This window comes from Bubalus kerabau, chromosome 3 (genome assembly GCF_029407905.1).
Source record: "Bubalus kerabau isolate K-KA32 ecotype Philippines breed swamp buffalo chromosome 3, PCC_UOA_SB_1v2, whole genome shotgun sequence".
Classification (NCBI taxonomy): Eukaryota; Metazoa; Chordata; class Mammalia; order Artiodactyla; family Bovidae; genus Bubalus; species Bubalus kerabau.
In genome coordinates, this window is record NC_073626.1 from 58984619 (window position 1) to 59053002 (window position 68384).

The 68384-nt window shown below is 58.4% G+C and overlaps 1 protein-coding gene across 10 annotated transcripts; it reads left to right on the forward strand.

Moving 5' to 3' along the window:
* Positions 1-690: 690 nt before the first annotated feature.
* On the forward strand, positions 691-57781 carry BIN1 (bridging integrator 1). Of its 10 annotated transcripts, XM_055571918.1 has the most exons (19): positions 691-1059; positions 30196-30276; positions 36304-36358; positions 36575-36669; positions 37368-37463; positions 38345-38452; positions 39176-39268; positions 42920-43005; positions 43192-43267; positions 44644-44726; positions 47723-47870; positions 49107-49235; positions 52506-52613; positions 53100-53123; positions 53912-54019; positions 54777-54845; positions 55064-55174; positions 55397-55498; positions 57150-57781. In XM_055571918.1, the coding sequence occupies exons 1-19, from the start codon at positions 976-978 to the stop codon at positions 57255-57257; spliced, it is 1764 nt and encodes a 587-aa protein (XP_055427893.1). In that variant the 5' UTR covers positions 691-975; the 3' UTR covers positions 57258-57781. The 10 variants fall into 10 exon arrangements, with proteins under 10 accessions (XP_055427893.1, XP_055427894.1, XP_055427886.1 ...); XM_055571919.1 differs by lacking the exon at positions 39176-39268 and having other exon boundaries at positions 703-1059; XM_055571910.1 differs by lacking the exons at positions 39176-39268; positions 52506-52613; positions 53100-53123 and adding an exon at positions 45918-45962 and having other exon boundaries at positions 713-1059.
* Positions 57782-68384: the final 10603 nt, after the last annotated feature.

Sequence of the window (68384 nt, forward strand, 5' to 3'; positions counted from 1 at the left end):
TGGTCTGTTGGCCCAGCTGTCACTGGTAGGTTAACCTTCTTTCCTTTGAATAATGACGATTCATTTTTCTTCTAGCACGGAATAGGAGACCGACCACCCAGGATAGTGTTTGGAAAGCCTGGGGTGTGGAGTCAGAGGTCTGGTTCCAGACCTCTGTGTCTCACTTGTAAAAGGTGAAAAATAATAGCTCTACTTCATAGGGCTGTTGCCAAGGGGGCACTTAACAGAGTGCCAGGCACTCCTCAGCGCTCAGTACCATTAGGCTGTTGTTATCATAATAAGACCCAGCGTCTGGTTAGCAAGGCACTAGGCAAGAGAAACAGTTCCCCGGTGGCGTCCCGAGAACCCCGGTCGAGAAGGGTGAACCTAGAAGCCAAGAAGAGGCTGAGTGTCAAGAAGGAGACCCTCGGTGAGCGCGCTCCTGCGCAGGCTCCCGGATTCCCGGGGCGCTCAGCAATCGCCACCCACTTTATCTTCGGTTTGTGAAAGGACCTTTCTCCTCCATCTGGCCTCTTTTCCTGGGCTGCGGGAGGTATCTACTGGGTTGAAAGAAGGGCTCGCGGCGGCGTCGGGCCCGGGACGGTCGTACTAGTTCCCGCCCCGGGGCGGTGTCAGTGAAGTGTCCTGGGAGTCCGGCCAGCCGCTGCAGCCGCGGCGACGGTGGGCGCCGCTCCCTCCCCGCCGGCGGACCGGGTCTGACCTCAGGGGTGGCCCTTTAAAAGGCAGGGTCTTGTCCGGAGGGGGCGGGCGGGGGGCGCTGACCGCCACCCGAGGCCCGGCCCCTCCTCTCTCCCTCCCCCTCCCTCCATCCGTCCGTCCCTCCCTCGGTCCCCGCGTCGCTCGCTCGCTCGCCGGGCGCACGCTCCGCCTCCACCAGTCGGCTCGGCGGTCTAGTGCGCGGCGTGGAGCGGGAGCCCGGGGCCGGGGCCGGGGTCTGGGAGATCCGCGCCCGCCACCCGGCTAGCCTGAGCCGCAATGGCTGAGATGGGCAGCAAGGGGGTGACGGCGGGGAAGATCGCCAGCAACGTGCAGAAGAAGCTCACTCGGGCGCAGGAGAAGGTGAGCGAGCCCGAGCCCCTGCCCCCGCGCCGTCTGGACACCTGTCCCCTACCCCCGCGCCGGGGGACGGTCTTCGTCCGCCGCCGGGCGCTGTCACCTCCAGACGAGGGCTGCCGAGGACCTTCGGGGGTCCACAGGCTGCGCCCCGCGGCGCTCTGGGTGTTCCCCCGCGCCCGCGTCCTCCGTCTCTTCACCCCCGGCGCGGGCAGGAGAGGGGGCAGGAGAGGGCGCAGCTGTCTCTTCCCCCTCCCCCCTCCCCTCCACCCGCAGCTCCAGCCGCTTTGTATCTTCGCTGCTTGTCTGCAGCGGAGAGGCGGCCCCGGCTCTCCGGGCGCGAGGTCCAGGCTAACCCCGCCTGGAGGCCGAGGCCGGGAGGCTGGGAGGCGAGGTGGCGCTCCTAGCCCTCCCCGCGGGCGGGGCCGGCGCTAGCCGGGAGGGCGTCTGCCCCTTGTCCCCAGGGTCGCTTAGATCCGGGATTCCCGAGACTGTCCCTCAGCTCGCGAGTGCCGGCGCGTCAGCTCCAGGCCTCTGAACGTCTCTTGCGCCCGCCGTGCCCTCCTCTCCACCCGCCTCTCCACCTTCTGTACTCGCGGGCTGAGGGAGCGGTCAGGTTTTCTTTCACCAGGAGTGCCCGCGGCCTGGAAGCTCCGGTCCGGCTCCCGCGGGAGGGGAGGGCTGCGGGCCCCTCGGAAAGTGCCCTCGCCCGAGAAGGGGCTTCGCATTTCCGGCGGCCGAGGTGAGGGTGGCGTCTCTGGCTTCGGGAGCCCGCGGCCGGGTGGGGAGCCAGCCGGAGCGGAGAAGGCGCGGCAGGCCGCCGCAGGAAACACGACCCCTCGGCCGGGAGAGCCCCTGGTCGTAGGCTGGGGGATGGAGCCGGGGCTTCCCGTGGCAACCTGACTGTGCAGGAAATGCAGGGTTTGGGGGCGGGGGTCCGCGCGCGCCGGCTTTCCATCCCCAGCCACCTCTGGTTTATTGAATTGGATCGCGCCAGTTGCTGACGCCACTTCCCCTGCCGACTCTGACTCTGAAATCTGAGATCGCAGAATCTGTGATCCTACCAGGGTGGCCCCCCTCAGCGCCCGCCCCCCGCCTCCCCCGGCCGGGTCTGTCCCCTCTGTCGCCCGACGCACGGCCGGGTGGGACCGGCCGGCCTTCCCCCGCCTGGCTGTGGCTGTTTATAAACAATGACTTTTGCAGCTGAGACCTGCGGGCTCCCTAAGGATGCAGCCACGTGATCGTCGTGGGTGGGGGGCGGCGGCGGCCGCTGGAGCTTCCCCCGAGCTTTCCTCAGAGTCTGCCTCTCATCCCCGTGGTCCTGGGCTAAGGAGGTGGTGGGTCGTGTAGAGGGAAGGGCCCTCAACCAGACTCCAGATCTGGCCTGCCCCAGCTGTCCTCCTCCCCTCCCCAGGGCGGGCGGAGGGATTAGAGCCCCACAGATAGCTGGCTGGAGGCTGGGACGGCTTCAGTTGCCCAGATTGGGGGTGGGGGGGCAGATGCTGCTGCTCTTGCTCCCTCCTTCACACCCTCCTCCCCCCATGACTGGCTAATCCGTTTAGGTGCCTGGGTCTAAGCCTGCTTCCTGTACCTAAGGGGCTGAGGAAGATGAATGGGAAGCTGAGTGAGGCTGAGACAATTTCCTTGCCCCCATTCCAGTGATGTCCTAGCCCTCCCTTTGCTCTTGCTGTGTCCCCTTTGCCCTACTTGCCTTGTTTCTGCAGCAGCATCTTTCAAGGATTTCAGGGGTGGCAGGCCTGGGCCGTATCCCATGCGGGTATGTGGTGACAAGTTTCCACTAACTCCCCTGAGCTGCCGCCCCTCCCTCTTTAGCCTCTGTTGTGTGGCCTTGGGCCATTGGCTGACAGCTGCCCAGCTGTAGATACTGGCCTTGGCCAAGGGCTGGCCCTGCCCGAGCCTGGGCCTTGTGGCACTGGAGTTGCTTAGCGCTGTAGCTGTTCTCTGCCCTATGGGCTCTGGTTGGGGAGACCCTCCCCTCCAGAAGCCAGAGCCGCAGCACAGGCCTCCTGGCTGAGTCTGGAAAAGTAGCCTCCCCTGTTGGTCCAGGAAGCCGGGTGCCTCGGCCCACACCAGTCTCTTCCCTCTGCCCTTCGGAGGCTCAGTCTGTGTCGAAGCCTGGCTGCTGCTGGCCTGGCTGCCTCCTCAGCATCTTCTGGTGGCCTTCAGGGCCACATCTAACTCGCATTGTCAGTGGTCTCATGGGCACCCCACCCCCACCTTACCTTGGTCAAATCTATGAGTAATGGGGCAATTCCAGTTGTCCCGTTGCCATGGCAAGGTATTTCCTGACCAGGGACAAGCAGGAGCTTGGCTGGAGGGCCTAGGCAACATCCGCGTAGGAAGAAGGGCCCCATCTCTTCTTTTCCTTGCCCTTGATTTCCCCCCATCTCCTCTCAGCCCCGTCCGCCAGGATTCAGAGGGGGACTGGGTGGGGGAGGAAAGCTTGCTTGCTGGTGCCTTTGGAACCAGCTATCCTATTGCCCGGTCCAGTGAGTCCCTCAGGGGCTTGCCATTGCTCCTCCACCTGCCAGCCTCCACCACTGGTCTGGGTGCTCCCTGGGGGTTGGGCAGATCTGTGTGTGCACCCCACATTCACCTGGCCCCAGCCAGTGCTGAGCGATGGTTAGGAACAAACAGGGGTGTTTGGGGGCTTGGTGTGGGAGCCCTGATGCTGGGTGAGTGATTTGACCAGAGTGCTCCTCAGCCTTCCTTCATTCAGCAAATCCCGCTTGTGTGGAACGCCTGGGCCTGGCTCGGCCCAGGGTGCTGAGAGGAGCAGGGTGCTTGTGGCTCTGGCCATCAGGGAGCTAATTGTTGTTGTAAGGGCCTGTGGCCTCTGGCCCTGGTGTGAAGAGCGCACAAGACCACACTGGGGGGCTCCCTGGGGTCTGCCAGCCCAGCATGGCACTGTCACCGCTCACCTCCCAGCCCCCAGCCGCCCGCAGGGTGCTCAGTACCCTGAGGTCATCTTCCCATCGCGCATTTGGCTTGTCGGACCCTCTATAAATGACTCTCTCCATTTTTGGGCCTCAGTAGGTGGCTGGGCAGAGTCAAGTTGGGGTGGAGCGTGGGTCAGATGACAGAGAGGATTAGGGATTGGCGGGCTGGGTCCTTGGTGGGGGGGATGGGACAGCTGGGGTGGGGGTAGAATCTGGCCCGCTTGCCCCTGAGTTCCACTGTTCAGAAGTCCTCATGGGGCATGTGCCAGGGAGGCCAGCCTGTGCTGGAGGAGCCGGACCCATGAAGGGCACAGGCAAGGAGACTCTGCACCCCACCACCCCTCACTGCCGGCCCTGAACTGCTGGGAGTGGGGAAGCCCGGCGGGGAGGCCCGGCGTGGAGGCTCAGGGCCCAGGGCTGTCTGTGGACTGAACAGCACTGGCAGGTCACAGCTGATGCTCCCTAGAGGGAAGGTGCAGTGGCAGTTATTTATAGGAACCCGACACATGGCCATGATGGTGCCACTCTCATCTGGGTGGTCAAGGTCTCCCACGCTGTAGCCATGGACCTCCTCAGGAGGAGCCAGGCCTCTGCGACCAGTTCTTATGCTCAGAGTGGCCTTGTGAGCAGCCAGGCCACACGGAAGGGCGGGGGGCAGGGAGCCCAGGTCTGAGGCCCCAGGCTGCAGTCAGTGACTCTCTTCCGCTCAGACCCCCCACTGCTTTCCCCATCGGGGTGCCTCTCTCTCACCCCCGAGTGTCCTCTCTCGTGTCCACCCCCACGTTGGCTTTGCCTCCATCTCTCTGCCTCGCTGCTTTTTTCTCTTTTCTCTGAACCTGTACATGCTTCTCTGCACCTCTCCAGCCTTGGATCAGCTTCTCTCTGAACCCGAGTTATTTATGTCGTTGGTTCATCTTGCCAGTGCTTGAGGGAAGGCTCTCCAGCCAGGCGTCATCTCTGGGTGGGGTGTTTCTGGGGGCTCAGTGGACATTTGGCTGAGGTCCGTGGGTGTGGGGAAGTTGCAAGCATGGCCTCCAGACTTCTTGAGCCCCAACAGGCTGGGTTGGGCTGAGCCCAGGCATGAGCTGAGGCCCTCCTCTGTCGAGGCTGTTGGTTCATGCAGGGCCCAAAGCAGGCAGAGGCTGTTTTGCCCAGGTCGGCTCATGGGGCTGCCTGGGGCCTGGGGGTGGTGTTGGGGTAGGGTTGGGGTGGGGGACAGCTGTGGGCCAGGGAGTGTGTGTGGAGTGGGAGAGTGAGCTGCTGGTCACTAATGGAAGGTATGGGGTGTGTCAGGAGGTGGCTGGGGGGTAGATTTGGGCTGGGTTTGCTTGAATCTTGAACGCCGGTAGGATCTGTGAATTCCATGGCTCCTCAGAGAGGCTGAGGCCTCTACTCTTCACTTCTTTCTTCTCAGATGACCCCGCTGGGTCCCCTTCTCACCTCCCCTCTCTGGCATCACCCAGGCTCCTGGCCCTCCGCTCAGCTCAGCCCACACAAATTGTGCTTCTGATCTTCCTGCCTGCCTTAGCCTGGCCTTGCCTGTACTTCTTCCCTGAGGTTCTAGAACCCCTGTGTCCTTCCTCCCTGGATCTTGGGTTGGGTATGTCAGAGACAGAGCCCAGGCATGGGCTGGGTAGGCAGGCAGCAGTGACGCAGGGCTCCTGGCTCCTCTAACCAGCTGGGACCTTGGGCAAGTTTCAGGACCCTCCTGAGGCCGGTTTCTTCGGTATGAGATGGGGATAACAATGGTCCCCTCCCCACGCCTGTTATGGAGAGGAGGACCTTGGACAACAGTCAGTCACAGACCAAGTCTCAGTGGGCAGAGCCGCACCGTGGCCCAGAGGCCTGCCTTCCCCCAGCCCTCCTCCCTGCCCTTCTCCCTGCAGTGTCCATTACAGGCCCCTGCAGACAGCTAATCCCTGCTGAGCCCTGGATGGATCAGCCCACGGTGGTGTGGGTGCCTGTGTGGGTGCCGTGTCTGTATGTGTGTGTGCAGAGGGGCAGCATGTGATGGGGAAGGGAATTGCACAGTTTTCCAGGTCGGGGTGGGAGTGGGGATCTGGACTCATGTACGTGTAAATCCTGTGGCCCTGGGTAAGTGTCCCCCCCCCCCCCCCCCCCCAGGCTTCCCGCTGACGATCAGTGAAGTGATCACGGGGTTTACTTCTTCATTTACTTGGAAAACAAATACTAAACACCCACTGTGCTCTAGGCGCTGTGTGGAGAGGGCTGAACAAAGGCAAGTCCCCACCACCTGGACCATGGATGCTCTCCCCTCCTCCCAGGGGGTAGGCAGGCAAGAATCGAAAAGTATGGTGGCAGGTAGATACAGGGCAGGGTAGCCTTTCCATAGTGGAATTTGATGGTTCAGGGCAGTCTTTCCTGAGCACCCCAGGGCCAGTGCTCACATGGTGTAAGGGATTGGTGAGGGTGTGTGTGTGTGCAGGTGTGTGGGTGTGTGCTAAGCCGCTTCACTCATGTCTGACTCCGTGTGACCCCATGGACTGTAGCACCAGGCTTTTCTGTTCATGGGTTTCTCCAGGCAAGAATACTGGAATGGGTTGCGAGGCCCTCCTCCAGGGAATGTTCCTGAAACAGGATTTGAACCTGCATCTCCTGCAGCTTCTGCATTGCAGGCAGATTCTTTACTGCCGAGCCACCAGGGAAGCCTCTGGTCATGGAGAAGCTGAGCCAAAGCTTCTGGTCTCCAGGTGAGAGAGCACTTGGGGGACCAGGGCTTCCTGTTGGATGTCACCCTGGTAGGTCACCCATATGTAAGCTCCTCTTTTGGCAAGTCTCCCTTTGGGATTAAAAGTGCAAAGGAAAGGGCACTCATGCTGAAACCACCCTGCAGGGCATTGACAACGCAGGCCAGGGCAGCTTGGTGGTTGTAAGAAGGGAGGTAGGAGGGGACAATAAAAGGGAAGGGGGAGGCACCAAAGACGGCACAGCCTGTGGAGGGACCGTTTGCAAAATTTCCACATCAAGCAGCAGCGCAAGGTAGTGACGCAAGGTAGTGACAACCATTCGGTTTCTAGATAGCTGGGCTTGAATCCCTCTCCACCGGTTACCTCCCTTGGGCAGGTTGCGCTGACCTCTCTGAGCCTTACTTTCCTCACCTGAAGTCAGTGGTGTGAGCCACAGAGAATACTGTGAGACGAAATAGACACAAGCGAGGGGCAGGGCTGGTGGTTCCTGTGCCGGGAACTGGCTGGCACCCTGGGCTTCTGGGGCCTCCCCAGCGAGGTTGCCAGCTCCCAGAGAGGCCGCATGGTTCTGGCCCGGGCAGCGAAGCTGGCTTAGTGCCAAGGGCTGGCAGGGGTCAGGGCTGGGGAATTGAGAAGAGAAAGACAGGCTCTTCCTGCTCCGAGGGAAGCCTTTGTTAAATATTAACTTAAAAATAACCTGATTTTGTTGCAGACCTGCTGAGTGCCAGGTGCCTGGTGAGAATTCTCATCCCCAGTGCAGCCTGGGAGGTCATCATGATTCCCACTTGGCAGATGAAGAAACTGAGGCGCAGAGCAGTGGCGTCACTTGCCCATGGGCCGTTTTGGTCCACTGTCTAGGAGGTTGCGTCTCCCTTGGCGACTAGGTCCTCAGGCTGGGGAAAAGCCTGGAGACATGCACTGAAAATAAGACGTAGGTCTCCACCCAGGAGGCGGCGCGAGGACTGTCAGCTGATAGATTTGGGTCCCAAGACCTTCTCCCCCATTAAATGAGGTCTGAGGCTGCTTGTATGTCCCTGGGTCCCCACCTGGCGTCTAAGTTTATACTTCAGAATGTGGTCTTTCTGTTTGGACGTATTTGGTAGGCCTTGGGTGCTGCTGCTGCTAAGTCGCTTCAGTCGTGTCCGACTCTGTGCGACCCCATAGACAGTAGCCCAACAGGCTCCGGCGTCCCTGGGATTCTCCAGGCAAGAACACTGGAGTGGGTTGCCATTTCCTTCTCCAATGCATAAAAGTGAAAAGTGCAAGTGAAGTTGCTCAGTCGTGTCCGACTGTTAGCGACCCCATGGACTGTCGCCTACCAGGCTCCTCCGTCCATGGATTTTCCAGGCAAGGGTACTGGAGTGGGGTGCCATTGCCTTCTCCAGCCTTGGGTGCTAGTGGTGGAGAATCTGCCTGCCAGACATAAGAGACACGGGTTCGATCCCTGATTCAGGAAGATCCCCTGGAGAAGGAAATGGCAACCCACTCCAGTTTTCCTGCCTGGAGAGTCCCATGGACAGAGGAGCCTGACGGGCTATGGTCCATAGGGTCACAAAGAGTCGGACATGACTAAAGCGACTTAGGACAGATGGACGAGGTGAGGGGACAGCCTGGGGTTTTGTGGGGCAAGTCTAGGGACAGGAGTTCCTGCAAGCGGGGACAAATGGTGGTGGTGGTGTGTGTGTGTGTATGTGTGTGTGTATTCCCAGATATGTAGGCTGTGTCTACTTTATTCAATATAAAGGAGCACACTTTATCCTGAGATTGTACCTACTTTGTTGATATTTTTGCAGCAGTGTTTCTCTCATGAAATGATGGTACTACTGGCTGTTCCCTATGTTCTTGGGGAGGAAAGAGTCACTGTGTTGATGCCTGCCCCCCCCAGGCTGGGAAGATTTTCCTGGTGTGGAATCTGAATGTCTGAGGCCTCCTGCCCTGGGGCAGTTTGCTGCCTACCCTGTGGACTGGCCGCCAGGAGTTGGGGTGGGTTGGCTGTTCTGGTCCGCGCTCGAAGCTCGGCAGTGGCTCGGCAAGCCCCTGGAACATCTGCTCTGTGCGGTTGGGTGCTGTCTGCTCCAGTCACTACGGTGCCCCCAGCTGTGCGCACAGTAGGCGCTCAGTGCATCCGTGTTGCCTGGATGCCTGGCTTCTTCAGGGGGATGGAGACAGGTTGATGGCTGGCAGAGGTCCTGGAGGCCGTGGGTTCAGGGTGTAGGGTGGGAGGGGTAGGGGCAATGTGGCTGCAGGATTTCACGCCTCCAGCGAGCACAAGGGGTGTCAGAGCCCAGGTCTTGGGGTCAGGTTTGGGGGGCATACGATGGCCCTGGCACAGGCCATCCCCAGGGGCCTGGGCATCAAACACAGAACTTCCTCCCACAGTAGTCTCAGGGCTGTGATGGTGATGACCTGAGCCACGGGTTGAGGGCTTGGGCCTAGATGCTGGCCTTCTTAGGAGTGGGCTGGGGCCCTGCTGGGGAGCCCTCCTTGGCTTTAGGCCAGTTGCCAAAGAGAGGTTGGCCTGAGTCATCTCTTCCGATATGAGAAAGCTTTGGGGTGACTGGGGTCCCGGGACTCACTGACCTGAGGGTCTCTGTGATTTGCCAGCCCCGAGATTCACGGCCGCGCTCAGACCCCTCGGCCTCCTGGACCTCACCTTCGGGCCCAGGCTGTGACCCAGGTCCCAGGGCCACCACAGACGGGGTAGGAGCGAGCCCACAGCTTGGATGGACGGTGGGGGTGGGAGCCTGGTGCTGGGGTTTGACCTTGGTGCTGCCCGCGGTGCCCTTGGGTGAGGTCATGTGTATCCCCCTATGCTGTGCCCAGGGGCTTCCCTGGTGGCTCAGACAGCAATGAATCTGCCTACAATTTGGGAGACCCAGGTTCGATCCCTGGGTTGGGACAATCTCCTGGAGAAGGGCATGGCAACTCACTCAAGTATTTCTGCCTGGAGAATCCTATGGACAGAGGAGCCTGGTGGGCTACAGTCCATGGGGCTGCAAAGAGTTGGACACGACTGAGTGACTGCCATATGCTGTGCCCAAGCCTGTGCTGATGGGCTGGGTCCCTGCTGCTGGCCCCGCTCGGTGGACGAGGGGCTCGGTGGATGGGTGGCGAGTTGGAGACACCGCTGCCCGTGCAGTGTGCAGGCTGCAGCAGGGCGGGAGCTGAGCCCCAGCGGCTGGGGAGTGAGTGGGTGGCAGCCGGCGGCAGGCAGCAGCCTCCAGCCGCCGCAGCGCTGGGGGCAGGGACTCGCCACTCTTGTCACTGCCGGGCTAGGCTGGGGCTCTCAGGGCCCCTGCAAGCCCTGCCCCCCCATCCTGGAGCCCCCAGGGCACCTTCCTAGGGATATTGGTGCCGCTCCTTGCTTCACTCCTGGTGTTCTTTCGCCTCTCTTCCCCTTGTCATTCTCTGGTTCTGAGGGCACTCAGAGGAGGGGGACAGGCCCTGCCCTCAAGGAGCTCCCAGACCCACACTCCGTGCCCAGCGCAGCACTGGGGAGAGCTGGGGGAAGGGCACCGGCGCCTTCCATAAGGCCTAGGCAGTCAGGAAAGACTGCTTGGAGGAAGTGGCCTGCCCTCCTGAGGCAGCCAGAATCCAGCTGTGCCCGGGAAGGCAGGGTTGCCGTCCTGGAGTCCACTACGTCAGGGCTGGGGTCGTGGCCTTCCCGGAAGGCTGCTCTACATCCTGTGTTCCCTCCCACTGTGTGCAGACCTGCCCTTCTGTGTTTCAAGGCCCCAGGGTGGCACCGTGGAGGGGATGACGCTGCTAAGCTAGCAGAGCTGGACAGCTGTGAGGGGTCAGTGGGTCAGCTCACCCCCAGGGCCAGGCACCCCACTGCACTTGCCTTTTGAGACCAGACCAGATGGCCAAGTGGGGGCCCCCTTGGTCCTGGATCAGAGCCGGGCTGGGTCCTCAGGGGGTGAGGGGTCATGCCAGCTGGTTGGGATCCTGGCTCTGAGCGCAGATGGCCGGGTGAGGAGTGGACGACAGTAACGTCACGTCGTGAGGATGAGGCTCAGGACGAGCGGCTGGCCAGTGAGGGGTCCGGGTTTCCACCCAGGCCTGTGCCTAAGGAGCTTTGCAGAGGCTGTGCAGCCGGAAGGGGGCCGGAGTGAGCGGAGAGCCAGCCCTTTTTCCAACAGCTGCTGCTACTTTCTTTGGACCCGTGCTCAGCTCAGCCTCTCCCCGGGACTTCAGCCAGCACACTGGAGCCCTGGGCGGGCCGAGGCCCGGCACTGGGCGCTGAGGTTAGACCTGGCCCCGGGGGGCGGGGCCGGAGAGGCCCCATCTAGGGGACCCCTGTTGCTCCCTCTCCGGCCTGTGTGGCCCTCCACCCTCCACTTTTCTGCTCTGAGGCAGCATCACCTCTCTCAAGACATGCCCTCCAGCCTATCAACAACTACCTTGGGACCAGATGTGGGTGATAAGGTGGATGAAGATGGTGACCTGGGTTGGGCCCCTGGCAGGTGGGCAAGAGTCAGGGAGAGAGATTGAACAAGGGAAGGGGAAGAAGGAGGTTGATCCCAGGAACTACCCGCCTGTTCTGGGGTCCTGGGCACTCATGCCTTCTCTGAGCCTGCGTTTCCGCCTCTGTAAGTGGGAACGGGGGTTCCTGCCCATGGACTTGTGGCGAGAGTCCAGGAGGATGTGATATGATCAGGGCCTGCTGGGGTGGACATGCAGGTTCTGTTCCAGGGAGCATCTTGGGGAACCCCTGGGAACCCACAGGTAGGGGCCATTCTGGCTTTTGTGTTTTGAGCTGTTTCTCTTTGCTGATGAACAGATTCTTGAAGTTGAACTGCAGTGCAGTTTCTGTTCCCTTTTTCCCTGTATAGTCTGAAAACGCTAAATTGGGAGGGGTGGTGTCATCTCCCACAGGAGGGAAGCCAAAGCGCCCCCGAGCCAGAGCTTGACTGAGTGGGTTGGGGCAGGGGAGGGCAAACGGTTCCAGGTGGGCTGGGTTGAGGGGCCTCCCATCCCTCATTCACTCATTCATTTGAGGAGCCGGAGGTGCAACTAAAGGAGAGCCGGAGCTTAGCGACCTGGGTGGGAGCCCGCCTTGGCCGCTGGGCCTCAGTTGCTCATCTGGGAACAGGAAAGCATGAGATTCCCCTGGCCGAACAGAGTTCTACTGGGTGCAGCTGGGTCTGGATGATTCTGGAAGGGAGGACAGGAGAGCATCTCTGCGGCATTTCGTGGGTTTACTCAGAGCCTTCCCACCTGCCATTTTTCGTTTGTTCTTCTCAGTGACCAGTGCGGTCGGCAGGACTGGATTATGGTCCCACTGGGGAAGTGAGAACACTGGAGCTCAAGCAAGGCCTGGGATTTATTTCCCTCTTCTGTTCTCCGACTTGGCCCCAGGCTGGCCTTTCCTGGGAGCTACCACCCCCATCCCTGAATGGGGGAGAAGGTGGTTGGATGATGCTGGAAATAGACTATTGTAGTGCAAATATAAATGCCTAAGTGTTTTCAAATGAAAGCCAGTGTGTGGGGGCTGCCTTTGTGGGGCAAACACCTGGGGGAAGGGGTGTGTGTGTGTGTGTGTGTGTGTGTTTGGGGAGGAGGTTGGGGAGGAGGCTGGCACACTGGAGGAGAAGGTGACCCTGCAGAAAAGCCACCTTGGAGCTTTTCACATGGCCCCTGATTCCCCTATGACTCCACCATGGTGGTGGGGGAACCTGGCTTCACAGAGGAGTCACGGGGACCCCAGAAGGTCAACGTCGGATGTGGACAGGGCTGGCCTGACACAGCACTCCTTAGGGGGCCTCAGTAGAAAGAGTCCCAGGCACAGATGCCAACGCTGTGTGGGGAAAACAGTTGGGGAGGGTGCGGGAGTCAGCTGGGGGTGGGGTGCCCGGGGTGGGGGGGGGGGGAGGGACACTTGAGGAGGAATTAATGGTTAGGAATACAAGCTGAATCTTGATCTAAACTGAGAAACGGAATCCGCAATTAATTGGCTGCATTTGCTGAACCTGGGACAAGATGAAAATGTTTTCCTGAAATATAACTTAAGCCAGGAGGGTGAGTGTGTGTGTGTGTGAGTGTGTGTGTGTGAGTGTGTGTGTGTGTGTGTGTGTGTGTGTGTGTGTGTGTGTGTGTCCACCGTGGGCTCTGTGCAGCAGTCTGCTCTGGAAGTGGGCCTGGCTGAGCTGGAATGTCACCGTCTTCCCAAGTTTACCAGCCCAGGCCTCCTGGTGGAGTGGACCGTGGGCCTGGAGCGGGCCACCGCTGAGGGGGTCAGGACCCTTCCGGTGGGCTGCGGGTGGTGCTGCCCTGGATCTGGTGGGCCAGCTGGGGGCCGGCCTGGTGCCACAGCAGGGACGCTGCCCCGAGGTGTGGGTGCTGGGCTGCCTGGCCTGCGGGAGAGCTGAGTCAGCTCCGTGGGAAGCCCGTGGTCAGCAGCGGGCCAGAAGCCGGTGCCTGCGTCCTCACTTGAGTCACTGCACCCTCAGGTCACCCTGTCCTGCTGCGTGCGCTGAGAGACCAGGGCAGGCCTCCCCACAGCCTGCAGCCAGCGAAGGGCTCTTCGGAGCCTGGTGGTTGGTGGGGGCCGGGGTGTGGGGGCGGCTCTCAGCGAACGTCGCTTCTGATCCCCTCCCCTCCCCTCCGCTGGGGACTTGGGTCACTTACTTGACCTCCTCGTTTCGATTTGCTCCTCCACAAAACGGGGTGACAGTGCCCCCTGCTAGGCCCAAGCCTTGGACGGTGGAGTCTGTGACCCTGCACCTAAGTGCGCATAGTAGGCCCTTAGCACAGAGTCAGTTGGGGTGAGGGGCTTCTGTGCCCCAGGGCTGGGAAAGCCTTAGCAGAGTATCTTTCACAGTGTGGCGGGTGGAAAGCCCACGTTCAGGTCCCAGCTCTGCTCCTCCCGAGACCTTGACCTTGGGCAAGTTACGTGTCCGCTCTGAGCCTCGGTGCTCTTGTGTGTGAGGGTTTAATGGGGGCTGTAGGACACTGGAGTTTGGGGTGGGGGTGTAAGGCGCCTTAGCGGGCATGGGGCGTTCTGCTTGCGGGTCCGGTTGGACCTTCCCGCCCAAGTCCGGACCAGCCTTGGCCCAGCAGTGGCGGAGGTGTGCTGGCTCAGCTTGGGATCCAGGTGGTGAGGCCATGGGGGAAGGAGAGAGAGGGAGGGCCAGAGGGGGCCTGGCAGGGGCCAGGTGTCACCTGGACCCCTTCCCCTCACGCTCAGCGCCTCCCCACACCTGACCCGAGCTCCTTGTAGGTAGCAGGAGTCCCTTCCAGCTTTCAGATGCTCCGCAAGTGTCCAGAGTCATACCATGGGCTGGCTAGGGGTCTAGCCCTGGATGTTCACCCCAAGCCATGCCCTGCTCCCCTCTTTTCTGTTCTTTGGCACTTTCCTGTGATTTTGTCTTTTTTTTTTAATTGGTAACTCTGGCAGCTCAGCTTCCCCTTACTGTTGAACTGCGTTTCTTTTGGGAAACAGGGCCCTGGGGGAAGAAAGGGCCAGGTCAGCAGTGGGCCCAGAAGGTGAGCTGGTGTTTGCTGTGATTTTTGGGGGCCGGTGCTCTCTGGTGGGTATTTGTGTGTGTGTGTGGGGGGGTGGCCTCTGCTACCCCTCCCCGTCCACGCTGCCTCACCTCCTCTCAGGGACCTCTCACCCCAGGGACCTCTTGAGACTGCAAGATAGACTCCAGGGCTGATGCTCGGCCTGTGTCCTGATAAGTCAGAGATGCAGGGGCCCTTTGCGTCCAGCTGATCCTCACCTCTCCACTTTGAGGGTAGAGATGGGACCCTGAGTGGTGACTGCCCAGGCTTCTGGCAGCCCCCTCATCATCCCTTGTGGTCTCCAGGCTGGGAGGGAAGGCCCCAGCTCCTGTCCACCGTGTGCTGATTTCCTGCGTCTGCTGGGCTGGGAGGACCAGGGCCTTCCCCTCAGGCCTCGCCTTGCCCACCATGTTTCTCTGCTCCACCCCAGCCCAACAACAGTGGTGCAGGCTTAGCAGGAGAGAGCCTGGAAAAGCCCTCCTGGTGCCCTGAACAGTCACTGCATCTGCCAGGGGCAGGGGCACCGCCCAGCTTCCCGTCCCTTCTTGGCCGCTCTTGTTTCTCGTGCTCATCACCATTGCTTGGTCTGTGCTCCCTACCAGCCCCCTCCCAGCCTTCCTCCAGCTCCCCTGCCCCCAACCAGGGGAAAGCAGTGGGACTGGCCCTGGACTGGGAGAGGACCACCCTGTTCGGAACCAGTGAGAACCAGTGAGTCCCCACCCTTTGATCCACCACATCTGCGAAGTGGAGCGTCCTCACAGGTGCTAGGGACTTGGAATCAGTCCAGGGGCAGAGGTAGGGGAGCCCCTGGGGCCGCCCCCTGGGCAGCCGAGGGCCTGGGAGTGACCGCAGGACCGAGGGTGGGGAGGAGTGGTGGCCCTCCCCACTGCAGTGTCGTGGGTGGGGTGTGTGACTGCACTTCTGCTTGGCAGGACTGGGTGGAACTATTTAAAGCTGACTCTGGGCATCAGCTCCTGTGAATGACACAAATAACAATAATAAGCAAAATAATAGCAATACTGTGTTGGGGAAAAAACACCACGGCCTATGTCCTTTAGGTACTTGTGAATCATTCCAGGTTCACAGATGTGGCTATGGACGATTCCGAGTGGTAAAATGAAGGAATAGCCTGGTTCCACATTAGGTTGAACAGACATAGGCAAAGGGCTGAGGGCATTTAGAGGACTGAGTTCATGTGCCTGAGGTGAGATCAGGAAAGGCTGCCTGGAGGAGGTGGCAGGAAGGAGGTGACTTGGCCTGGCATCAGTGGGGAAGAGATTTCTTAATGACTATTATGGGGGTGCCCGTGGTCCCTCCTGGGTCAGACTTGGCCCCAGGCTGGTGCGTGGAGGCAGGACCTTCACCCCCCCTCCCCGGGCTCTGGCTCCATGCTCTGTTGAGCTGGGGGTGGGCTCCTGCTTTGCTGCTGCTCCACAAGGGCTGTCCCCTCACCCAGCCCAGGAAGCAGCTGATGAGGGGATGGTGGGAGGTGGCCGGGCTAGAGGGGCAGATTCCACCCCTCTGCTGATGGCCGGCGTCCTGGCGCCTGCCTGGGGCTGAGAATAGCACCCACACTTGCATGGAGGGGACAGGTGGGCGGCGGTGGCTCTGGGGTGGGGCGCGGTGCTGACATTTCTGAACAGGTGGCCTGGAGGGCTGGGCTGAGGGCAGGGCTGCGGTGTCCTCAACCAGCCCCACCCAGCCCCTCCTCAAGCGGCCAGTGGGTGGGCTTGTGGCACTCCTATCCGGGGTGCCCTGGCTGGGAGCCCCCCCTGGCCCCTCTGTAGCGTGGGCTGTGTCCCGGGCTCAGTGTGGGAGGTTAGGGATCAGGGCGCCCCAGGGCCGCGTGGTGGCTGCTGCAGGGCATCAGAGGCCAGAACTTCCAGCTGCTGTTTGGGCTCAGGAGCAGGGTCATGGTGGTGGGGCTGCTGGCAGGGCCCCTGCAGAGCCAGGGGGGAGTCTGCTGAGGGAGGTGGGGCCAGGAGCGGGAGGTGGGGCGCGGTGGGGCGAGTTGTCTCCCATGTAAGCCTGGGTGAGTCATGGGGAGCTCGGGGCACCAGGCACCAGCGCGGAAAGGCATGTGTGGGCTGGGCTGGGGAGGGACAGGGGTTAGGGAGAGCGTACTGGCTTGGGTGGGCACAGTCCTAGGTCATCAGGGGTCAAGGGGCGGCAGGGGTGGGGTGGGGGGAGGCCAGCCCCCGCTCTGTGCTAGGCCCTCTAACCTACACAGTCCGAGTTCATCCTCACACTTCCTGAGGGAGAGGTCTTGGCTCAGTTTTACCGATGGGACTCAGGGCTCTGAAAGATGAAATTCCTTGCCCAGGGGTACACAGCCTGGACCTGCTCCTTATGTCTCCTGGCCCCCCTTCGACTCTCCCCATCAGAAAGGGTCCAGAGGGCCCTCTTTTCCTTCCTTTCTCTTAGTCACCGTCCAGACCAGACATGGAGCTGGTTGCCAGGGGTGGGAGCCACTGAGGGGGCAGTGGGTGAGGAGGGGAGCCTCAGGAGCCCAGTGGTGGGCCTGCCTTGGCTGCCTGTCCCCACCTCCCTTCCCAACATCTCTGGGGACATCAAGCTCACAGTGACCCCCAGGTGTTCCCAACTCGGGTGACTCAGGTTCCTTTCCTCTTGCTGCTCACACCTGCTGTCCCCCTCACTTTTCTCCCTGTCACCCTATCCTTGACCCTTCCTCACCATTTCCTGTCCCGGCCATAAGCCATTATTGCCTCACCTGGGTCATCAGAGTCACCTAAGTGGGCTCCGTGCTCCAACCTGCTCTGTGCTCTGTCCGCACATGGCAGCCTGGGACTTTAAAACTGTGAGTCAGAGCACAGCTCTCCAGACTTCCTCCTCCCCGCTGGATCTCAAAGCCCCATGGCCCTGCCCTGGCTGCCAAGGCAGTTCATACAGTGGTTACAGCCTCTGGAGCCAGGCTCACTGGCTGTGTGACCCTGTGGAGTTTTTAAGGCAGTGCCTCAGTTTCCACATCTGCAAAGTGGGGTAATAGTAGTACTTCCTTTGTGAGGTTATAGAGGGGATTGCTTGAGGAATCGTGCAAAGGCCTCAACTCCTGTGTTCCTGGGCATCTTCCTCCTCCGCCCACCCTCCTGTCCTCTTTCACACTCTAGCCTTGCTCTTCCCACCCCAGGGCCTTTGCACATGCTGTGCCCCCTGCCTGGCATGCTCTCTCTCCTTCATCGGGTCACAGAGGTCACTTTCCTGAGCCCCTCCCTTTCCGTGCCCTGTGGTGTTTTTGTTCGGTTGCCACATGCCTCCGTTGGAGCACTGACCCCTCCAGGGCAGAGACCTTGCTCTGCTCACTGTAGAGCACAGCTGGGCAGCTGGGGGAGGGTGTCGCAGACCACCAAGCCTCAGCTCCAGTCCCAGCCCTCGCTGCCTAGGGGCCAAGTCCCAGAGCCCAGGGGTGGGGACTCCACTTCCCCTTCCCTGTGAGGGCCAAAACCATGGGGATGATGGGGGGTGAGGGGGCAGTGAGGAGGGGGCAGCCTGGGCCCACCCCGAGAGGTTGGTGAAAAGTCCCTTTGTTCCCCTGGAGTGTGGGTCAGGTGGGGCGATGGCTGGAAGGGTGGGGTCTGGACGGCAGGGTGGTGCCTGAGTGCTGAAGGAGGTGGCTTTCCGCTCTGGGTGGCCCTGGCCCTTCCAGAAGCCCTCCTATCCTCATGGAGGCCTCTCCTGGAGGTTCTGGGTCTGTTGACATCTAGGAATGAACTCAGCTTGATGGGTAGTCCCTGAGGGGAGGAAGCCAGTCACAACCAAGCCTGGGCCCTCTCCTGCACCCCCTTGGGGCTCTAGGGCACCCCTTGTGGCCTGATCTCCCCTCCCCAGGCTCACACACATGGAAGGGGCTCCTTTTGCGCCATTGGGTTTGGGAACTGATGGCCGTGTTCAGATTCTAGATCCTGTTTACTTACCCTGGGACCAGGGATGGTAGGCCTCAAGTTTCCTCATCTGAACACCTCCCTCTCTTAGAGAATGCTTGGCAGCCTCTTGGGATGCCTGTGGATTAGCGACAACTTCTGCTTTGTGGGTGCCACCTTACCTCACTGGCCCAGCTCAGCCCCCTCCCAGAACTCCCAACCCCTTCCCCACTTTGGCCCCTGCCCCTCTGCTCCCCTGCCTCTGTTCTCGCCGTTCCAGCCTCCCCCACCCCCCGCAGCCCACCCTAGCTTCCTCTGGGGTCTGGGTGGCCCTGCTCTGGCTGCTGGCCACTAGCTTATCTGCTGAACAGGCTGGAATGTCAGGCTTCCTGGGAGGGGGAGGGAGGAGAAAGGAGAGGAGGGCAGGGTTTCCCAGCTGGAATCATCTGGAAACTTCTTACCTGGGGTCAGAGCCCTTCCCTTCCACCTGGCAGTGGGTGTGCAGGAGGAGACCCCCCAGCACCCCCCACACCCAGTCCCTACCTTTCCCAGGGGCCTGGCTGGGAGGCTGGGAGAGGCTGGTTTTGACCAAGCAGTTGTATTTCAAGGCATTGTTGCGGGACGCACATACGTGGCAGCCAGGTCTTTACATACCAGTTAAGGATGTAAAAAAAGAAACCAAACATCACTGTTTACTCTCACCAGTATTTCAAAAGGAAAGGGAAAATCACTAAAAGAGGAAGGAGATAATTTTAGAGTGACAGTCTCCCAAGAAAGGCCCTTTGGCTTCCTCAGTAGGTCAGCCGTTCTTAACCAGGGGCCCACGGGAAAGGATGATGAATCTCTGTGGACTGGTGTCAGGGGACAGCGACTTCCAGAACACGAGGACTTGTGAAAAAAAAAAGATTACTGTGGGGTGAGGCCTTGGAGATTCAGGGTGGGTGGGACTTGGAAAGATTTTTTTTTTTGGTTTTATATTTCATTGCAAAAATCTTTGCACACTTTGCATTCTGATACACGGTCTTTGTTGCTTATGGCACAAAAGTGGTTTCTTCACCATTAAATCTTTGGAACGCAGGTGGGGCAGGAATTTTTGGAATGGGCAGACATGCTGCCTGTCATCCCCGTTTAAGAATCAAAAGTCGAGGGAATTCCCTGGCACTCCCGTGGTTAGGACTGTCACTGCTCTGAGGGCCTGGGTTTGATCCCCAGTTAGGGAACGAAGATAGCACAAACTGCGAGCTGCAGCCCCTGGCAGAAAAAAAGAATCATCAGTCGGGTCTGGGCATTGAAATCCATCCCACCTGGGGTCCTTGTTCTGCCGCTCTTTAGCTGAGTGATCTCTCTCAGCCTGTTTTTTCATCTGTAAAATAGCACCCAAAGTCACACCTTTGGATGTCCTGGTGATATGAGCCCACCTGTAAGGGAGTATCAAGGGTGCTGAGCCCCCTCAAGGTGAATCCCTGGTGCAAGCTCCCTGGGGTTGTGCCTTGCAATGTGATTTTTTTGTGGAGCTTTGAAGGAGGAGCAGCTGCAATCCAAGGGGAGCTTTCCCTGGGAGGTGGGTGGCTGAGAGGTGACATCCCATGGTGAGGGGTCCCCTCAAGAGTGTGAGCTGAGCTCAGAGCACTTCCCCAAGAGGAAGGCGGGATGATGGTCACCACCTTCTAGCCACCAGCCTGGGAAGATGGAAGTCCAGGGATGGGGGTGCAGAGGAATTAGGGGAGGGGTCTCTGTCTTGGGGACAGCCTTGTGTATGTACTGGATTTAGGGAGAAGGATCTGAGTCAGAAGGTTCCCGTCTCCTCTGAGATGCTCTTGCCCAGAGCCGGCCCTTCCCGGGCCAGGAGCCCGGCTGGTTCCCCTGGGAGCCTGTTGCTTTCTCTTTCCCTGGTTTTCTCTCCAGCTCTCTTCTGCATTCTGGATTCTTCTTCCACACTGTCTCCTGGCCTCCACTCAGCTTCTCGCCTGGCTTTATGGCTTCTGGATGGTTCCTGCCACCTTCCCACTGTGCCTGGAGTCAACCGAAGGGTCATGGGCAGGAGCCGTGTCAGGGAGCATGTGTGTGTCTGTGCAGACAGGTCGGTGAGCACCAGAGTATGGACACGTGAGGGTGCAGACGGACCCATGTGGGGGGCCTACATGGGGGGACATTCTTGCCTCCTGGGGCTGGAATGCTGTTCCTGCCTTTTGCCCAAGGCCAGCATTTTAACATTTATCTTTCTTAAAAAGTCATTGCCCTTTTGGTAAGTCGACAGGCTGAGTCTGGCACCGCAGGAGGGCTGAGGAGTCTTATCGGCCAGGCCTCTTGCTGTGCCTTCTGGAAGCCGTGTGTTCTGGGCTCTGCTCCCGGGCAGAAGAAGCCTGAGCTGCTTCTCCCCACTGTCGTTCACAACTGGGCCAGGGAGGCCAGGCCCCTCAATCTAGCCCCTCTCTGCCCGGTCCCCTCTCATCGCCAGGCACAGCAACAGCTCCCAGGCTGCAAACTGTGTCATCCTGGCCAGCAGATCACCAGTCTCGGGCCTAAATAATGCAGCTCTGGTGGCAGAGATGTCCAACATGTCCATGTGAGTGAGCTCACGGGCCCTCAGAGGGAGAGGCAGAGTTTTCCTTGCTGGATGACAAGATGCAGCTGCCCCCCTGGTGCAGTCACTAGCCAGGCTGCAGGCAAGAGCTGTACCCCAAGAGTGGCGTTCAGTGAAAAGGACCCTGGAGTCAGGAGCCCTGGGTCCAGTCCTGGCCTGTCCACAGTCTCTTCACTCAAAATAGGGGTGCCACGGCCTGCTGGAGGAAGAGGCCCAGGGACCCAGACTGCAGCTTAGTGCCCAGAAGAGGTCAGCCAGGCCAGCCGCCTGGGCCAGAGGCGCCTCTGCATCTCCAGGGGTCAGTCAGCGGGCGGTGTGGCCTCAACCATGACACAGTGATGGACCCAGAGGGCAGCTGCTAGGGCCCTGAGTCCAGCCCCCTTGCCACAGCAGATGAGATCTGAGCCGCACTTGCTCAGTGACCACAAAGCTACCAGACTCTCCTGGGGTTGAGCTGTGGCCAAATTCCTTCCTTTTCTCATCTCTAAAGTAGGGGTGAGAATACTTAGAGGAGGCCAGGCATAAAAATGGCAAGAAAGGACCAGGAATAGGACGCCCAGAAGCAGTGAACACACCTCTCCTTAAAGGGAACCCGGGCTTCTTTGAGAAATGGCTGATTGTAGGCCCAGGGCAGGGACATACCCCCCTGAGCCTGGAGCATCTTGCAGTGTCAGGAAACAAGGACATGCCCAAAGACTAGTGGAGACACGTCCTCAGGCTCCCACTGGCCAAATTTAGGACAGTTTGAACATCAAAAAGAATAATGATAGTAATAGACTATAAAACATTGAATGCAAAATGGAGGCGAGAGTCCGTAATGATGTCCCTATAAAGACATGACCTGTATAGCACACCAGGTAATACGGAGGAGGGTAGGAGTCCTCGGTAACAGTTAGTCCCGGCAAAGATGAGAGATGCAGAGCCTCTCAGACTTTCATTTGCACACAGGGCATAAGGGGTCTTGTCAAAATGTATTGTCAAATCCAGCAGTTCCGGGGCAGAGCCTGAAATTCTGCATTTCTACCAGATTACCAAAGGGCTGTGATGCTGTTGGTTCATGGACCCCACTTTGAGTGGTAGAGTATTAAATGGACATAAAGGCATCAGGTAAAAAGTTATGGGCTGTAAACATTTATGCAGGGATGATATATCGACCCTCAGATGACTGGTTAGTTACCTAGAGAAAGGTCACCTTAGTCACACCAGAGGCCTGGCAAACACTGCCCAACCTGTGCATGTGGTCAAGCTCAGCGCCGGAAGCAGGAGACGCCCCGAGGTGATGCTGTTGAAGGACACGTTGCCTCTGAAGTATGCTTGCCAAAACAATGTTTAATCTGGACTCAATCACGAGGAAGTGAGCAGATGAACCTAGAGTGTAGGTCATGCTCCACGGGACTGGTTTGCATGCTTAAAAAAAATGTCTGTTTGGCACAGGGTCCGATACTCAATATTTTGTAATCACCTATAAGGGAAAAGAATCTGAGCAAGAACATATATATATATATCTTACAACTGAATCACTTTGCTATACACCCGAAACTAACACAACATTGTAAATCAACTATGGTCCAATAAAAAAGTGTCAACACCATGAAAGAGAAACAAATATGCACAGTGAATAGGTGTGGGGAAATGTTCTGGATTAGAGGAGACGGGAACCAACAATGCAGTGTGTATGCTAAGTGAAGTAAGTCAGAAAGAGAAAGATAAATACCATGTGACATCACCCGTATGGGATGTGAAATACGACACAAACGAACCCACCTATGAGACAGAAACAGACTCAGAGAACAAACTCGTGGCTGCCGAGGGTGAGGGGCATGAGGGGGCGATCCACCGGGAGCTCGGGGTTAGCAGGCCAGCTGTTATATATAGAATAAGTAAACAATAAGATCCTACTGTATAGCGGAGGGCCATCCCTCAGTGGGTAAAGAATCTGCCTGGAATGGAGGAGCCACAAAAGATGCAGGTTTATCCCTGGGTTGGGATGATTGCCTGGAGAAGGATGTGGCAACTCAGTCCAGTACTCTTGCCTGGAGAATCTCAGGAATGGAGGAGCCTGGTGGGCTACAGTCCATGGGGTCGCACAGAGGCAGACACGACTGAAGAGACTGAGCATGCATGCATGCATGAATAGCACAAGGAATTCTACACAATATGTCGTGATAAACCAGAATGGAAAAGAGTATGAAAAGGAATGTGTGTGTGTGCATGTATGTGTGTGTATATATATATACTGAATCATATATATATATATATATATATGCTGCTAAGTCGCTTCAGTCGTGTCCAACTCTGTGTGACCCCAGAGATGGCAGCCCACCAGGCTCCCCCGTCCCTGGGATTCTCCAGGCAAGAACACTGGAGTGGGTTGCCATTTCCTTCTCCAATGCATGAAAGTGAAAAGTGAAAGTGAAGTCGCTCAGGTTGTCTACTTGAAAGTTATACAGTCATGTCCGACTCCTAGCAACCCCATGGACTGCAGTATACCAGGCTCCTCCGTCCATGGGATTTTCCAGGCAAGAGTACTGGAGTCGTGTGCCATTGCCTTCTCCATATATATATACACTGAATCATATATATATGTATAACTGAATCACTTTACTGTACAGCAGAAACTAACTCAACATTGTAAATCGACTACGCTTGCTGTTCAGTACCTCAGTCGTGTCCAACTCTTTGCAACCCCATGGACTGCGGCACGCCAGGCTCCTGTCCTTCACCATCTCCCGGAGCTTACCCAACTCATGTGCATTGAATCGGTGATGCCATCCAACCATCTCGTCCTCTGTCATTTCCTTCTCCTCCTGCCCTCAATCTCTCCCATCATCAGAGTCTTTTCTAATGAGTCGGCTCTTCGCATCAGGTGGCCAAAGTATTGGAGCTACAGCTTCAGCATCAGTCTTTCAAATGAAAATTCCGGATTGATTTCCTTTAGGATTGAATCAACTATATTTCAATTAAAAAAGCAGTGTGTGAACCACATTTGGATCCCAGATCAAAAAGCAAATAACCCAAACATAAGGGAGATGCAGGGGACAACTAGGCATGTTTGCACATGGACATGTACTGGATAATAGTGATAAGTTAAGAGTAAACACTGGCTGTTCTCTGGTATCATGGGGGCTTAGGAGAATATTCTTATTCTTTGGAAATGTGCCAAAGTAGTTAGGGGTGAAGGACTGGGTTAAAGGGTCATGATGTCTGCAGCTCCTTTCCAGGGGTTGGGTTAACATATAAACAAATGAACCAAACTATTTAACTAGAGAGAAAGAGAGAAAGGAAAGGTGGCCTCATGGTGACAATTGGTGAGTTGAGGGAAGGACAGATTGCAGTCTATCGTACTATTCTTTCAACTTCTTTTGCGGTTTATAGGGTTTATATTTCAGGCTAGAAGTTGGGGAGGGGGCCTATGCAATGTGGCAGTGCCTGGTGGGCTGGGGCTTACCCCTCCTCACTCTCTCCTGGCTCTGCTGAGGCCCTGCCCACTTGGCTCCTGGGTTATTGGGAAGCTGGGAGGAGTGTGGGACCGAGTGTCCATCACAGGAGCCAGGTGCCTTGGACACCATCTGGGCAGGAGGACCGTGAGGCCAGCTGCGGGCATAGCTCTGGGGCATGGCTGATACCGTGTGTGGGCGGGAGGGTTGAGCCGGTGGGCAGGAGACAGGGGGACCCCTCAGATGTCAGGGAGTGAGCCAGAGACCCTGAGGCCGTGGGCAGTCGAGGCGGAGTGTCCTACCCTGGCATGTCTACCAGGAGGGGACAGCTCCAGTCACCAGGTGGCCTTTGGTCCAATTCGGATGGCCCCCTCTTGCCTCTTGAGGTGTCTCCCTCCAAATGGATCCCAGCTGTGTGACCCGTGGGAAAGGCGAGCCTTCCACCTGCCCACCCGTCACCCAGATGGTCTGCGTGTCTGCATGCGCCTGCCCACCTGGGAGCCTCTGTGAGGGCGTGCATCCTGTTGCTGTGGTCCCGGCCGCAGGCCCTGCTGTCGGCGGGGGAGGAGGAAGTACATAGTGACGCCCAGCCGCCCGGCGCAGCTCATTCTGCGACCGACCTCGACTGAGGCCGTGGCCTTGGAGTGCTGGGAGATGATGAGGAAGGTGAAGGCCCCCTGGGGTCTCGGCCGCTGGGTGGTGGGTGCCGGGGGAGCTGTCTGTGTGTGTGTGAGAGAGAGGGTGGACGGGGGTGCTGGGGATGCTCTGGATGGGGGTGGTCCTTCATCTCTGCTGGTCGCTAGAAGAGCTTTTCCTGTCTGGGGCTTCCCTCCTGGGCCTCCGGGCTCCTCTCTTCTCCCCAACCTTGGCTTCTAGAAAGTGCTTATTCTTGTGCCACATGCTCAGATGTGGGCATGTGTTCCCACACAGGTAGGGGGCTGGCCACACTCTGGGGGGAAAGACGGGTCCCAGAGGGCTCCTGGGGTCAGCCTAGGAGTGAGGGCCTGTGGGCGTGCTCCCCTACCCTTGCTGGCCCAGCTGGGGTGGCGTGGAGAGGGCCAGGTCTGCTGGGTACCCCCCCACCTCCAGTTTGGGTGCCCTTCTTCCAGTCTGGAGCTTGGGAGAAGCCCTTTGCCTGCTCCTGAGTGTGAGGCCCTAGGTGTCCTGATTTGCCTGCCGTCTGTCCCATGAAGGTAGAGACCGTAGCTGGGAGGAGGGGTGTGTGGGGTCTGTAAAGTGCTATGCTGGGTCAGCAGTGAGTGATAACTTGCTCCTGTTTCAAAGGACGCTGGCCCTGGGCACCCTTTCTGGGTTTGGTGGCCGGGTGCGTGGCCCAGCTGTGTGGAGGCTGTCACCATGGGTAGCCTGTCCCCTGGCTCACTGGCTGGCCAGGAGCAGAGGAGCGGGCCTGGGAAGACCCCACAACCGAGGCCTCTGGGCTGTGAGAGGCTGGGGAGGGGCAGGCAGGAAGCTGTCCCTGAGCCCTGGTACTCAGAGGTGCTCAGCCGTGTCCTGCGGGCCTCCTGCCCCGCCTGAGTCACAGCCCAGGCTCTGACAGGCCGACCCGCAGATGCTGTCAGGAGGAGGCTCCTTCTGCCACCAGCTCCCCTCGCTCGGCCATGCTGGGGATTGGTCCTACCGAGGTTGTCAGCCCCTGTCGTCCGTGGCTGCACCGAGGATGTGATGAGGAGCAGGGCCACGGATAAGGCTTCCTGGCTGCGCTGGGCTTGGGCTGAGCAACTCCCACCTTGGTGTGGTGGGGCTGTGACCTGTCCTCTGTCACATTGTCACATTGTCCCTTTGCTTATTACAAGGGAGACAAGTGAGATTAGTGTGACATAGGGGTGTCTGCTGCCCCCGCCCCCGCCCCCACCACGGATCTCTGTAGCCTCAGGCAGGGATTGGGAATCCTAAGTGCCTCCAGGCCCGCTCCTTACCTGACTCCTGCCCGTTCTCCAATACCCGGCTCAGCCGTCAGGCATCCCCTGAGCCCCGGCGGCCCGCCCGCTGCTCGCAGTGGCTGGCTGAGCTCCACGCAGGGTGGCCCCACGCACTGAGTGTGGCCTCTGTGTCCCCCAGGCCTGCGGCCAGGGCTCCCCTCTTGGCATGGAGAGGGCTCTGATCATGTGTGTGTGTGTCCCAGGCGAGGGCACTGGCGGCGGCTGGAGAGCTGCCTTGCGGTCTCTGAGTGTGGGGACAGATCGGGCAGGGCTCAGCAGCTGTTGGGTGGCAGGGCAGGATAGGGTGGGGTCCAGGTGCCCCAGGGGCCAGTGGGAAGGGCCTCTTTCCCAGTGTCTGGGGTGCAGCAGGAGCCGTGCTCTGGAGGGTGGGAAACAGGTAGCCGTCGGGGCTGTGGGGTTTCACTGCGCCAGGTTTAGTCCTGGTCTCTGTCCTGGGGTGGGTTTGTTCCCCCCTGTAGCCGCACTGGGGGCTTCCCCCAAGGACAGGGCCCCAGGGTGTGTGCCCTTGTCCTCCTTTCTGTGGAGCGAGGCAGGTACAGTGAGGAGGAGACAAGGCCAAGGCTAAGACACTCACTGGGTGTCCGCCTGAGCCTGCACGTGCTGTGGCACAGGCGGGCACTGAGCTATCAGAGGCAAGGTGAGCAGCTGGCTGGAGCTCCCGCAGAGCCGTGCTGGTCAGCCCCCTCTGCAGCATCCTGCAGGGGCCAGTGGGACCCACTGGAGCCAACTGCTTCCCCAGATTCTGAGACCAGACCTCAGATTCGTGTGAATGCCAGTTCTAACCCCTGATCCTAATGGCTACCTTCATGGTGAGCTCTCTGTGTGTCGGGTCAAGTATTCTCCATATGCTGCTGCTGCTAAGTCACGTCAGTTGTGTCCGACTCGGTGCGACCCCATAGACAGCGGCCCACCAGGCTCCCCTCCCGGGATTCTCCAGGCAAGCATACTGGAGTGGGTTGCCATTTCCTTCTCCAGTGCATGAAAGTGAAAAGTGAAAGTGAGGTTGCTCAGTCATGTCCAACTCTTCGCGACCCCATGGACTGCAGCCCACCAGGCTCCTCTGTCCATGGGATTTCGCAGGCAAGAGTACTGGAGTGGGTTGCCATTGCCTTCTCCGTTCTCCGTATAGACCCTCTCATTTTACGTAACAGGAAGCTGACGGGCTGGTTTGTTCTAGGTTGTGACTCTGACCTCAAAGTTCACAGCTCAGATGAAAACGTGTTGTGTGTTGACCCTGTGCTCAGCCCTGTTAGTGAGCTGGGGACGCAGGAAGGCTGGACACTGTCCTCGACCTCAGGCTGTGCAGGCTTGGGTGGGGCCAGAGGCAGACCCCCAGGCAACGAGGAGAGCTGGTTCCAGGCCCTAAGTGGTAGAGTGGGGGGAGGACGGAGAGGGCAACTTCAGAGGACGTGTCGCCTGTTTTGAAGGATGAACAGGAGTCAGCTGTGTGCACCTGCCTGCCTGTGTATTTGAGTACAGAGTGTGCATACTTGCCTTCTGTCTGGCATCTTGGGATGCCATCCGTATGGACTAGGAGGGTGGGTTCATGTCAGGCCCAGCCCTCAGCTGTGTAAAGACAGCTCTGAAAGCCCTGTACTTGAGTACCTGTTATGGGCTAGATATGGAGATGTGTTTCACGTGAGCCTTAAGGTGGATGCTAATGTTCTGTTTTTTGACAAGGTGCTTGAGATTCAGAGAGACAGTAAGAGTCCCTTTTCTCAGGGTTCTTCTCACTGCCTGGCATGTCACCATGGCTGGCCTCTTTCTCGAGGCCTGAAGGTCTCACTGGTAGCTACAGCTGGCTGGTGAGCCACGCGGCTGTGTTTGACGCCTGGAGCAGGTGTGGGTATCTGGGGCCTTGGCCTCCTCGGGACCCCGATGGCGGGGAGGGGACTGGCAGCTCCACTGTTCGTGAGCATCTCTGCAGGGAGAAGGAGAGGCAGTGGGCAGATAGCGTCACCTCCCAGTCCCGCTGTCTGAGGGCCGGCCGGGCTCTGCTCCCTAGAAGCCTCTGGTTTGCTCCAGTGGGCCGTGCTGGCTTTTGGAAGTTCTTTCTTTCCCGCCTGGTGGTCCATTTCTCTCCTTGGTGTGGATGGGGGTGAGTCACCTGCCCGTGCCCAGTGTCAAGTGGGCCAGGCACCCCCGCAGCTCCACCCTGTTCCCATGGGGCCGGCGGGATGTGGCTGCCAAGGGAAGGGGGAGCCCGAATTGAGGGAAGTGCCTGTTTTCTTGCTCATGGTGGTTTGGTTTTGCTTTTCTCCTCAGTTCACTGCCACACTTGGCATCTGGTTGCCCTTGTCTGATGGACAGTGTCCTGACAGGGTTACTGGGGGCCGCTCCCCAATATGCACCGCTGCCCACTGCCTTTCCTTCCCTCCTGTGCGACCTCGAGTCACCTTGAGTGTCTTGAGACTCCCTAACGACGGACCTCATCTTTCTGGTCCTCCTGCTACCAGCGCTCCTCTCAGTCTGAGCTGCCACTTCTCCCAGGAAGGTTTCCTTGATTACCCAGGCTGGATAGGATCTACATCCTGAGCTCCCACAGTCTCATGTACTTCCCTCTGTCTTGGGACTGGACTCTTGTCTGATTGATCTGCTTCCCCAGCAGAGATGTCCAGGGCACAGAGCAAGTGCCTGGCAAGAGATGGCCAAATTCATTACACGATGAGAGAGAGGGTCAGAGAGCTGACTGGCCCCGCTGTGGCTCCTGGGCAGGTGGGGGAGGGGGAGCAGGGCAGCGCAGGCCGTCCTAGGGTCAGTCGGGGTTCGGGAGGGTCCAGGCTCTGTTCTGAGACAGGGCATCCCTCGGTCCAGGACCCTGACCTGGTGTTTCAACCCCTTCTGAGCTCATCCCTGCTGGGGGCTCACCTGTTTTTCTCCTCCACCTGCCACCCCTAACCAGAGCCACGTGCTTCCTTCTTATTCTTGTTGGGTTTTGGTCACTCTCTGCTGACCATCATCTCCATGTTGTTCCTTCTGCTTCCTGTGGAGGTGCCTGCCCAGGCCTGTGGAGGGGAGCCTCTGCCTCCCTCTCTCCCTGCACACTTCACCCTCTCTCTGCCTAATCTGGACCCCAGCTCTTATTTTTCTCTGCTCTTCCCCTATTGCCCTCACCCATCCTTGCTTCTTGAGCTCCCTCTCTCTCTAACCATAGAGAACTCTGGAGTTGGAGGCAGCGGGAGCTGGGAGATGGGAGTCTGGGAGAACCTGGTGGGCCAGCCCTTCTGCTCAGGGCTTTCAGGCTCCTGGTCCACTTTCTTCTTTTTCTAGAGCTTTCTCCCTCTCCAGACTTTGGGTCTCTCTCTGCCTTCACCCATCCATCTCCCCACCTGTGCCTGCCACTTCTTCTCTTTGACACCGCCAAGAAGGGACAGCCGTGACTCATCGAGGGGAGAGTCAGCCTCTGAGATGTCAGGAATAGGGTGTGTGTCTGTGAGCCCGTGTGTATGTGCTTTTGGGTGCCTCTGAGTGCATGAATGTGTGTGTGCTGGTGTCAGTTCCAGGGGTGGGAGGGCGTCTAGATACGGGATAGAATGGGTCTCAACTGGAAATCTAGGCAGATTGGAAGCTGACTCCTAGTGACAGCAAGAGCCTGACCCTCCGCCAGCCCTCCCTCCCCTCCTGGTCCTGGAGTGATTACCTCCCTGCCCCTCCCTCTAGGATTTGTGAGCAGTGGGCCCAAGAAATGGAGTCCTGTGGGGAGGTGGGGCCACCCCCGCCGGCCCCCTGGTGTTTGGCTCCCTTTTCAGTTGCCAGGTTGGGGTGTAGCAGCCAGGGCTGCAGTGTGATATCAGCTGGGAGGGGCACCAACCCCTCGTACTCCTGGTTTCTGTCACTACAGCAAGCCTGTCCTAAGCTCCTCCTCTTGACAGATGGGTGAGCCCTGAGAAGAGGAGGGAGAGAGCTCAGTCCCTCAGGCCCTTGGGGGTCACAGCAACCACAAGACCTCTGGTGGTCCTGGTGGCCTGGGCTGGGTGATCCTGGCCATGGCCCTCCCAGAACCCCGCTGGGGTGGAGAGGAGTCTGTGGTATTGATGACCTGGTGCTCTTGGTTTGGCTACTTTCCTTCTCAGTGTAACATTCTTCCCTTCTCCCTCTGCCTTGGAAGGTCCTTCAGAAACTGGGGAAGGCAGATGAGACGAAGGATGAGCAGTTTGAACAGTGTGTCCAGAATTTCAACAAGCAGCTGGTGAGTATGGGTGGCCCTTGGCCTTCGGGAGCTTGTGAAAAATGGAACTGTGCCTGCCAGGTGGAAAATGTCAAGAGCTGAATTTGTGGAGTAGAGGAGCTTGAGAAGGGATTAGTGTGGGCTGGCATGTCATGGAAGACTTCTTGGAGGAGGGGGCACTGGCATTGGCTATGGACTAGGGGAAGAGGGGGAGTGTGGGGGTTTACTTTAGGTAAGGTGTACGGTTGGGGCGGGGTGGGAGTGGGAGCTAGTGTTAGATCATGGCCAGATTCTGGGCAACCTTCAATGTCGAGGCAGGTGGGCTCTCTAGAAGTGTCCTGTGAGGAGAGTGGTATCTGCAAGGTTTAATACGGGAGCGGAGCAGACTGGGTTTGATTGGGCACCTGCTGAGTGTCGACTGTGCCTGGCTGAGTGGTGGGCTCCAGGCCGGGCCATTTGTAGACGGCTTGTGGATCCCTCCGACACCCCTGTAAGGCAACTGGTATCACTGTTCCCATTTCATAGATGAAGCAGTTGAGGCTTAGAGAAGTTGGGTAATCTGCCATCCAGTTTTGGGAGTGGATTCAGACCCATACTTCTCTGGTTCTAAAAACTGCAAATGAATTAAAGGACATCCTTAGCATTTTCTTTCATAGACCAAGGGCTGGTGACAGAAGGGCCTTAATTATGTGGACAGCCTGGGGGCAGTGGTTTTTCCAAGGGAGGACGTCCTGACCCCAAAGGGCCCTAAATACCTTGACTGGGTTGTACTCGAGACATTCCCCCCTCAGATCTGCTAAGTCTAGAATAAGCCACTTTGGTGACTGTATCTGAAGATAGTAGAAGTTGGGAGTGAAATGATTGGTGACTCTGGTGATTCTCTCCTCCCTGGGAAAGGCCAAGGAAGCAGGGACAGAGAGCTGGGCCATGGCTCTGTGGCTTCTGCAGACCAGTCCCAGTGAGTGACAGACAGGAATGGAGGCCAGAAGAGGCCACAGGAGTGGGCATGGGTGTTGGCAGTGAGGTCAAGATCTAAGCTTTGCTAGGAAAGGGGCTGGTGGGCCTAGACTGGGGGCTGGGAGGGACCAGGCCTCTTCCTACTCCTGGTCCACATCTGAGGCCTCCGAAAGCACAGAAGATACCCACCAATGCTTCTGTGGCTGGAAGGGAACCCCTGGGAAAAGGGGCCTCCTTTGAAAAACTCTGACAGCTCACTGGCCCGTGGCTGGGAGCAGTCGGGAGAGGGCCAGGGAGCATGCTGGGAGAAGGCCGGGGAGCATGCTGGGAGAGGGACGGGGAACATGCTGGGAGAGGGACGGGGAGCATGCTGGGAGAGGGACGGGGAGCATGCTGGGAGAGGGATGGGGAGCATGCTGGGAGAAGGCTGGGGAGCATGCTGGGAGAGGGACGGGGAGCATGCTGGGAGAAGGCCGGGGAGCATGCTGGGAGAAGGCCAGGGAGCATGCTGGGAGAGGGACGGGGAGCATGCTGGGAGAGGGACGGGGAGCATGCTGGGAGAGGGACGGGGAGCATGCTGGGAGAAGGCCAGGGAGCATGCTGGGAGAAGGCCAGGTAGCATGCTGGGAGAGGACCGGGGAACATACTGGGAGAGGGCCAGGGAGCATGCTGGGAGAAGGCCAGGGAGCATGCTGGGAGAAGGCCAGGGAGCATGCTGGGAGAGGGCCAGGGAGCATGCTGGGAGAGGGACGGGGAGCATGCTGGGAGAAGGCCACGGAGCATGCTGGGAGAGGGCCAGGGAGCATGCTGGGAGAGGGCTGGGGAGCACGCTGGGAGAGGGCCAGGGAGCATGATGGTAGAAGGCCGGGGAGCATTATGGTTGGAAGGCTGGGAGCGTGCTGGGGGAGGGCCAGGGAGCATGCTGGGAGAAGGCCGGGGAGCATGCTGGGAGAGGATCAGAAGGCATGCTGGGATAGGGCAAGTGTGCGTGCTGGGAGAGGGTAGGGGAACATGCTGGGAGAGGGCACAGGGCCAAGTCGCCCTCACCTGCCAGAGAAGCTCAACTGAGGGGTTCCTCAGAGCAGGGTTGGGAGCCCCCATGGCTGCTTGTCCCCCGAGGCCAGTAATGGGAGGTGTTTCAAAGCCCGTAGCAGAGACTGCTTGTTTGGCTCTGGGGGACTGCTCGCCCCTTGGGCCTCGGTTTTCTCACCTTCAAAGTGGAGGCTTGAAGAAGAACACTGAAGTCCCCTCTGGCTCCCTGGCTTTTGGCAGGCAGTCACTGATCCTTGCCCAGAGCGGCTGGGGAGTGAGGCTAGGGCTAAAGATAGCCAGTGCTTTTGGCTCCCTGGCTGTGGATATGGGTGGGCATTTGAGCTGGTGCTCTGTCTGCCCGCAGATTGGGTGGTGTGGTCAGCTTCTCAGGGGCCGAGGGTAGAAGCAGGAGTGGGCAAATATGAGGTCTCGTTTGAGGTTCAGGGTAACCCTCCCTTAGGAGTTAGGGCAACTGGACAGTTCTGGGTTTGATTGGTGTGTGGGGGTAACTGGGGCCTGGGGGTGGGGTTCAGGACTTAGAAAGGGTCACTAAGTGAGGATCACTCTTCTCAGGGAAGTGAATTCAGAAAGCTGTGGGGTGTGGGGAGCCCTGGGAAAGGCGAGGTGAAGCTTGAGCATGGGAAGCCCTGCTCTTCCTCTGGGAACGCCAAGCCTAGTGCGCCAGCGCCAGCTGGGGCCAGGGATGGCGGGCAGTTTGGACTTCAAGGACACAAGTCCCCCACCCCTTCCTCTGGGGGTGGGCCCTAGGAGAGGGGGTGGGTCGCCTTGCTGTTACCTGCTTTCACAGGGACTCAGTTTACATAGCCCCTCTGGGCCCACTCAAATTCAGGTCTGGCATCCCTGGCCCTGTCCTCTCTATGAAGCCCTGGAGGGCTCACTCACACTCTCACCCGCCCAAGTGTTTTAAATCCAGCTCAGATCCTTGGAGCCATTCTGGGTCCTCCAGATGGCCCAGCCTCTTCCTCCTAGGGGACCGCCTGGACCTGGCTCCCCAGGGCTCAGAGTTGCTATTTGTCAATGAGATGGGGCAGGTCTGGTTCCTTCTCATTCTTCAGGGCCCACCCAGGGCTCTCCTCCAAGTGGGCATCCCTGGCTATCACGTGAAGATCCTCTGGCACTGACCACAGAGGTTCACGAGTCCAGCTGGAGCCAGAGGGGTCGGTGGAGGGAGCACTTCCCTGGGAAGATGGGGGCTGATGTCAGGGAGTTGGGGGATAGATAGCCTTTGGAGGGAGGTGTGGGGGGTGTGGAGTGCCTGCTGGCCGGCTTGTGGGGCCACACCTGGTGTTAGTCCTGGGCTGCCAGGAGAGCAGGCTGAGGGCAGTGGCTCCAGAACTTTCTCCTTCCCCCAGCTGCTCTGAAAGGCATATGGTTAGAGCCCAGGGACCTCCGGAGAGATGTTTCTCAGAGCCAGGGTGGAGGGTAGCCTGCCGCCAGGGCCGCCTGAGGAAGCAGCTGGCTGGGAGCCCCCGGAGGGGGCGTCGACATTGGGGACCAGCTGCAGTTGGCACAGGGGAGGCAGGGCCCCGGGCGGCCCTTGCACATCTGTGCCCAGTGTGCCTGCTCACAGCGTGGCCTTGTTTGGGAAGCACAAGGGGCCCTGGTACAGCCTGAAGCCTGGGCAAGCACAGCAACCCGCCCTGTGGGTGACCCCTTTCTCTGGGTGCCTTGTAGACAGATGTTGGGGGACAGTGGGGAGGGGAGCAAGCTGATGAGGCTTGGTGGGAAGAGAAACTGGGTCTGGAAGATTCTGACATCGGATGAATACAAGAGCATCGCATCATAGGTACACTTAAATCCTCGTCTCTACCACCACAGGACTTAATTGTTAAGACCGGGGAGGCTACATGGGGAGTGGGGTAGACCCTTCCTCTTGCCCCCGTCTCGGGCCCACGCGTGGCCCCGATGGGCTTCCAGGGAGGTGTGAGTGCTTGTGGGCTGGCCTTGGTTTCCTACTCTAATCAGCATGCCTTGAACTTGGACGTTTGGGAGATTCCTACATGGCCAGGGTTGTATACTCCATGGGGACTGAAGGAGTCTGGGAGAGGGTCTCCGTTTTTAACGTGATGCCCTGAAACCCTCTCTGTGTGGTGTCTGATGTCCCATGGCTGCATTCGTCATAACGAATAGGCAGTTGCCTGCGTTCCTGGCCCTGTCAAGACCGATTCAGCAAACTGGGGCCCACGTGCCCGGGACTTGGAGGTTCTCACCAGCTCTCCCTGTGCCAGTGTGATCCTGGGCAAGTCTCGGAACCTCCAGCTTCCTTTTCCTCAGGTGGCGCAGTGGTGTCGAGAGGCTGTGTGTGGGACGTTCTGGCCCCAGTGAGGAACTGTGCCCCAACTCTGAGGACTTCAGGGCAGGAGGAGAGGGCTCTGGCCAGGAGGAGGGGCCCTGTTTGCAGGGGGACAGGAGCGATTTGAGGGTGCTGGGGTGGGCCCATGCCCGGGGCCCGCGTCCTGGCCTGCTCTCGGCAGGGGCGTTGTTTGACTGGCAGGGGTAGAGACCACTTTTGTCTCAGGCAGGAGCACCAGGCTGGCAGGTGGAGCTCTGTAGGGGCACAGGTCTTCTGGAACTACGGCTTGCTGCCGTGGTATGTTTAGGTCTCCCTCAGAGAGCGGGACTTCCAAACAAGGTGTCCCTGAGGCGTGGGCTGGCGGGGGTCCCAGGAGGTCAGCCCCAGGCTCAGCCATTCACGGCCCTCCAGAAGCCGGGCTCCCTTGTGACCCCCTCCACACCCATCATGGTGCCCAGGGTAGAGCCCACCTCCTGAGGCTGCTCTTCATGGCCACAGTGAAGCCACTCCCGGCGCCTGAGATGTGCCGGGCACCCTGCAGGTGCTCCGTGCACGTGTGCTTGTGGTCTCCCAGGCCAGGGTCATTTGACCCGGTTGACAGATGAGGAGACTGAGGCTCCAAGAGGTTCAGTAACTTTCTTAGGGTTACATGTCTAGTATGTAGAAGGAAATGGCAACCCACTCCAGTATTCTTGCCTGGAGAATTCCATTGACAGAGGAGCCTGGCGGGCTACAGTCCATGGGGTCGCACAGAGTTGGACACGACTGAAGTGCCTGAACACACGCGTCTAGTAGAGACAGAGCTGGGTCTCCACAGCCCCACAGCCTGCGTGTGGAATCTCCTTCATTCCACACAGCTTCTGGAAACTTCAGCATCTCCCTGGCGGGAGTCTCAAACTTTCCTTGCTGGCCTCAACCAGCTCACCCGTCCTCACACCTAGAGCTCAGCTTTCCTGCCCCTGCCTCCTGCTGACGCCAGAGGAAGTTGAGGCTGCGCCCGTGGTTTTACCGCTCTGCTGGCCCTACTGCTCCAGGAAGCCCCTGGGGCTGCCCTCCCAGCTCCGAGGGTTTCACTCCCTGGGCCACTCCCCCCTTTCCCCTGCATCTTCCCTCTCAACAGGGCCGGTGTCCTGAGAAGCCTGGACACGACCCCACCCTTCTCTGCACTCCTTTCAAAGGCCTCCCCTTCTGGGCCTCTCCTCTCCCCAGCGGGTCGTCCTCCTGACCCTGTAAAGGCCTGCTCCCGGCCCCCGTCTCCGGTGGGATGCGCTGGGAGCCAGCTGGCCTCAGGCAGAACCAAGCTTTCAGGACCAGGTGCTGGGTGGTCCCTGTACCCCCATCATCTTCCTGTGCTGTCGGTCACCTGGCTCACGGCTGCCCGAGGGCAGGCTTGCCACCCGCCAGTCCCATCTTACACACGGGCTGTGCTCCAGTGTCTCGTCCAGGGTGGAGGGTCCCTGTCTTGCTGCCTTCCTTCCAGGGCTGAAAACAGTGCCTGGGAGAGAAGGTGAATGTCCCTTCAGGCACAGGGCTCCCCAGGTGGGAGCTCAGTGTGTGTCTGTGGCCGCAGAGGCAGTAGCCGCCATACCCCAAAGCTAGGGTGTTATCCTATCTGGTCTCCTGTAGACCCGATGCTTTGCAGTAGACAGCCCATCCGTGGCAGGTGTCCCCAGGATGCGGGAGGCAGAGGGCAGGTGTGGGCTGTGCTCCAGGCCCTCCCCTTCTCCTCGTCGTTCTCTTTGTAGACCGAGGGCACCCGCCTGCAGAAGGACCTCCGGACCTACCTGGCCTCGGTCAAAGGTAAGGGGCAGGCCTGGCCTGGACGGGTGGGCTTCCTGGGACACCCAGCGGGGCGTTCCCCAGGTGGAGCTGATGGATGCAGAGCTGGGAGGGGAGCAGGGCTGCCAGGTATGTCCACATACCTCCTGGACCTTCAGGGGTGGGGGCAGGGGTAGCCCCTGCGCCCCCCGCCCCTGCCACCAGCCCTGCCTGCAGTGTGGCCTGTCTGCCCACTAGCCATGCATGAGGCCTCCAAGAAGCTGAACGAGTGTCTGCAGGAGGTGTATGAGCCCGACTGGCCTGGCAGGGATGAAGCAAGCAAAATTGCTGAGGTGAGTGTGGGCCCAGTGGCCTTGGTCCTTGCCCTGAGGGGCCTCTGACCTCAGCTGGCTGCCCGTCGCACCCTGCACCCTCTGGGAACAGCCCTTCCAGTTCCCAGGTGCCGGGTGCTCTTGGGCAAGGCCCCGCCCCCCTCTGGGGGTCATTTTCTCCTCTGACACACCGTCACGCTGAGATGCGTTTCCTGTGATGTCTGGAGGCATCTCTCCTCTCTGAGTCGCATCACCTGGCTCTGGAAGCCTCCCTCCCCGACCCCACCAGCCCTGGGCGTATCTCATCCTCAAGGTCACCTTGTGAAAAGGCAGGACTTGTGACCCCTTGTTTTATGGATGAGGTTGGGCTTCCCTCATCGCTCACTTGGTAAAGAATCTGCCTGCGATGCACAAGACCTGGGTTTGATTCCTGGGTCGGGAAGACCCCCTGGAGAAGGGAATGGCTACCCACTCCATTTTTTTTGCCTGGAGGATCCCATGGACAGAGGAGCCTGGCGGGCTATAGTCCATGGGGTTGCAAGAGTCGCACACGACTTAGCGACTAAGCCACCGCCACCACCACCACCACCAGTCTGAGGTTCTGAGGCGCCGCCCAGCAGTGGGGCGACAGGGCTGGCCCCTGGGTCTCCGGGACGGGGAGCTGGCCCTGCTGCAGCCCAGCGCCCCAGTGTGCACGCCTGTGCTCTCGCCTTCTGCAGAACAATGACCTGCTCTGGATGGATTACCACCAGAAGCTGGTGGACCAGGCGCTGCTTACCATGGACACGTACCTGGGCCAGTTCCCTGACATCAAGGTGAGCGGTGCTCTGGCTCTCCGCCCTGCTGCGGCCTGGCAGCCTGTGTCAGGGGGCGGGAGTGGGAGAGGGGTGTGGGGGCGTGCGGGCAGCCCAGGGCTGGAGGCAGGCCTCCCCTTCGCCTCCCAGTTCATCCTCTGGGGCTGCTCCCTCTGAGGCTGGCCTTCCAGTCCCCAGGCCTGGGCCTTTCTGAGCTGGAAACCCTGTACCTGTGAGTCTCTGGGCTATGGAAAGAGACCTCGTGGAGCATGTGCGTGTGGGGCCGTGTAACTGTGGAGTGACTCTAGGGCTGATGAAGTGTATTAAGGGGCTGGAAGGCCTGGGCGTTGTATGCCCTGTATGAGACTCTGTGTGCTTGGAAGGGAAGGTGTGTATCATTGTGTGCGTCGCCTCTTATCTGGATGTATCTGCGTGACTGCGTGTGTTCAAAACGCCAGCTGCCCTTGCTGGGCCCAGTTGAGTTAGGACTGGTAGCTGTGTCAGATCTCCACGGAGGCAGCTGGGACCCCAGGTGCTCCCGACACACAGGCAGAGTTGTCTAGAGCTCAGGTAGTGACCGTGGTGCTGGGCCCGATCCTCTGGAGGGGTCACACTCCATGCTGGCCCCCGGCCACACAGTGCAAAGGCTCCTGAAGGAGTTTTACAGGGAGTGCAGGAGGGAGGCTGGTGGGGTGGCTCAGGAGGAGAGAAGCCTTGAAGGGGTGAGCTCTTTGCTGTCAGAAATGTTCACGCGAGTGTCTCGGGGATCTGTGAGACAGACTTGCTGAGCCTGGGGTCGGCGGCCCTGAGCCCTCCGGGTTCATCCAGGCCCCCTTGCCTGGGTCAGCATCTCAGCATGGGCGTCAGGCCCTGTTCAGCCGCCTCCTCCTTCCATACTTCAGTCACGCATCGCCAAGCGCGGGCGGAAGCTGGTGGACTACGACAGTGCCCGGCACCATTACGAGTCCCTTCAAACCGCCAAAAAGAAGGATGAAGCCAAAATTGCTAAGGTAAGGCTGGCCGTGGTGGCTGCCGGGGGAGAGTCCTTGGGAGTCTCCACAGGGCGCCTTCCTCCTGTGCTGGTCCACCACCCCCTCTGCAGGCTTGTCACTGTGCCCTGGCGGGCAGGGGTCCTCGGCCCCCTTTGCAGACGGATTCACCTCCGGTGACTAGTTCCGGGGTCACAGGTCCAGGGCGAGTGAGTGGGAGGCCTCGTGGGCCTAATGGGTGGGGCCCCCGCCTGGCCCCTCCGCCTGTCCTGAGGCCGCTTTCCAGGATGAGAGCAGGCCTGGCTTGGGTTTCACTGGCCCAGCCCCTCCTGGCCTGGTGTGCTCTGAGTGGAATTCCATCACCGGATCCAATGTGAACCTGTCTCAGCTGGAACAAGCCGGGTCGGGGTGGGGGTGGGGGGGTGCACCCACATTTTCCCCGCAGTGAGCGCCCCCAGGGCAGGAGCTGCTTGCTGAGTCCGTCTGCCCTTGCTAACGATTCTCATATTCTGCTTTGCAGCTGGCGTTCACCCAATTCTCCGCCTTCCTCGGGGCTCCCCTTAATTCTCTCAGCCTCAGGGCCTTTACCTGCTGTGGGGGCTGGCCCTCTGGAGGGTGGCAGGGCTCTGTCACTGCCCTGGAGACGTTTGGATGTGGTGTTTAATGTCTGTGTCGTTTCTCTCTCCCCGTCTCCCTCCTCTCTCTCTACTCTCCTTGGCCTTGACCTCCCCTCCCCACCCCTAGCCTGTCTCGCTGCTTGAGAAAGCCGCCCCCCAGTGGTGCCAAGGCAAACTGCAGGCTCATCTCGTAGCTCAAACTAACCTGCTCCGAAATCAGGTGACACTGGCTTCTAACCTTGCACGTGCTGGCGCCTTCTGGTCTGTCGTCCTGTCCTTGGTGCTGGGTGGTGCTGGGTGCCCATCTGCCCAGCCCCACCGGGGGGTGGGGGAGGGCTCGACTCTTTCCCCGGTTGGGAGGCAGGGCTGTTTTCAAATGTCTCTGCTGGGAGACCTCCTGCTTCAGAGAGCTGAGGTCAAAGGGAGGATGTGGATGGGGGCCGGGGCTCCGGTTAACCTGGGATGGCCCATCTCTGTCCTAGCGCCTGGACCTCTGGTCATCCCGGCTCCGACTCTGAAATCCTAGCCTCCAGGAGCCCAGGAAAGCCTCAGACTCTTTGTCCTCTGTGAGGGCTCTTGCAGGGACAGATGTGGTGTCTTTAGTGCGTTGTCCTTCAAACCTCATAAGAACTGTGAGGTTAACCTGGGTTTGCTGAGGAGATAAACCCGTCCAGAGAGGCCGGATCTCCTGCCCAGTTCCCAGAGCCATTTAGTGACTGAGTTGGGGCTCACCCACCTCAAGGCCTGGGTCATTCTCCTAGCTCCCTAGACTGGAGGTCCCTGTGGGTGTTCCTGCCACAATTGGCCAGAGTCATGGTGACCCTTGGACCTCTAGGCCCCAGGGTGCCCCTGGGGGGACGCTGAGAAGGCTCTTCAGTCTGGCTGGGATACTGAGACCTGGGCCGAAAGGACTGGCTCTTTGGGAATGGTCCCAGAGGGCTTCCTGGAGGAGGCTCTTTGCACAAAAGTGATACTGCCATCCTGGCAACAGGAGTGGGCTGGGTCCTGGTAAGGACCATGAAGCAGCGCCCTGGGAGGGCAGCTCGTGTTCTCAGTCAGTGACGCTGGCATGGCTGTAGCAGCACTTTTGGCCCTGGGAGGAGCAGGAGACGGGCCCCACTGAGGAGGCTGGCTTTCTATCCAGGCAGCTGCCCCATGTTTTCTGGGCCACTTCTGATTTCATCATCTTCAACTCACATGTATTGGATACCTGTGATGTGGAGAGCGCTGGGTTTAGCATGGGCTCATGGCCCAATTTCTTATTCACCCTGCTGCCTGATTTCTCTTAGGCCAGGGCTGTGGGCTGACTTTAGAGGCTCTGAGTGACAGCCCCACCTCTTTCTGGTCTAGGGGAGATGGCCTGGGTTAGGTCAGCCTGCGGGAGTGCTGAGGGACTGGCCTGTCCCGCCTGTAGAGTTCAGGACTTCGGGCTGGAGGGGGAATAATGGGGCCACTGGCCCAGGGCCAGGATTTCTGCATAATTTTCCCTGAAATGGGTTTGGGAGGATGCCAGGTGAACATTTTAGTCCAGTGGGATAAGCTCCTGGGAGACTGTGGGGCCAGGGGGGTGGCCATGGCCGATTTGGGGCTCCTGGAATGGGTGTGGTTGCGGATCCAGCTGGGAGGGTCCCATCCCCCACCTTCACCCCCCACCCTGGGGGATTGGCAGGAGAGGCCAGGGCACGGGATCTTGTCTCTGGATGTTGGACGGCAGATATTTTGCCTTTTGGCCAAATTGACATTCCCATTTGGATCCAGTTTTCATCTGAGCCTCTCTTCTTTCTTCCTCACCCTGCCTCACCCCTGGCTGGGGGCTGGGGAGCCTTCAGGCCACTGGCTGTCTGTGAGCTGGGGTACCTGGGGCCCTGTGCCGCCTTTGCTGGCTGACTTGATTTTGGAGGGACAACACCAGCTCCTGAGCCTGTGTTCTCCTGAGCTGTCGAGCTCTGGGTGTTCCCTGGTCCGGTTCCAAGCTGCTCTCCACACGTGTCACGGTCTCCCCAAAGCTGCCTGCAGGACCCTGGTGACAGGCTGCATGGCAAGGGCATCACTTTGTGGCTGCTGTCCGTGTGCGGAGGCGTGTAGTGGAGCCACGGGGGCTGCAAGGTCTCCCCAGCAAGGGACAGCTCTCCCCCCGCCTCCTGCCACCCCTTGTATTTCTGAAAGAGCCAGAATATGAAGAATGTGACTCAAAGGAAATAAAGGATAGGCCCTGACTTCTAGGAACTCTAAAACAAAGCCACGCTGCCCTTTGCAGCATTGCTGAGCTCTGTGAACAGGGCTTGGTGTCCAGCTGTGAACTGCTGTGCCGTCCACACCGTCTTGGCCATGCTTGTCCACTCGAGGAGTTGGGACCAGCATCGTGGGGACCAGAGGGGTGGTCTCTGTGGGTACGGAAGCCGGGGAGGTCAATGTCCTGGAGGAGGTGGGACTTGAACCAGCCAGTGCGCACTTGAATGGGAAGTGCATGTGACGTGTGAGGCTCTGGTGTCTGGAAGTGTGGGAGTCACTGTTTTGAGGGTGGTAGCCCCCATCAGGCACTGGGGTTCTCAGAGAGTTAAGACAGGGATGATCTGGCTTCTGGCCTGGAGGGCACCCCAGGTCTGATGCATTCTAGGTGTGGCCAGAGGCATGCATATTTAGAGACATTTCTTTGATTTCTTATACTCCCTTTAATTTTTAAATGAGATTTTAAAAAAGTTAGATGAGACGCTCATGCTCAGTCTAGCAAGTTCCAACAACCTGAAGGTGATGGAGTCAGGAGCGTGGTGACCCCTCTCTCCTCCGGTTCCCTAGTCATCCTGGCTGGGCCAGACACAGAAGGAATAGGATGTGACTTGGGCTGATCCTGTAGCTGCATGGACAGCCGGGTGGGCTTAAGTGGGACGGGCAGTTCTGGTGTGCTCTGCAGCAGTTTGGCATTCAGGCCAGCTGGCCTGAGAACGTGAGGCTGCTGGAGGGAAGTTTTCTCCTGGGCGAGGCCACCACGTTCCTGGGCTGTGACTCAGACCCCGAATCCAAGTCACCCCCCTGAGTCACCATTTCCTGCAGCGCTGTCCAGAATGAGCCAGCAGAGCCCTTTCTGGGGCCGGGGTCTGTGACTCACCTCCGCCCTCCGCCCCGCTCCCTCCTTTCTAGGATTCTGCCATGGGGCCTTAGTGCCACCAACTGGTGTGTGTGTGCAGGCATGGAGGGCGCGGGCCGGCCTGGGAGGGGGCACAGGCACCCTGCCCAGCAGCCCAGCCCACGCCTCGCCTGCCCTCCTGCCTGCCTCTCCGCATGTCCCCGAGCTCCTGCCTCTGTTGGGGAAGTGTCAGGAGAGAGGGGTCAGAGGAGAGGGTCGGGAAGCTTCTCCCATGGAAGTGAAGTCAGCCTGGTGGTTGAAGGCTGAGTAGGGGCCGGCCCTGGGAAAGGAGAAGGAGGAGTCAAAGGGGCCAGCATGGGCCAGGGCCAGAGAGCTGGGCAGCAGGCAGACTGTTAGCCCGAGAGGGGCTCCAGTGTGAGGACAGGGTCCCACCTGGCTGGGTCTGCGGCCTCGTGGCCTGCCTGGGCCTCAGCCCCCTTGTCCCCTTGGCTGGCACCTTCTCGTGTGCTCCATTCTTTCCTCGGGTCCCCCCTGAGGCACCTGGACCAGATAGGGGTTCTCTCATTGGCCATGGCTGCTCTACTGGCCCCTGCCCGGCGCAGCCCTGGGTTGCGGGGGAGGAGCTCGGGGAGGTCTGCCCAGGCGTCCGCAGCTGGTTCAGCCTGTCTTGCCCAGAGCCCTGGTTCCAGTGCACTGGAGAGAGTAGGTCTTGGTGGGGGCCTGGCCTAGCCTGGGCTGGCTAGGACACAGGCCCTGCAGAGGGGAGTGACCCATCCCACCCCCCAGGCTGAGGAGGAGCTCATCAAAGCCCAGAAGGTGTTTGAGGAGATGAATGTGGATCTGCAGGAGGAGCTGCCATCCCTGTGGAACAGGTGAGGGGTGGGAGGGGGCGGGCAGAGCCTCGGCCACCCTCCGGAGGCTGCAGGGCTGTGCTGCTCTGCTCCACGCCCTCCCAGGGCTGGGGCTGGTGAGGTGGAGGTATGGCCAACCGCGTGGCTCTCCCGGGCTGCCCACACTGACTTGCAATCCACCTGGCCCTTCTTCCCTGTGTCCTGCAGCCGTGTGGGTTTCTATGTCAACACATTTCAGAGCATTGCGGGCCTGGAGGAAAACTTCCACAAGGAAATGAGTAAGGTAGGTCCCTTTCCTCCCCCGCAGGCCCCCACCCCCTCACCCAGGGCCATGCTCCACCTTCCGAGGGTCAGGGTCAGAGGCACAGGGTGGCCTGGCTCCCTCTTCCCTGCGGGGGTTAGAGACACAGGTTACCGCAGCGCCCCCTCTGAGCCTCTGCCCTTGAGGAACAGGGTCAGGGCCCAGTAGGAGCTGCTGGGTGCACTGGGAGGCTGCAAGCCAGCCCCACGGGTTTAGCCCTAGCCCCTGCCCTGCTCCCAGTTCTTTCCTCCTTGCTTGGGCAGGGTCAGTGGCCCTCAAACTGGAGAAATGTTCTCAGGCAGCCTTGGCCCAGGGAGCTCAGTGTTAGAAAATGGTGGTGGTTTCCCAATTTGTAGGCTGATGATAAATAGTAAAATTTTTCCAATTAAAAAGAATTTTTAATATTCTTGAAGACATTAAAGCAGATTTGCCTTACCTACTGGAATCTGATGTAAGATGGGGTCTGATTAGCTTAAATTCCGATGTTGTATTATTTTCATTTTGATGAAAATGGCAGTTAAACTGCAAAGCTGAGTTGTAAAAACCTCATGTTGGCAACTTCCTCCTTCCCTGTGCCGTGGGTGGGCCTGACTGTCTCCAGGGCCCAGAAGAACGAAGCTATAGATCATGGGGGATTCCAGGCCCAGGACAGGAAGAGGGCTTTGGCCGTCTTGGGGCCTGTCCTGAGGGACCACCCTGAGTATTGTTTCCTGCCTGATTTTTCCTTTTTTCCCTTTTCCTTCCTTCTTTTCCTTCTTCCCTTCAGTATGAGACAACTTGTGAAAAATTAAAAGAAAAAAACAGAGATGTGTTTTGGGGAGAAAATATTTGTAAAGTCAGGAGGAAGATTCAGCTCTGGGCTTCCTAGTGGCTGAAGGAGAGGGAAATATTTTCAGTAAGCAGAACCACAAGATGCATGGGGTCAGTCCCTCGTCCTGCTGGTGCTTTTGGTGAAATCTCTGTCAGTTGTAACGTGAAAGCATCTTGGAAAATGACTTCAGCAGTTAGGATCAACAGTTCATTTGCAAAATTGGAAAAAAAAAAAAAAGAACAAGCAAAATAAAACAGTACAAGCTTTGTGTGACATTTTAGGAAGTGCCTATAAGTAGAAAGAAGAAAAAGATGGTCCGCAGAAACCGTGACTGCTAAGCAGAGCAGCCCACTTCCTCCTCCTCTTTGGTTTTCTTTCTGGGGTTGGTGTGCTGGCTCCCAGCTCCCACTGATGGAGAGAGAAGAGCTTGTTCCTGGTCCAGGTAGAGGCACAGGGCAGGACCAGGGTAGAAGAGAAGCAGGGATGTCGCTGGGAGGTGGGGCTGGTTGGTGGCCCCCACCCAACATGCTTGCTGTCCCTCCTGCAGCTCAACCAGAACCTCAACGACGTGCTCATCAGTCTGGAGAAGCAGCACGGGAGCAACACATTCACAGTGAAGGCCCAGCCTAGGTGTGTGAGTCCCCTGAGGGCGCTGGGGGGCTGAGGAGGTGTCGGCTGGGGCAAGGCGTCTTCCTACGGTCCCCTGTGGGTTCGGCCTTTCTGGCTTGGCCTCCCTGTGCTCAGGGGAGCAGGCGAAGGCGCCCCTTCTCCTTGGCTGTGTCCCATCTGAGAAGGAGCGACCCCAGGCAGTCTGTGGCTCTCCCGGTGCATGCCTGGCTTCCTCCACTGTGGAGCCCAGAAGCGGTGCCTCCACTGCTTTGCAGGCAGGGCTGGGACTGAAGGATTCAGGGGATCCTCGCAGCGGGGAGCCCCCTTCCACCACTCACTGCACGGAGGAGAGCCCTGCTTCCTGAGGGGGAAACCTCAAGGGAGGAGGGGATGCGCCTGGCCCGCAGCCCCCAGGAAACCACAGCGAGCCTGGGGCTTCCCTTCATCTCTGTCCTCGAGGTGCCGTGCGTCACGGCATGGCATGGAGTGCTGCGGTGCGCCTCGCTTTCCTTATCAACCATGCAGGGTACCTGGGGAGGAGGAAGGCAGTCAGTATTCTGTGACTGTCACTGCCCCACTTCCCCCTGAAAACACAGTGTGGGAGCAGCCCACAGGCTGCCCTGCAGGAAATGAAGGCCAGGGGCATCAGTTTCACAGGTCGCCTTCCTGCCTGGAGGTCAGGGTGGCAGACGCAGGGTGGTTGAGGAGGGGTCCGTGTAGGCAGTGGGGCCAGGCTGCCCTTGGGAAAAGGCTGGTCTGAGAGGAGAAGACGGGCTGCAAAGGAGGCTCGTATGTCTCCTTTACTCCAGAGTGGCCCCCAGGGCAGCCCAGTGGCCTTCTCCCGGGGCCCCGTGCTGGTCCGCTGACCCGGCTCCTTCCCGGGTCCTGAGCTCCTGTGGCTGGACCCCAGGCAGGGAGGGCGGCTGGCGCTGTCCTGCTGAGAGCCACCCACCAGGCTCTGTCTCAGGGGGTGTCTGCTGCTCGTTCTGCCAACACCGCCTCGGGGCTCCTGGCCGGATGCCAAGGCCTTGGCCCTGGACGGCAGGGATCGTGGGCAGGCCTGGGGCCTCTTCACACCCAGGGAGTCGGGGGTGCTTCAGCCCTTAGTCTTCCTCCAAGCACAGAGGGGCTGCCGGCGAGGGAAGGGGTCAGGCCAGTCCCACATCCTCATTCCCCCAAATGAAGGCCTCCACGTCCCATCCGCCCCCACAGAAAGAAAACTAAACTGTTCTCCCGGCTGCGCAGAAAGAAGAACAGGTACCAATAGGGAGTGCTGTGCTGTGGGGGCCTCCGAAGACAGCCCCCAGACCCCCATGCATGCGCCTGGCCCAGCCGAGGGCGCCACTAACCCCTAACCCGCCTTCCCGTGTGTGGTGTGTCTTGGGGTGGCAGAGGGCAGAGAGGTGTCGGTGGGAATCAGGGGTGGGGGGGAGGGTGGGTAGACCACCTTAGCACGTTCCTCTCAGGCTGCAGCCTGAACAGGAGTGGAGGATCCGCCAGAAGGGAGGCCTGGGAGGCTCGGGGAGAGAGTTGCTGCAGCATGCCAGATTGTAGGAATTCTGTGTGCTTGCGTGCGTGTGTGCGTGTTCATATACTGGATGTATATGCAGTCTTTAAGGAGGCAAACACACCCCGGGCAGGTGACAGGGTTCCTAGTTTCTGTCTGTCCTTCTGGACTTGCCCTATCCAACATGGTGGCTGTCCACCCCATGTGGCCAGGGGACACTTAAAATGTAGCCCGTGTGACCGAGGAGCTGCATTTTCATTTAATATAAACATAAAATATGGACTTCCCTGATAGCTCAGTTGGTAAAGAATCCACCTGCAATGCAGGAGACCCTGGTTCAATTCCTGGGTTGGGAAGATCCCCTGGAGAAGGGATAGGCTACCGACTCCAGTATTCTTGGCCTTCCCTTGGCTCTGCTGGTAAAGAATCTGCCTGCAATGCGGGAGACCTGAGTTCAATCCCTGAGTTGGGAAGATTGTCTAGAGAAGAGAAAGGCCACCCACTCCTGTATTCTGGCCTGGAGAATTCCATGGACTGTATAGTCCATGGGGTTGCAAAGAGTCAGACATGGCTGAGCGACTTTCACTTTCACTTTTCAAACGTAAATGTAAGCAGCTCCCTGTAGGTGGGGCTGGTCTCGGTCAGCACTGTTCTGGAGTCTCTCCAGGCAAGTACAACATAGATGTCTATTTCTGCCCGCTTTGTGCCCAAGTGGTGGGCTGTGCATGCCGTTTGTCCTTGTCGGTACTGAGACTTGACATGGCTTCTCCCACTTCATCCAGGCTCTGAGGCACCCCCTTTATTTATCCCCTCTGCCTGTGGCCTCTGCTGATCACCCGGGTTCCCTGGGAGGACCCGCAGGAGCAAAAGCTTGGAGCCAGCCACTCTGGTGTGGTGGGGAGCCGGGCCCTGGAGGTGGGGCTGGCTGGGGTGAGGAGCGGATGGCAGGCAGGCCGGCCCGGAGGCCCCTGGGGTCAGGCTGAGGAGCAGGCTCGCCCTGAGCACAGGGGCTGCTGCGTGCCATGTCGGATGATACTCTCTTTGCTTCTAGCATGTTTGGCTTTCTCCTGTTGTGGGCTCAGCGCCCCTGCACGAGGCTGGGGATCCTGCCTGGTGATGCCTCCCAGGGGCCCTCCCTGCTCCTCCAGCTGGGGTGGGGTTGTCACTGCGTCCAGGGCAGGCCCTGCTGCAGATACCTGCGTGTTCCCAGTGCTCATGCCTGTGTGGCCTCATTTCCACCTGTTCTCATGCACATTCACACATGGATGCGTGGGGACGTGCACTCATGCACACGAGGGTGTCATATTTTCTCTGAGTCTGGACACACGAGCGCCCTCAGTCTCCCAGGATCTACATGGACACACACACATGTGCACGCACATTTCCATACACGGGTCCCCGAGGCATTGGTGCGTGCACACAGCCTGTCACACACACACGTTTCCTCTCCACCTCTCGGACGCCTCAGCCTCCCTCCATCGGGCTCGCTCTCCCTCCTCTCTCTCTGCAGTGACAACGCGCCTGCGAAAGGGAACAAGAGCCCCTCACCGCCGCCTGATGGCTCCCCTGCTGCCACCCCCGAGATCAGAGTCAACCATGAGCCCGAGCCGGCGGGCGCGGCCACCCCTGGGGCCGCCCTCCCCAAGTCCCCGTCTCAGGTAGGTGCCTGTCTTGGTGGCCTGTCCCCTCCCTTGCTTCTTCCTGCTCTGCCGTCGTCCCGGCTCCTTCCAGTCCCCTGTCCCTGTGGGCCTGGCCCCTCCCAGGGCATCTGTGACAGTCTGGTGCCCCCACCCTGCTGTGGCACCCCTTCTTCCCTCTCCCTGGCCTCTGGGCTGCTGAACTCTCTCCATCTTTCTTTCTTGCGGAGACACAGGCTCCAGGGCCCTCAGCCCCCAGAGCATCTGGGTCTGCTGAGGTGGCCGCCTCTCCCTCTGCCTCACCTCCTTTCTTGTGGGGGTGGGGGGCACCTAGGACCCTGAAAGGGCCGGCGAGAGGAGGGGCTCCAGTGAGGGCCCTCCCCGCAACCCAGTTTCTTCCAGGTTTCTGCAGCATCCCCAGGAGCCGGAAAGGGAGAAAGGAGGAGTGGGGTCCACTGTGCAGCCCCATCTGAGCCCTGATGGGCTGACCGACCCTCTCCCCCCCCACAACCAGCCACTGGGCTCCCGGCCGCAGCTCTGCCAGTTGCAGGCCCTCTTCACAGCTGATTAGGGGAGCGATGCTAAGAGGGTGATGAGAGCCCACACTCGGACACTTAGTCTGGGCTGCGCCCTGCGCCAGCCTTTCTGTATTTTCATTCATTGTCCTCACACCAGCCTGTGAGGTGGATACTCTTATCGCCTCAACTTGACAAGTGAGGAAACCCAGGCTTGGTGGGCAGATGTTTGGCCCTCGGCGGGGCCCTGGCTGCATGCTGCCTCCATGGTGGCCTCCAGAGTCTGGACTGCAGCTCCTCCGGGGCGGGGGCAGGAGGCTGGGCAGAGGGGCAGGGGGCCTGGGTGCCGGCTCTCTCTCAGCTCCTATTTCTCTCCTCAGCTTCCCCACCAAGGGCAGCGAGAGCCGGACCCTCCGATGTGGCCCCTGACAGCCCGGCAGGCCCATCTTGCCTTCTTTTCTGTCTTGCTCTCTCCCTTTCTCCTGTCTCACTCCCTTGCCCTCTGACCCACCTCTCTCTGTGCAGGGCTCCTGACCGCCGGGCCTCGGCCACTCCCAGGGGCCCTTGTGGTCTCTGTGTCGGTGTCTTGCGGGTGATGACTTTCCTTGTCTGTTTTCCTTGGTTGCTGGTGGGGCCGTGGCTGGGAGGTGACTAACCGTGGCTTTGTCTCTGTCTGTCTCCCCCACCCCCACGCTCCGCTGCACCTTTCCATGCGGCCCCCTCACGTGCCGCCGACCCACAGCTTCGGAAAGGCCCACCAGTCCCTCCGCCTCCCAAACACACCCCGTCCAAGGAGGTCAAGCAGGAGCAGATCCTCAGCTTGTTTGACGACACGTTTGTCCCTGAGATCAGCGTGACCACCCCTTCCCAGGTCAGCCGCGGCCACCGCGGCCCAGCTCTCTCTCCGCCTTCTCTTACTCTTTCGGGGCATGCATGGCCTTCCCCTCCATCCCATGCCCTGTGCCTGTGCCTCAAGACCCAGGAGGCTGACTGCAGGGATTGGTTCTGAGCCTCCTTCTCGCACATCCGTCCACTCCCCCGCCCATCATTCTTCATTTCTCTCTGAGCATGTGGCCTAACGGAGGGACACGGGCAAATGGTCCTCATAGAGATGGCTGACTCAACAGTGGCCTCCAGGGTCCGTTGACATTGTGGCCCGGAGGGCTGGGCGGCTCAGAGGAATTGGGCCAATCAGGGAAGACTTCCTGGAGCAGGTGAAGTTTGCCAAGTGGCTGTGAGCAGACGCAGGGTGTAGCCAGAGGCGGCAGCTCGTATATAGGCTGGAAGTGGTGGGAGGCAGGCTCAGGAAGGGCAGGAGTTCAGTGTCGGGTGAGGAGGCCACTGGACCAGTTCGGGAGCCCTCCAAGGCGCCAAGACTCCAGCTTCCAGGATTGCCGTCACCACACGGAGGTGCGGCAGTGGCCGGGTCACCGAGCAGAGAGGCTGCTGTACCTGCCCTCAGAGGCGTGCAACGCCCATTCCCAGAAGGACGAAGGGAAGGCGGAGCAGGGAAGGTCGCTTTGGTGGCAGAGGAGGTGGGCTGCCCGCAGTCAGATCAGCTCACAGAGGCCGCGGTGCGCCGACCTCTCCAAGCCTGGCTTCCAGGCCTCCCTGTCTGTGCCGGGCTCACCTTTTGTGTAGGCCAGCCAGTCCCAAGCTGCGCTGGGCCCTGAGTTGCAGCACTCCTGTGGGCTTGCCCTGCCAGGGGTCTTCCTCTGCACAAGCTCAGATGCCTGGAGGGGAGGGGCAGGACTGGAGGGTGTGCATGTGGCCGAAGAGGCAGTTGGGAGCACAGGACAGCGTTTCCTGCTACGAGGGGCCGTGGCCAAGTGGGCTTCAAGCCCCCACAGGAGGACTTTGGATTAAGCTTGGAACTTTCAATACAGATGGCTGGGGGCAGGCTTGTGGTGCCTCGGCTTGGGGACCAGGGTGGGAGCCCCTCTGCAGAGCGCGGCTGAGGCTGGCTCAAGGTGCTCCTGGGGTCTTGGGGAGACCACGACCTCCGGGCAGATTGCAGCTGGGGTGCTCACTGCCTGGAGCCTGCCTCTGCCTCAGGGGCACGTAAGGGCTGGTAGACGCTGCACAGGGAATGCAGCCAGCTGCTGACCCACTGGCCCGGCTCAGTGTTCAGTCGTCTCCGGGAGGGGTTGTTCCCACTGAACCAGCGAGGAACTGCAGGCCTCAGCTGCAGCCGCGGTCTGCCCTGCCCCCGGTCCCTGCATGCTTCTCCTGCTGTCTCTCTGCCCACTCCTGGGAGCTGAGGCCCTGCCTGGTGGGGTGAGCAGTGCCCCCATGGGTTCTGTTGCCTGGGGCGGGGGTGGACTGGTCCATCCATGACGCTGTGCTGACTGGGCTGCTCTGCTGGCCAGGGCTGAGTAGCCTGTGTCCCTGTGCTCAGGGGAAGGCTCCCAGCCTGCGTGGGGAAGGCTGAACTGCTGGGAAGTGGGGCAGAGAAGATGCAGCCTGCCTTCAGCCTGGTGACCTTGTCCACTTGGAATCTGAGGGGGCCTCTGTCTGGGCTTGGCTGACTTCTGAGAGAGGGTGGGCAGTGGGGTGACCTTGGGGAGAGAAATGCTACCTGTCCCTGCCCGGAGGGCACCCAGAGCTCAGCCTCCACAGTGTCCTGGACTGATGCTGGAGAGACAGTGGTGACCTTCCTCCCGGGCTCACTGGACAGGGCTTGACCTAAAGGAGAGTCTTGTGGCTGGGGGTGACCGCGGGGCGGGAGTGAGTCCGCTTGGTGTGATGTCTCTGAGCTCAGCTCCTTGTCCCCTGAGCTGTGGATTGGCAACTCCAGTCCTTCTCAGGACCCTGGTCTTGGGCCTCCCTGGACAGGCCACAGGTCAGCTGGGAAGGCCCTCCAGGAGTGCCCTGCCCATGCTCCCAGGTCTTGCTGCTGCTGCTAAGTCGCTTCAGTTGTGTCCGACTCTGTGCGACCCCACAGACGGCAGCCCAACAGGCTCCCCCGCCCCTGGGATTCTCCAGGCAAGAACACTGGAGTGGGTTGCCATTTCCTTCTCCAATGCATGAAAGTGAAAAGTGAAAGTGAAGTCGCTCAGTCGTGTCCGACTCGTCGCGACCCCATGGACTGCAGCCTACCAGGCTCCTCCGTCCATGGGATTTTCCAGGCAAGAGTACTGGAGTGGGGTGCCATTGCCTTCTCCCAGGTCTTGGGACCTTCTAAATGGAGGATCTCTGGTGCCTTGGGCTGGAGGGCGAGTCCCATCAATTCTGGGCACCATCAAGGGGGTAGGGAGGGAGCTGGCTGCCCTGGGCTTGTGGGGCTGTGGCCCTTTCAGCTCTGCTTTAAGGACCGCACCCTGGGCCAAGGCAGGGCAGGCAGAGTACTCCTGGCCCCGGGGAAGCCCCTGGTATGAGACGGGGATGCAGTTGAGCAAGCCATCCTCGTAGGGAGGCGGTGTGTCCACTGGACCGGGGCCGGCTCTGGGAAGACGTCTTCCGTGGTCGTCTGGCCCTGCTTACTAAGCAGCTGGCTTCTCACAGTGGGCAGTGCCACTGCGCTGCGGTCTCCTGGGGGCCGTGCCTGCTCCATGCACATCCCTGGGCTGCGCTCAGCCCTGCTGAAGGGACCGTGGGGTGCTGGAGAGGGCCCTGCACTGTGAACACAGGTGCTCCCGTGTTGGGGACCCCTGTGTTTACGATGGGGCTCCCGGGCACGGTGTGCTGGCTTGGTGGGCCCTGAACTGGCTGGGGTGGGGGTCACTGAGGGACCACCTGTCCATCTGGGACAGCCCGTGCCTCTGTAGGGCTCCTCTGAGCCAGAGGGGCTGCGTGCTCTTGTCGCTGTGTGGTCTTGTCCAGCCCGCACCGTGGCTGGGCCGCTGCTGGAAGGAACACGAGATCAGGGGAGTTGTTGGGCGCGCGCACTGGGACATCTCCTCGGCCTGTGGGATGGAGAGCGTTGGAGGCTGGGCATTGGTCTGGGGGTGGCTGCCCAGCTGAGTGAGGGCTGAGCTGGCCCCAGGTGTGTCCTTGTGAGGGTGGGGCCGGTGCCAGGTGTGTGGGACGGGCCTGCCCTTGTGTCGGTGGGTGTGTCTGGGAGAGGAGCCTGCTGTGCGTGTCCTGGCTGAGCGCTTGCTGCCCGTCACTAACCGCCTTCCTCTCTGCCACTGCTGCCAAGTTTGAGGCCCCGGGGCCTTTCTCGGAGCAGGCCAGTCTGCTGGACCTGGACTTTGACCCCCTCCCGCCTGTGGCAAGCCCTGTGAAGGCGCCCACGCCCTCTGGTCAGGTTGGTGTGAGCCCACCACCGCCCATGGGCCCACTGGCCTCTGGGCACTGGGGCCTGGGTTCATGTCTGCCCACCAACCTCCTTTGGGGGTTTTGGGGTCCCCGGCTCTCCTCCCACTCACCTGCCTTCCCCTGGAGCCCTGGTCCCTGCTCTTGTCACCTCCCTTGGTCCTGACCACAGGTCAATGAGAGACCCCTCAGGAGGTCAGCTGCATACCCGCCTGGCAGCTCACATAGTCCATCCGTCTGAGCACCCCGTTCCTCTCTCCGTGGCAGCCCTGGATGTGGGTGTGCCCTGGCCTGTGGTCTCCGTCTCCTGAAGGTGTCCAGGACTCGGTCCTCTGGAGGCCTCAGAGCCTAGTTCTGCTCTGCCCCACACCTATTGGGCTCGAGGGCCCTGGCATGGGCCTGGGGTGGGCCTGGGGACTGTTTGCCTGCCTGTCTCTAACCTCCGTGCTAACTGTCCTTCTCCCCTCTCTGCGCTCAGTCGATTCCATGGGACCTCTGGGAGGTAAGCTGTGCTGGCGCTGTGCCTGCCCCGCAGGGGAGCCGCTGTGCTGTGTGTGCGGCCCCGCCCACCGCGTGCTGCACCGTTCGCAGGTGCACGCGCGCGCACGGCCGCGCCTCCCGCTGTTAGGGAGCCTGCGCCTTCAGCCAGGCCCTTTGGGAAAGGGCTCCTCAGTTCAGCCTCTGAAGAGTTCCCCAGGGTGCAGCCCAGTTTTCAGGGGCTGTGAATGGCCCTAGACAGTGACCAGCTGGTCCCCAGGGTGGATGGGGTGTCCCTGTACTGGGCCCAGGTCTGGGGAGCAGGGGGACCTCGGGGTGGAGGGGTTTTCTGTCAGCAGAGGCCCCTCAGGGCAGTGGGACTAGTGAGCTGGTGGGACACAGGAGAGAGGGGTGGCGACTCGAGGAGCAGGACAAGCGGCCTGAGGCTGGACTGGGGGCCGTCGTCACCTGGGGGCTCAGGGACGGAGACTCGGGGGGCAGGGGACGCCCCGCAGCCGGCGATGGAGCTCCTGCAGGAGCAGGAGGGGCTGGCGTGAAGGTGCCGGCAGCCCAGGCCTGGGGCTTGCGAAGCTCCACTGGAGGAGGCCCGAGGAAGTCTGGCGCTGGCAGGCAGCGCCGCTTCCCTGGCAGGGGCTGCGCTGCTGCGGCATCCACACCTCCCTGCCCTCTGGGCACTCAGCTGGCCCAGGCTGGCGGCTCACCACCTTCTTCTCTTGTCTCCTGCCCCGCCCGACACCTCCCCCCGCCGGCCCCGGCCCTCCCTCCCCGTTCCCCGCGCTGGCCTGTCACTAGCCCACAGAGAGTCCAGCTGGCAGCTTGCCTTCCGGGGAGCCCAGCGCTGCCGAGGGCACCTTTGCTGTGGCCTGGCCCAGCCAGACGGCCGAGCCGGGGCCTGCCCAAGTAAGTGCCCTGTCAGCGTCCCCACCCTCCCTGCCTCTTGGGGGTGTAGCATGGAGGAAGAGGCCGGAGGAAGGGGCACAGGAGGGGTCACGGTGGGACTGAGGGCGAGCCTTTAGCCAGGAGGCCCCTGCACAGGGTTTGTCTGTCTCTAGTGCCGGAGGGGCGCAGATCCGCTCAGCCCTCGTCTGCTGGCCAGCAGCAGCCTCCCAGTTCAGGGCCCCCGCGGTGGGAGGGAGGTGTGTTGAGATGGCCTCCTGGTTTACAGTGGGCACTTTCCAGAATTCTCCTTGAATCTTCAGCCTAACCTAGACATTGCCTCCTGGGGCCCAGGAGGGTTGAGTGATTGCTCCCAGAACTCAGACGTGGCTGAGTCTCAGGGCAGACCCAGGTCGGCCTGACTGCAGCCAAGCAGTGTCCGCGGTGCCCTGCCTGGGCCCTCACCGTGGGAGCCACCTGTGAGGGGCCAGTGGGGCTGAGCAGATGGGAGGAAGGAAGCCGAGGCTCGACCAGGGTTTGAGCTTAGAAGGCAGAGCCTGTGAGGGGGCCCAGGGGCCTGTGCTGGGCTTCTCAGCAGCTCGTCACTTGGGGTCCGGGGTCTGTGTGCCTGCCAGCACCTTCTCCAGCTGCTTCCCATGCCCAGGGCCTTTCCTTCCGGGGCTCCCTGTACTGGACAGAGGCACTGGCCCTCTGCAACGTCTCCTTGTTCTGGCCGGCACGCCTGTCTTGCGTCTGACCCCACATGGCATTTATGTTGCAGCCAGCGGAGGCCTCGGAGGCGGCTGGAGCCCAGGAGCCTGGGGAGACGACCGCAAGTGAAGCAGCCTCCGTAAGATGCCAGGGACCCAGGCCCTGTGATTCCTCCCTGCCGCTTGCGGCTCCCTAGCCTGTGTCTTGCTCTGTGCTGGTCCAGGTCACAGTTCCTGTCGAGGAACCTGGAGGCCCGCTGGCTTGGCATCAGGCGCAGACACCCCCCTCCTCTGCCAGCGCGGCCCACCCTCTGGGACCCCCTCCCCGTGTCACTGACCTGCTCTCCTCCCCCGCCAGAGCTCTCTCCCTGCGGTGGTCGTGGAGACCTTCTCGGCAACAGTGAATGGCACGGTGGAGAGCGGCAGTGGGGCAGGACGTCTGGACCTGCCCCCGGGGTTCATGTTCAAGGTGAGTCTGGCCTGCTGACCTGCGATCTCCTTGGGCCCTGGGCTGTGGGGGTGGCCCACGCCCATCCCACGCCTCTCCCCCCACCACCCCCCGCTCCCCAGGTGTGAGGTGGTGTCCCAGCCCTGTTCCTGCTGCATTCACTTGCTCCCGGTGCCCATGGGACTGCAGTGGGGGCAAAGGTCGCTGAGGGAGGGGGTGTCAGCTCTCCCCCACCCTCTGCAGGTGCAGGCCCAGCACGACTACACGGCCACTGACACGGACGAGCTGCAGCTCAAGGCTGGGGACGTGGTGCTGGTGATCCCCTTCCAGAACCCGGAGGAGCAGGTGAGGCCGGCTCTGCGGGAGGCACGGCGGCCAGCAGGGGGCAGCAGAGCCCCGCCTGCCAACCCGTGGCCTCTGCCCACCACCGAGCATTTCCTTCCCTTCCATCCCTGCGGCCCTCAGGGCTCCCCTTGGCTGTTCACTCTTCTTCCCACCTCAGTCTCTTACTTCCTGCTTCCTGCTTCCTCCTCTCCTCAGGCTCGGTCTGCCTTCCCCTGGGCTCTCCGCATCTCAGTTCCTTCGTCATCTTCTCCCTTCCCTGCCCCTCCGCAGTCTCTCTCATCCAGGACAGGACCCCTGGCTGCCTCTCCATGGGCCTCCCCCACCCCCCCCAGCCTGCTCTGCAGCCTCCCACTGGCCCTGGGTGCCACCCCCCAGGCTGGCCCTGCCCCGTCCACAAAGACCGCACACGTCCCTGCCCACAGGGAGAGACGCCTGAGTCTCCAGCCCTGTCCCCAGCTGGTCCTCACCCCGAAGCATCCCAGATGCTTCTGCTGCGGCCTTACTTTGTTAGTGAACGTCCTCAGAGTGGGTCCCACCGATCCTGGGAGGCTCAGCGTGGGACAGAAGTGCCCCCACTAGGTGCCGGGCAGGCTGCTTAGTTCAGGTTGCCGTGGCCCCTCAGCAGGAGCCCTTGACTGTGGGGCATTGACGGTGCCGTGCGGGCGCCCTTGTGGATACCCAGGGGGCAGCCATGGTGCGGAGCAGACCTGGCGGGATTCCTAAGCCTTTGTCGCCAACACGTCTGTGTGATCTAATTATCAGAGTGACTGAGTCGGGGAGGAGGGCCGGGTGTGGATTGAGGCCAGTCTGGCTGAGGCGTCCTGGGCTGGAACTTGAGGCTACTAGGTACTTTTTGAGCCCACCGTGGGCTGGAGGGTTTGAATAAGAAGGCTTTCCTGGGCCTGGTGCTGAATTAGTTACTTCTCCTAAAGCCCCAGGTCTCCGCTGATCTCCCTGACGGGCCAGCCCTGGGCTGGGTGGGGTTCTCAGGAGCAGAGTCCTGGTCCCCTAGCACACAGCGGGAACCGTCTGTGATGGTAGACGCGCCTCACGTAGGACCCACATAGGGTGTCAGACAAGGCAGGTAATCATGTGGGTAGGTCCCAGGGATGGCCCAGCTGCAGGCGCAGCAATGGCCTTGGCTTCAGGCAGGGTGTGTGGTCGCCGCAGGCCCAGGGTCAAGGCTTGTCAGGGCTTGGATGATCCCTGTGAGGGGTCAGTATTAAAGCAAAGGTCAGGTTCAGCTTGGAGGCCTTGGTGGAACACCTCAGGTCACTCTAGAAGCTTTTAAGTGCTCAGTGCATTGTTTGTAGAAGGCCGGAAGGACAGCTGATATGCTCCTTGGTGATGTCCTCTGTGCGCACCGGCCAGTGAGAAGCTCAGTGGTGGGGACTGAGGGAGTTGTTTAGAGGCGTTTGGACCAGGGCGGCAGTCAAGCTGTCTTTCTGCAGTGAGGAGGACTCACCAAACAACAAAGAGTTAAATCTGCCTGCTGAAGGCCGGGATGGCTCCTGGGGTAGGAGGTGTCAGTCTGGGTCTTAAAGTCCCAAGGCGGGTCTGACAGCCTAGGAGAAACAGCCGGCAGAAGGAGGGCCCAGCCTGTAGGTGTGAATGCCCTCCTCCCCCTGCAACCTTGCTCGCTTCCCCTTAGGATGAAGGCTGGCTCATGGGCGTGAAGGAGAGTGACTGGAACCAGCACAAGGAGCTGGAGAAATGCCGGGGCGTCTTCCCCGAGAACTTTACCGAGCGGGTACAGTGAGAGTGCAGCTGGCGGAGCTCTGGGCGTGTGAACAACAGCACCTTCTCCCGAAAAATGTGTGTTTCTTGCTTTCTTTTTTGTTTTTGTTTTTGTTTTTAAACTTTTGAGAAGTAAAAGGGAAATTGAGAGGAGAGACCTAAGCCAGGAGGTGTTCTCCCAAAGATGAGGTTGTTTTCCAAAGAGCCTGGTTTCGGCGAGCCTGGCAGAGTCACCGGCGTTCCTAAAGCTGCTGTGTTCCCTAGTTGAGCTCCCGGCCGCCTCCCCCGCCCTCACCCTCTGGTGTCGCCGCCGCCGGCCACGGGACGGGGCCTGGGGGCCACCGAGCCACCACGCTTGCCTGAAGCTTGGGCCGTGCCGCCTGGGCCAGGGTCTCCTTTCCTGGCAGCCGCCGTGGGTGGGGTCCAGGCTCTCCAGAGACTTCGGGCCCAGTCACCAGCCTGGCCTGGCCCAGCCCCGCAGGAGTCTGTGTGCTGTTTTAAAATAAATCTTAGTGTTCAAAACAAAACGAAACCAACAAAAGCTGACAGACGCGCTCAGAAAGTGTGTGTTTATTTTCTTTCCCCTCCATTTCCGTCTGCCACGTGGGCTTCCCTTGTGGCTCAGCTGGTAAAGAATCCACCTGCAGTGCAGGAGACCTGGGTTTGATCGCTGGGTTGGGAAGATCCTCTGGAGAAGGGAAAGGCTGCCCACTCCAGTATTCTGGCCTAGAGAATTCCATGGACTGTATAGTCCATGGGGTCGCAAAGAGTCGGACAGGACTGAGCAACTTTCACTTTCCGTCTGCCATGCAGTGGAGCTGTGGTTATCTGTGCTTTTGTCCTGGGACGGCCCACCCGGCAGGCCCTATGTCTTGGACAGCCCCCCACCGGCGTGTGACCTCCACTTCCTTTTGAATTCCCCTGGGCTTCAGCCCCATTCACTGATGTTTTCGCTGGTGGTTGGCTGGGGTGCAGGGCATGGGGACCAGGTGACAGGAAGAGCAGATAAGGGTGCTAAGGAGGCTGTTGGGTGCTGTCTTCAGTAACATTCTTTAACAGGGAGAACTCAGGAGGCAGTCCCAGGACTGCATTTCACAGATGTGGTATCAGGCCCAAGGAGGGGTGGGGATAAAGCTGGACAGTTGGCCCCCAGGCCCAAGAAGGCCTGGGCTTGATGGGCAAGCTTCCCTCTCTCCCCACCTGCCTCCCTTTCCAGCATGCAGCCCGGGTCTCCAGTGCCATCGGGGTACCTGGGCTGCACGCACAGCAGCGGCCTGGCTCCTTTCTGGGGGTCATGGAGTTGTGCTCTTGGGCCCGGGGGCCAGCCTGGGCTTCCAGTGGCAGGGATTTATGTCCGCATACATCTGTTCTCTGGGAAAAGCAGGTGAAGGGGATGCCTGTCAGCATCGTGGTTTGATTTTTGAGCTTTGTTTCAGGTGGCAGCTTGGTCACTGCTGGAGCTCTGCCTGGCCCTGTGGCCGACAGTGTTGGCTCTGACCGCCAGGGTTCCTGTGAGCAGAGCAGCTAGGAAAGGGGCATGCGGAGCTCATTTCTAGGTGTCCCTGTTAGAAAACTTAGCTTTTCCCTCCCTCCCTCCCTCCCTCCTTTCCTTCCTTCTTTCCACGGTGACAGGTTAATTTCCTTGCCCAAGGCCACACAGCTCATTGGTGGTGGAATCAAGCTTGAAGCCCAGACCTAGCAATCTCCACTGAGCTTCCAAACCTGGGGCGCCGTGCCCCAGGGTATGTGGGGGATCTGCCTCCAAGGTGCCAACATGAGAATCTTCACTTTTATGTCATGATGAGAAATTTTTACTCAGTAGGAAATATTCACATTAGGTTTCTTACAAGATGAGATTCAAAGATGTATCAGCTGGTGGGGTACTATGCTGGGAGAGCCCTGCTCTGTCACAGGTGGGGCCTGCAGGGAGCACCTTGTGGGAGGGGGGTGGGAGCCGGCTCTGCAGAGAGAGCTCCAGGGGTAGAACCTGGTGTGGTGATCTTACCCAACTGAGTAACCAGCAGGCTAGAGGTCTGAGCTGCACCGAGTGTGGGAGCTGGTACATGTCTAGGTGTGTGTCAGTCCAAGAGAGCTAAGAGGTGGGCAGGTCACACTTGTTGGAGTTCTCTCCCCATTCTCAAGGCCACAGATGCCCCTGGCCCACCTCAGGGCCTCCCCTAGCCACACTTCCCTCCAGCCAGTTCCCAGGCCTTCCACAGTGACTCGGACACTGTCCAGCCTGCTGGCCCCCTTCTCTTCATTCTTGGCTGGATTTGGTAACCACGCTGGACTTACTCCCCTTGGTTCCACTGGCCTGCAGAGCCTTGGCCCTGCCTCTGGAACTTTTAAGTATTCACACCTCTAGCCTCCCCCACCACTAACACCAGGCTCTCACTATGCAGGGATGTTGTGACCGAACTTCGGGTTCGTTGGCTCAGCAAGCCTCGACTGGCTGTCTTCAGTGTCCGAGGTGGGTGGGCACTTGGGCTGCAGCTCAGGCCCTCTGAGCAGCTATTGGGGGAACTTCCTTCCCTGAAGCCCCCAGCAAATCTCCTTTGTCTCATTGGCCTGAACTGGGTCAGGTCCCCAGTGCTGAACCAGGGGTGGGACCTCTGGGGTGGACCACTTCCATGGCCTGGACATGGAAGTGGGGCTGGGCTAGGGGAGACAGGACACTCGAATAAAAACTCTGGATATAGCTTCCAAGAAGAGGGATGGATTTTGGGAGCTCAAAGCCCTGACTGTGTGCTCTGTGGTGGCTTCCCATGAGACCCAGGAAATGTGCCTGGATGGAGACCACAGGTGTGTGTGTGTGCGTGTGTGTGTGTGTGTGTGTGTGAATGTGTAAGTGTGTGTGAGTGTTGTGAACGTGTGAATCTGTGACTGTGAATGTGTGTGAGTGTGTGAGAATGTGTGTGTGTGTGACTGTGTGTGTGTGTGTGTGTGTGTGTATGAATGTGTGTGTGTGAGAGAGAGAGAGTAGTTGACACTTGGGAGATCCTGGCTTTTATTCACCCCATCCAGTCTATCTTGGGCTGATCTCAATGAGGTCAGCATGTGACTGGCAAACACAACCCATGAAAGGCTGTTTGTATTCAAGGAGTAATGTTCACCTGACCCTCCTGCAGCCCCAGAGATAGGACCTGTCTGTCCTGCCACTGGAGACAGTGCGTACTGTGACCTTCGCCAGCCATTTGGAGCCTTGAGGCTGGGGGTCTGCACCACCTGGCTTCACTTGGGGGGGGGCATCTTTGCTGGAGGTCCCTGGGAGCTGAGGCACCTGAGGCCCGCTTCAGACGGAAGCAGGCGGAAGCGTGGGTGAGTCTGGGGGTCAGATCAGTGGGATTGGAGGGGCCTGGAGCTCAGGAGAGAGGCCAGACTGAGGGGCAGGGGGGTGGAGATGGGCCAGGGACAAGAAGAGGGCACCTGGGAGAGGGGAGAGCCCTGGGGCGGGGTGGTCCAACCATAGTATCCAGTGGAGGGGGATGAGGAGGTGTTGTGGGAATGGGATGCTGAGGAGTTGAGAAATGCCTTCCTGTAAGAAGAAATGTCTGTTTAGGTCTTATGCCCATTTTTTTTTTTGATGGGGATATTTATTGTTTTGATATTGAGCTGCATGAGCTGTTTGTATATTTTAGAGACTAATCCTTTGTCAGTTGCTTCATTTGCAAATATTTTCTCCCATTCTGAGGGTTGTCTTTTTGTCTTGTTTATGGTTTCCTCTGCTGTGCAGAAGCTCTTAAATTTAATTGGGTCCCTATTAGCAGGGCAGAAATAGAGACGCAGATGTAGAGAGTGGGCCTGTGGGGGAAGAGGGGGTGAGGTGAATTGAGGGATTGTGCTAAGTCACTTCAGTTGTGTCCAACTCTGTGTGACCCCATAGACGGCAGCCCACCAGGCTCCCCCATCCCTGGGATTCTCCAGGCAGGAACACTGGAGTGGGTTGCCATTTCCTTCTCCAATGCATGAAAGTGAAAAGTGAAAGTGAAGTCACTCAGTCGTGTCTGACTCTTAGCGACCCCATGGACTGCAGCCTAGCAGGCTCCTCTGTCCATGGGATTTTCCAGGCAAGAGTACTGGAGTGGGGTGCCATTGCCTTCTCCATATATATACACTGCTATCTGTAAAACAGACAGTGGGAAGCTGCTGTATAGCCCAGCTTGGTGCTCTGGGATGACCTAGATAAGGGGGATGAAAGGGAGGGAGGTGCTAGAGAGAGGTGGTATGTGTTAATGCAACATTATAAAGCAATTTTACTCCAGTTAAAAAAAAAAAAAGAACGTTTGTGGCCAGTGAGGCCAGAGATGATGGAAAGAGCAGACAAGAGAGCCTGGCCTGGCCTGGCCTGCCCTTGCATCCCTGGGGGTCTGGGGAGCCACCACTGTGGGCCTGCCTGAGGGCACAGGTGGGCCACTGCTGCCTGTCCAGGCCTGGCTCTGGCTGTGCAGATGAACAAATCACTGAGGAAGGCCCTTCTCAGTATAACTGACAAGGGTAACTAACAGTGAGCCTGGAAGCCGCCTTCCTGGACACCCCTGATTACAGATGAGCATCCTGACTGCTGGCGGGGAGAAATGGGGAAGAGACCTCTCTGGTCCCCAGACAGCCAAGGTCAGCTCACCCTGGGCAGATATGGATGCCAGGCCTTGGAATCTCAGGGTGGGCAAAGGCTCTGTCAACTCACATCCCTGTGCCTTGCCTTGTGTGAACTGCCAGGGTGACCAGGAAGAAGGTCCAGCTCTTCCCACAAGGAGGTGATAAGCCCGTGGTGGGTCAAGGTTCACACACAGAGACCATCCGAGAGCCAAGGCAGTGGAATTACTCCTTTGGAAGCCTGATAGGATGCCCCATTCTTACTCTGGTGGGTCTACAAGGCAGAATGGGCTGGGAAACTTATAGAAGGTCATCTTTCATTGTGAGCTGGCAAACCCAACTCTGTGGCTTCAGGCCAGTGTCCGTACCCAAGCTTCAGGTGTGGATGTCTAACTGCCCACCTTCCCAATGGCCATGCATCTCTAAACTGGGCCGGTCCAATCCCAGACGCTGCAGGGTCCTCACCCGATACTCAGCTGCTCTTCCTCCCCAACTGAACTCTGATTATGTTCAGGGTACCAGTCAACTCCCCTGAAGTCACTCAGCCTTCCTCACAGCTATGGGTGGCCTTTCAACATAGTTTTGGCCAACGAGATGAGGGAGGGCATCTTTTCTCTCCAAAGTCAAAGCCTTCTTAAGAGAAGGGCCTTTGGGAATTCCCTGGTGGGCCAGTGGTTAGAATTTGGCAATCTTACCGGGCTCAATCCCTAGTCAGGGAACTAGGGTCCTGCAGGCTACAGGCACACCCGAAAAAAAAAGAAAAATTAGAGAAGGGCCCTTGCCTCTCTCCTTGCTTGTAATGAAGCAAGCCCATCGCGTTGTTGGGGCTTCTGTTACCAGGATGGTCCTGGTGGCTTGGTGCTCCTGTGTCTGTCACCAAGTCCCCTGCAGGCCTCTTAAAGAGCTCTAAACCCCTTTCCTCCCTACCCTGCTCCCAGGTCAGGCTTGCCGCCTCCTCCTGCAGGAATTTGACAGGTAGCGTCCTGGCCCACCTTGCTGCCTCTAGTTGATGGCTGAAGCAGACCAGAGCTGCCAGTGTGATTTTTCAGGAGCTTGTTTCTGATCAAATCACTCTCCTGTTTAAAGTCCCTGGTGGTCTCCATTTTTCCCACAAACCCAATCCCTCACCCAGGCCCTTAGGGTCTGGTTCCTGACCATCTCTCCACCCCATCTTCTTCAGCTCCCTGCTTTGAATTTGCTGTCCCTGGAACACAGGCAAAGTGCCTGGCCTCTTCGGCTGTTAATTCCGCTCCACACTGCTGTGCCCTAGTGCCCTGCAGAGATGTGCTCTCCCACCCCCCTCCACTGACGCTGAGCCTGTAGCATCTGCGTGTCTAGTCCTAGGTGCTGACTGCCTCCTCTGAGCTTCGCCCCCCACCCCACCTGCCCATCTGTCTGTCAGGGCCCTTGGCACTTGCACCATGTGTAGGGGGTGGAACTGTCTGCTCCTCTGCCCGAGGCTTCGCCTCGAGGCCTAGGCTGGGGCATTCAGAGTGCTGGGCTTCCCCACTCTCCGCTCAGTGCCTGCCAAGCAACTGCCACATCTTCTATTGCAGAAGCCACAGCTCATTGTTTAGTAAACCTGGAATAAATGAGTCATACTCTCACCCCCCTAGCCCGGCCACCTGTTTCATTTTTGCCTGTTTGTATCTGTGGTTTTTAAAACTCCAGAACAGACTGGTGATTATCTTGGCCACATTTCCCTCGTGGCCTTGGTCACCACGTCTGAGATGTCTCAGCTATCAGTGGGTTCTGATCCTGCCGCGGCCGACTTCTGTCCATGTCAGCCTGTGTCCTAACATGAGTGATGCCTGGCACCCAGAGGGATGGACAGACAGGGCAATGGAAGCAAGTTCCGATCTGCTCAGAACCCTCAGGGGACCTCCTCTCGTCTGCTTAGAGGCTTTGAAGCCAGCTCCTCCATATTTAAGTCAGGAGGTTGTGATAAAATTTCTGAACCCCACCAGTCAATCCTAAAGGAAATCAACCCTGAATATTCATTGGAAGGACTGATGCTGAAGCTGAAGCTCCAATACTTTGGCCACCTGATATAAAGAACTGACTCATTGGAAAAGACCCTGATGCTGGGAAAGATCGAAGGCAGGAGAAGAAGGGGACGAGAGAGGATGAGATGGTTGGGTGGCATCACCCACTCAATGGACATGAGTTTGAGTAAGCTCCAGGAGTTGGTGAAGGACAGGGAAGCCTGGCGTGCTGCAGTCCATGAGGTCACAGAAAGTCAGACCAACTTAGCAAATGACCAACAGCAAAAACAAAGCCAGCTGCCTGCAGAGCTCCACGCTCCTCAGATGGTCTCCGCCGGAAGGCTGGCTTCCCCTCTTTGACATCCCCCTTCATCTGCTAATCTTTCTCTATTTTGTTCACAAGGATTTCTTGAGAGCTCATGAGAGCTCTTAGCTCTTGAGAGCTAAGGCAAAGATTGAATTTTAAGATGTGTGTCCATAATTTTTTCAGCCAACAGTTCATCCAAGTGAACATTTATCTTTGAAAATAGTGTGTTTTGCAGAATCAGACTCACGGATGCAGAGAACAGATTTGTAGTTTTGCCAAGAGGGAGGGGGAGGAAGGATGGATTGGGAGTTTGGGATTAGCAGATGCAAGCTCTGATATATAGAAAAGATCAACAACAAGGTCCTACTGTAGAGCACAGGGAACTATATTCAGTATTCTGTGATAAAACAGGAAGGAAAATAATATAAAAAAGAATGTATGTATGTATAATGAACCACTGCTATACAGTAGAAACTAACAGACATTGTGGATCAACCATACTTCAATGAAAAAAAAATAGTGTATTTGGTGTATGTGTCCTTATTCCAACAGAAGACTACACTTGTTCAGCATGTTCTGGGATTTCCTCTCGGGGAGCATGTTCAGACCACAGAAACATGAGTGGAAGTTTTCTGTGTTGGAAGATTATCCTCTTCTGTTGGGGAATTGCAGTTTTTGTGTGATAGGAAGAAAACAATTTCCATCAGAAAATTTGTCTACAGTTAGCAGTTGGAATGGATTAAACTAAGAGAAAGCAAAAGATTCCTCTGAATGAGGAAAAAGGTCCTTTGTTGGAAAAAGCATCTTTAGATCATGTTTGGTTTGCTTGGGTCTAACCATGGTTTCTCCCCTCACGCACAGGCTGAAGGAAAGAGACAAAGAGGTGAATTGTTCTGCACAAGGAAGTGCTTTCCCTCTGCTTGTGGGGGAGGAGGGTGGGGGTGGGGCCTTCAGGAGGGGATGGTGGAGAGAGGCGGGGAGGGGTCTGCAGGGAGAGGGGCCTGAGGACGAGGGAAGTCAGGCCCAAGAACCAGTGGCAAGAACATTCTTGGCAGCGAATCCTGCATCTGTGAGACACTGAAAACTAGCATTCAATTAGTTTCTAATTCTGTGTGTGCATGCTCAGTCGTGTCTGCTCTTTGCCACCCCAACGGACTGCAGCATGTCAGGCTCCTCGGTCCATGGAATTTTCCAGGCAAGAATACTGGAATGGGTTGACATTTCCTCCCCTAGGGGGTCTTCCTGATCCAGGGATCAAACCCATATCTCCTTTGTCTCCTGCATTGGCAGGCAGATTCTTTACCACTGAGCTACCTTGGAAGCCCTTCTGGTTCTGTGTGCTGGGCTGAAAATCCTGCCTTTCATTCTGAACCTTTTGTGTGTCAAGTCTGCTTTGAGGAAATCCAGGAGCAGGAGGTCCTGAGAACAGAGCTTGGAGGAAAGGGCCGTCTCCCCTCAAGTCCTCAGCCCTGTGAAGATGAGGCAGGGTCTGAAATGTTCAAAATAGGTAGGAAGGAACAGAGGGCTATTCCACTTGGGAGCAAAGGAAAGGGTGGTTCCAGAAGGGGCAGGGGCCCAGGGCATTGACAAGGCAGATGTTTGGGTGGCCTTCAGGCCCCCACAAGCTGGTGCCAGGCTGCTCCCAACGTGGCTCTGGGCTCCAAGCCTGTGGCCTTGATGGAAGGACATTGCCTTGAGCCTCGGATTGTTTCCTGTGAAATAGCGATGATAATCCTTGATTGGCAGGGTTGTTGCATGAAATAAGAAGTGTTATAACACTTCTATATTCTATAGAATATTTTTAAGAGGTAAAATCATATATACATATATATTTGCATATCAAACAAATAAAAAGCAACAGTTTATGTAATCAGTTAATAAGGACCTGGTGAGATGCTACCAGGGAGCTTCAGTGGGCACTAGATTCACAGAGATTCAGTCTCTCCTGGACAAAATTCTCGTGCCCTGGGACCAGGAATCACATGTATCTCTGTTTGTCCTGTACAAGCTAACTCAATCTCCCCAGAACAGCAGCCACGGTTAATCACAGGCATGCACCCCTTACAATCAGACAACCCCCTGGGTGACACCCATAATTCCATCAGTAATTATTTATTTGTGCAATAAAGTTCCTGGCAATTTTTTAAACGGTCTTATCTTCTCCTCCAGGACCATAATCATCACCCCCAACTTCCCTTGATCACAAAACTATGACCTCATTCAGTTTGACCTGATTATTTATGTAGGCACAATAAGAAAGTTTGTTAATTTACAGGCCTCCGTAAGTTTGTCCTGTGCCATCGCCAAGGCCCTGGAATTAGCTTCTGTGGGAAGTCTTCACAATGAGTCTCAGCCTGGACTTTTTTTTTCATTGAAGTATAGTTGATTTATAATGTTGTGCTAATTACTGTTGTACGGCAGGGTGATCAGGTACACGTTCATCTGTGCTTTTGTGTATTATTTTGCCATTGTGGTTTATCACAGGGTATTGAGTATAGCTCCCTGTGCTCTACAGTAGGACCTTGTTCTTTGTCCATTCTATGTATAACTGTTTGCATCTGCTAACCCCAAACCTCTAACTCATCCCTCCCCATACCTCTCCCCCTTGGCAACCACCAGTCTGTTCTCTGTGTCTATGAGTCTGTTTCCGTTTCATAGATGAGTTTACTGCATCGTGTTTCAGATTCCATGTATGTGATATCATATTTGTCTTTCTCCTGACTTGCTTCACTTGGTGCACAAACCTCTAGCTCCATCCTTGTTGCTACAAGTTGCATTATTTCATTCTTTTTTATGACTGAGTAGTATTCTAAAACCACAGGAAACTAACCAAACTGTGGTTAGTTTGGTTAGTCACATGGACCACAGCCTTGTCTAACTCAGTGAAACTATGAGCCATGCCGTGTAGGGCCACACAAGTCGGATGGGTCATGGTGGAGAGTTCTGACAAAACATGGTCCACTGGAGAAGGAAATGGCAAACCACTTCAGTATTCTTGCCTTGAGAACCCCATGAACAATATGAAAAGCCAAAAAGTTAGGACACTGAAAGATGAACTCCCAGGTCAGTAGGTGCCCAATATGCTATTCAAGAAGAGCAGAGAAATAGCTCCAGAAAGAATGAAGGGGCTGAGCCAAAGCAGAAACAACACCCAGTTGTGGATGTGTCTGGTGGTGAAGGTAAAGTCCAATGCGGTAAGGAACAATATTGCATAGGAACCTGGAATGTTGAGTCCATAAATCAAGGCAAATTGGAAGTGGTTGAACAGCAGATGGCAAGAGTGAACATCAACATTTTAGGAATCAGTGAACTAGAATAGACTGGATTGGGTGAATTTAATTCAGATGACCATTATATCTACTACTGTGGGCAAGAATCCCTTAGAGGAAATGGACTAGCCCTCATAGTCAACAAAAGCATCCAAAATTAAGTACTTGGATGCAATCTCAAAAATGACAGAATGATCTCGATTCGTTTCCAAGGCAAGCCATTCAGTATAACAGAAATCCAACCCTATGCCCCAACCACTAATGCTGAAGAAGCTGAAGCTGAATGGTTCTATGATGACCTACAAGACCTTCTAGAACTAACATCCAAAAAAGATGTTCTTTTCATCACAGGGGACTGGAATGCAAAAGTAGGAAGTCAAGAGATACCTGGAGTAATGGGCAAGTTTGGCCTTGGAGTACAAAATGAACCAGGGCAAAGGCTAAACAGTTTCATCGAGAGAACACACTGGATATAGCAAACACCCTCTTCCAACAACACAAGAGACGACTCTACACATGGAAATCACCAGACAGTCAATACCAAAATCAGATTGATTATGTTCTTTGCAGCCAAAGATGGAGAATACAGTCCTCAAATACAAGACTGGGAGCTGACTGTGGCTCAGATCATGAACTCCTTATTGCAAAATTCAGACTTAAACTGAAGAAAGTAAGGAAATATACTAGCCCATTCAGGTATCACCTAAATCAAATCCCTTATAATTATACAATGAAAATGCCAAATAGATTCAAGGGATTGGATCTGATAAACAGAGTCCTTGAAGTACTATGGACAGAGGTTTGTAACATTGTACAGGAGGCGGTGATCAAAACCATCCCCAAGGAAAAAAAGTGCAAAAAGGCAAAATGGTTGTCTGAGGAGGTCTTACAAATAGCTGAGAAAAGAAAAGTGAAAGGCAAAGGAGAAGAGGAAAGATATACCCATCTGAATGCAGAGTTCCAAAGAATAGCAAGGAGAGATAAGAAAACTTTTC

Coding starts and splice junctions, on each gene's coding strand:
- BIN1 (XM_055571918.1), top strand. CDS start 976: ATGGCTGAGATGGGCAGCAAGGGGGTGACGGCGGGGAAGATCGCCAGC. Junction 39,269..42,919: donor CTAACCTGCTCCGAAATCAG/GTGACACTGGCT, acceptor CCCACCCCCCAG/GCTGAGGAGGAGCTCATCAA. Junction 43,006..43,191: donor CTGCCATCCCTGTGGAACAG/GTGAGGGGTGGG, acceptor TGTGTCCTGCAG/CCGTGTGGGTTTCTATGTCA.